Here is a 72,089-nt window from a genome sequence, read left to right on the forward strand (position 1 = left end):
CGTGTGTGTGCTGGATGTAGGGAAACAGTCAAAGCATCTTTCAGGGGGCACATTTATTCCATGGTTGAGGGTTGTAGGTTAAAAACCCACATCCCATGGATAGGCTTTCGCTAATACTTGGTTAAGAGCCCAACCCCCACTTTCCCCCACTCTCCAGCCTAGGCATGCCATCAGGGAAGACAAGCTAAGGGATTCTTTAAGAACCCAGGCGCTGCTGTCATTTGGAGGAGCCTCCCCACAATCAGGATATCTGAGCACGTCTCCGTGTGTGTGCTGGAGGTGGGGAAACAGATTCCACGCATCTTTATGGGGCACAGGTGTTCCAAGGTTGGGGAAGTAGTTTAAAACCCTCCACTACCCACAGAGATGCACTCGCTAATACTTGGCTTTAGAGCCCATCCCCCACCATCGCTTACTGCTAGGCCTAGGAAAACACTTAGGGAAGTCAAGCTAAGGGATTCTATTACAACCCAGGTGCTGCTGTCTGTTGGAGGAACCTCCCCACTCTCAGAACCCCAGAACACTTCTTCCTGTGTGTGCTGGACGTGGGGAAACATAGCACACGCATTTTTCAGGGGTCACAGTAATTCCCAAGTTGTGGGTTGTAGTTTAAACATCTCCACTACCCATGGAGAGGCACACGCTAATACTTAGTTTTAGATCCCAAATCCCACTTTCAACCACACACTGGCCTAGGCAAACCATCAGGGAAGACAAGCAAAGGGATTCTATTCAAACCAAGACGCTGATGTCAGTTGGAGGAACTACCCCACCCTCAGGATACTGGAACCCAACCTTGTGTGGTGGGGAGATTTGAAGCCCCACTCCACGCAGATGAATGGGTGCTCAGGTGTTTCCCTTTATGGAGAATTCATCTAAATACTTCCTCAGTCCATCGGGGACACTCGCTACTATTTGGCCTCAAATCCCAACCCCCAGGTTTCTCTCAGAGTCAGTCCTAGGGAAACACTCACGGATTACAAGCTAAGGGATTCTATTAGAACCCAGCCGCTTCTGTCACCTGAAATTGCCAGCCCACACTCAGGATAGCAGAAAACTTCTTCATGTGTGTTCTGGTGGTGGGGATACAGAGTCCACGCTTTTTTCAAGGAGCACAGGTATTCCCATGTTGTGGGCTTTTGGTTAATAACCTCCAAATCCCATGGAGAAGCACTCGCTAATACTTGGATTTAGAGCCCAACCCACCCTTTCCCCAGCACTCCGTATCAGGCAACCATACAGGGTAGACAAGTTAAGCGATTTTATAAGAACCAAGGCCCTGCTCTCAGTTGGAGGAGGCTGCCCACTCTCAGGATAACTGTGCAAGTGTTCGTGTGTGTGCTGGAGGTGTGGAAACAGACTCCACGGATCTTTATGGGGGCACAGGTGTTCCCAGGTTAGGGATGTAGTTTAAACACCTCCACAAACCATAGAGAGGTCATCGCAAATACTTGGTTTCGGAGCCCTAACCACACTTTCCCCCGCACTCCCGCCTAGGCTTTCCATCAGGGAAGACAAGCAAAGGGATTCAATTAGAACCCAGGCGCTGCTGTCAGTTGGAGGAACTTCCCTGCACTCAGAATTCCAGAACACATTCTTAGGTGTGGGAGAGATGTGCAGCCCCACTGCACCCAGGTGAATGCAGGAAAAGGTGTTCCCTTTAGGGAGAAGTCCTCTAAGTACTTCCTCAATGGATCAGGGGGCACTCACTGCTACGTGGCCTCCAAGCCCAACCCCCAGCTTTTCCTCATGGCCTGGGCTAAAAGAACACTCAGGGAACAGAAGCTAAGGGATACTAATAGAATCCAGGTGCTGCTGTCAGTTTGAGGACTTCCCCACACTCAGAATACCAGAACACATCTTCGTGTGTGTGCTGGATGTAGGGAAACAGTCAAAGCATCTTTCCGGAGGCACATTTATTCCATGGTTGTGGGTTGTAGGTTAAAAACCCACATCCCATGGATAGGCTCTCGCTTATACTTGGTTTAGAGCCCAACACCCACTTTCCCCCACCCTCCAGCCTAGGCATGCCATCAGGGAAGTCAAGCTAAGGGATTCTTTTAGAACCCAGGCGCTGCTGTCATTTGGAGGAGCCTCCCCACAATCAGGATACCTGAGCACGTCTGCATGTTTGTGCTAGAGGTGGGGAAACAGATTCCACGCATCTTTATGGCGCACAGGTGTTCCAAGGTTGGGGAAGTAGTTTAAAACCCTCCACTACCCACAGAGATGCACTCGCTAATACTTGGCTTTAGAGCCCATCCCACACCATCGCTTACTGCTAGGCCTAGGAAAACACTTAGGGAAGTCAAGCTAAGGGATTCTATTAGAACCCAGCCGCTTCTGTCACCTGAAATTGCCAGCCCACACTCAGGATAGCAGAAAACTTCTTCATGTGTGTTCTGGTGGTGGGGATACAGAGTCCACGCTTTTTTCAAGGAGCACAGGTATTCCCATGTTGTGGGCTTTTGGTTAAAAACCTCCAAATCCCATGGAGAAGCACTCGCTAATACTTGGATTTAGAGCCCAAACCACACTTTCCCCCGCACTCCCGCCTTGGCTTTCCATCAGGGAAGACAAGCAAAGGAATTCAATTAGATCCCAGGCGCTGCTGTCAGTTGGAGGAACTTCCCTGCACTCAGAATTCCAGAACACATTCTTAGGTGTGGGAGAGATGTGCAGCCCCACTGCACCCAGATGAATGCAGGAAAAGGTGTTCCGTTTAGGGAGAAGTCCTCTAAGTACTTCCTCAATGGATCAGGGGGCACTCACTGCTACGTGGCCTCCAAGCCCAACCCCCAGCTTTCCCTCATGGCCTGGCCTAAAAGAACACTCAGGGAACAGAAGCTAAGGGATACTAATAGAATCCAGGTGCTGCTGTCAGTTTGAGGAACTTCCCCAAACTCAGAATACCAGAACACATCTTCGTGTGTGTGCTGGATGTAGGGAAACAGTCAAAGCATCTTTCAGGGGGCACATTTATTCCATGGTTGAGGGTTGTATGTTAAAAACCCACATCCCATGGATAGGCTTTCGCTAATACTTGGTTAAGAGCCCAACTCCCACTTTCCCCCACTCTCCAGCCTAGGCATGCCATCAGGGAAGACAAGCTAAGGGATTCTTTTAGAACCCAGGCGCTGCTGTCATTTGGAGGAGCCTCCCGACAATCAGGATACGTGAGCACGTCTCCGTGTGTGTGCTGGAGGTGGGGAAACAGATTCCACGCATCTTTATGGGGCACAGGTGTTCCAAGGTTGGGGAAGTTGTTTAAAACCCTCCACTACCCACAGAGATGCACTGGCTAATACTTGGCTTTAGAGCCCATCCCCCACCATCGCTTACTGCTAGGCCTAGGAAAACACTTAGGGAAGTCAAGCTAAGGGATTCTATTACAACCCAGGTGCTGCTGTATGTTTTAGGAACCTCCGCACACTCACAACGGCAGAACACTTCTTCCTGTGTGTGCTGGACGTGGGGAAACATAGCACACGCATTTTTCAGGGGTCACAGTAATTCCCATGTTGTGGGTTGTAGTTTAAACATCTCCACTACCCATGGAGAGGCACACGCTAATACTTAGTTTTAGATCCCAAATCCCACTTTCAACCACACACTGGCCTAGGCAAACCATCAGGGAAGACAAGCAAAGGGATTCTATTAAAACCAAGACGCTGATGTCAGTTGGAGGAACTACCCCACCCTCAGGATACTGGAACCCAACCTTGTGTGGTGGGGAGATTTGAAGCCCCACTCCACGCAGATGAATGGGTGCTCAGGTGTTTCCCTTTATGGAGAATTCATCTAAATACTTCCTCAGTCCATCGGGGACACTCGCTACTATTTGGCCTCAAAGCCCAACCCCCAGGTTTCTCTCAGAGTCAGTCCTAGGGAAACACTCAGGGATTAAAAGCTAAGGGATTCTATTAGAACCCAGCCGCTTCTGTCACCTGAAATTGCCATCCCACACTCAGGATAGCAGAAAACTTCTTCATGTGTGTTCTGGTGGTGGGGATACAGAGTCCACACTTTTTTCAAGGAGCACAGGTATTCCCATGTTGTGGGCTTTTGGTTAATAACCTCCAAATCCCATGGAGAAGCACTCGCTAATACTTGGATTTAGAGCCCAACCCACCCTTTCCCCAGCACTCCGTATCAGGCAACCAAACAGGGTAGACAAGTTACGCGATTTTATAAGAACCAAGGCCCTGCTCTCAGTTGGAGGAGGCTGCCCACTCTCAGGATAACTGTGCAAGTGTTCGTGTGTGTGCTGGAGGTGTGGAAACAGACTCCACGGATCTTTATGGGGGCACAGGTGTTCCCAGGTTAGGGATGTAGTTTAAACACCTCCACAAACCATAGAGAGGTCATCGCAAATACTTGGTTTTGGAGCCCAAACCACACTTTCCCCCGCACTCCCGCCTAGGCTTTCCATCAGGGAAAACAAGCAAAGGAATTCAATTAGATCCCAGGCGCTGCTGTCAGTTGGAGGAACTTCCCTGCACTCAGAATTCCAGAACACATTCTTAGGTGTGGGAGAGATGTGCAGCCCCACTGCACCCAGATGAATGCAGGAAAAGGTGTTCCGTTTAGGGAGAAGTCCTCTAAGTACTTCCTCATTGGATCAGGGGGCACTCACTGCTACGTGGCCTCCAAGCCCAACCCCCAGCTTTCCCTCATGGCCTGGCCTAAAAAACACTAAGGGAACAGAAGCTAAGGGATACTAATAGAATCCAGGTGCTGCTGTCAGTTTGAGGAACTTCCCCACACTCAGAATACAAGAACACATCTTCGTGTGTGTGCTGGATGTAGGGAAACAGTCAAAGCATCTTTCAGGGGGCACATTTATTCCATGGTTGTGGGTTGTAGGTTAAAAACCCACATCCCATGGATAGGCTCTCGCTTATACTTGGTTTAGAGCCCAACCCCCACTTTCCCCCACTCTCCAGCCTAGGCATGCCATCAGGGAAGACAAGCTAAGGGATTCTTTTAGAACCCAGGCGCTGCTGTCATTTGGAGGAGCCTCCCCACAATCAGGATACGTGAGCAGGTCTCCGTGTGTGTGCTGCAGATGGGGAAACAGATTCCAAGCATCTTTATGGGGCACAGGTGTTCCAAGGTTGGGGAAGTAGTTTAAAACACTCCACTACCCACAGAGATGCACTCGCTAATACTTGGCTTTAGAGCCCATCCCCCACCATTGCTTACTGCTAGGCCTAGGAAAACACTTAGGGAAGTCAAGCTAAGGGATTCTATTACAACCCAGGTGCTGCTGTCTGTTGGAGGAACCTCCCCACTCTCAGAATCCCAGAACACTTCTTCCTGTGTGTGACGGACGTGGGGAAACATAGCACACGCATTTTTCAGGGGTCACAGTTATTCCCAAGTTGTGGGTTGTAGTTTAAACATCTCCACTACCCATGGAGAGGCACACGCTAATACTTAGTTTTAGATCCCAAATCCCACTTTCAACCACACACTGGCCTAGGCAAACCATCAGGGAAGACAAGCAAAGGGATTCTATTCAAACCAAGACGCTGATGTCAGTTGGAGGAACTACCCCACCCTCAGGATACTGGAACCCAACCTTGTGTGCTGGGGAGATTTGAAGCCCCACTCCACGCAGATGAATGGGTGCTCAGGTGTTTCCCTTTATGGAGAATTCATCTAAATACTTCCTCAGTCCATCGGGGACACTCGCTACTATTTGGCCTCAAAGCCCAACCCCCAGGTTTCTCTCAGAGTCAGTCCTAGGGAAACACTCAGGGATTACAAGCTAAGGGATTCTATTAGAACCCAGCCGCTTCTGTCACCTGAAATTGCCAGCCCACACTCAGGATAGCAGAAAACTTCTTCATGTGTGTTCTGGTTGTGGGGATACAGAGTCCACGCTTTTTTCAAGGAGCACAGGTATTCCCATGTTGTGGGCTTTTGGTTAATAACCTCCAAATCCCATGGAGAAGCACTCGCTAATACTTGGATTTAGAGCCCAACCCACCCTTTCCCCAGCACTCCGTATCAGGCAACCAAACAGGGTAGACAAGTTAAGCGATTTTATAAGAACCAAGGCCCTGCTCTCAGTTGGAGGAGGCTGCCCACTCTCAGGATAACTGTGCAAGTGTTCGTGTGTGTGCTGGAGGTGTGGAAACAGACTCCACGGATCTTTATGGGGGCACAGGTGTTCCCAGGTTAGGGATGTAGTTTAAACACCTCCACAAACCATAGAGAGGTCATCGCAAATACTTGGTTTTGGAGCCCAAACCACACTTTCCCCCGCACTCCCGCCTAGGCTTTCCATCAGGGAAGACAAGCAAAGGGATTCAATTAGAACCCAGGCGCTGCTGTCAGTTGGAGGAACTTCCCTGCACTCAGAATTCCAGAAAACATTCTTAGGTGTGGGAGAGATGTGCAGCCCCACTGCACCCAGATGAATGCAGGAAAAGGTGTTCCGTTTAGGGAGAAGTCCTCTAAGTACTTCCTCAATGGATCAGGGGGCACTCACTGCTACGTGGCCTCCAAGCCCAACCCCCAGCTTTCCCTCATGTCTTGGCCTAAAAGAACACTCAGGGAACAGAAGCTAAGGGATACTAATGGATTCCAGGTGCTGCTGACACTTTGAGGAACTTCCCCAAACTCAGAATACCAGAACACATCTTCGTGTGTGTGCTGCATGTAGGGAAACAGTCAAAGCATCTTTCAGGGGGCACATTTATTCCATGGTTGTGGGTTGTAGGTTAAAAACCCACATCCCATGGATAGGCTCTCGCTTATACTTGGTTTAGAGCCCAACCCCCACTTTCCCCCACACTCCAGCCTAGGCATGCCATCAGGGAAGGCAAGCTAAGGGATTCTTTTAGAACCCAGGCGCTGCTGTCATTTGGAGGAGCCTCCCCACAATCAGGATACCTGAGCACGTGTCCGTGTGTGTGCTGGAGGTGGGGAAACAGATTCCACGGATATTTATGGGGGCACAGGTGTTCCCAGGTTAGGGATGTAGTTTAAACTCCTCCACAAACCATAGAGAGGTCATCGCAAATACTTGGTTTTGGAGCCCAAACCACACTTTCCCCCGCACTCCCGCCTAGGCTTTCCATCAGGGAAGACAAGCAAAGGGATTCAATTAGAACCCAGGCGCTGCTGTCAGTTGGAGGAACTTCCCTGAACTCAGAATTCCAGAACACATTCTTAGGTGTGGGAGAGATGTGCAGCCCCACTGCACCCAGATGAATGCAGGAAAAGGTGTTCCCTTTAGGGAGAATTCCTCTAAGTATTTCCTCAAAGGATCAGGGGGCACTCACTGCTACGTGGACTCCAAGCCCAACCCCCAGCTTTCCCTCATGGCCTGGCCTAAAAGAACACTCTGGGAACAGAAGCTAAGGGATACTAATAGAATCCAGGTGCTGCTGTCAGTTTGAGGAACTTCCCCACACTCAGAATACAAGAAAACTTCTTCGCGTGTGTGCTGGATGTAGGGAAACAGTCAAAGCATCTTTCAGGGGGCACATTTATTCCATGGTTGTGGGTTGTAGGTTAAAAACCCACATCCCATGGATAGGCTCTCGCTTATACTTGGTTTAGAGCCTAACCCCCACTTTCCCCCACTCTCCAGCCTAGGCATGCCATCAGGGAAGACAAGCTAAGGGATTCTTTTAGAACCCAGGCGCTGCTGTCATTTGGAGGAGCCTCCCCACAATCAGGATACCTGAGCACGTCTCCGTGTGTGTGCTGGAGGTGGGGAAACAGATTCCACGCATCTTTATGGGGCACAGGTGTTCCAAGGTTGGGGAAGTAGTTTAAAACCCTCCACTACCCACAGAGATGCACTCGCTAATACTTGGCTTTAGAGCCCATCCCCCACCATCGCTTACTGCTAGGCCTAGGAAAACACTTAGGGAAGTCAAGCTAAGGGATTCTATTACAACCCAGGTGCTGCTGTCTGTTGGAGGAACCTCCCCACTCTCAGAACCCCAGAACACTTCTTCCTGTGTGTGCTGGACGTGGGGATACATATCACATGCATTTTTCAGGGGTCACAGTAATTCCCAAGTTGTGGGTTGTAGTTTAAACATCTCCACTACCCATGGAGAGGCACACGCTAATACTTAGTTTTAGATCCCAAATCCCACTTTCAACCACACACTGGCCTAGGCAAACCATCAGGGAAGACAAGCAAAGGGATTCTATTCAAACCAAGACGCTGATGTCAGTTGGAGGAACTACCCCACCCTCAGGATACTGGAACCCAACCTTGTGTGGTGGGGAGATTTGAAGCCCCACTCCACGCAGATGAATGGGTGCTCAGGTGTTTCCCTTTATGGAGAATTCATCTAAATACTTCCTCAGTCCATCGGGGACACTCGTTACTATTTGGCCTCAAAGCCCAACCCCCAGGTTTCTCTCAGAGTCAGTCCTAGGGAAACACTCAGGGATTACAAGCTAAGGGATTCTATTAGAACCCAGCTGCTTCTGTCACCTGAAATTGCCAGCCCACACTCAGGATAGCAGAAAACTCCTTCATGTGTGTTCTGGTGGTGGGGATACAGAGTCCACACTTTTTTCAAGGAGCACAGGTATTCCCATGTTGTGGGCATTTGGTTAATAACCTCCAAATCCCATGGAGAAGCACTCGCTAATACTTGGATTTAGAGCCCAACCCACCCTTTCCCCAGCACTCCGTATCAGGCAACCAAACAGGGTAGACAAGTTAAGCGATTTTATAAGAACCAAGGCCCTGCTCTCAGTTGGAGGAGGCTGCCCACTCTCAGGATAACTGTGTAAGTGTTCGTGTGTGTGCTGGAGGTGTGCAAACAGACTCCACGGATCTTTATGGGGGCACAGGTGTTCCCAGGTTAGGGATGTAGTTTAAACACCTCCACAAACCATAGAGAGGTCATCGCAAATACTTGGTTTTGGAGCCCAAACCACACTTTCCCCCGCACTCCCGCCTAGGCTTTCCATCAGGGAAGACAAGCAAAGGGATTCAATTAGAACCCAGGCGCTGCTGTCAGTTGGAGGAACTTCCCTGCACTCAGAATTCCAGAAAACATTCTTAGGTGTGGGAGAGATGTGCAGCCCCACTGCACCCAGATGAATGCAGGAACAGGTGTTCCGTTTAGGGAGAAATCCTCTAAGTACTTCCTCAATGGATCAGGGGGCACTCACTGCTACGTGGCCTCCAAGCCCAACCCCCAGCTTTCCCTCATGTCTTGGCCTAAAAGAACACTCAGGGAACAGAAGCTAAGGGATACTAATGGATTCCAGGTGCTGCTGACACTTTGAGGAACTTCCCCAAACTCAGAATACCAGAACACATCTTCGTGTGTGTGCTGCATGTAGGGAAACAGTCAAAGCATCTTTCAGGGGGCACATTTATTCCATGGTTGTGGGTTGTAGGTTAAAAACCCACATCCCATGGATAGGCTCTCGCTTATACTTGGTTTAGAGCCCAACCCCCACTTTCCCCCACACTCCAGCCTAGGCATGCCATCAGGGAAGGCAAGCTAAGGGATTCTTTTAGAACCCAGGCGCTGCTGTCATTTGGAGGAGCCTCCCCACAATCAGGATACCTGAGCACGTGTCCGTGTGTGTGCTGGAGGTGGGGAAACAGATTCCACGGATATTTATGGGGGCACAGGTGTTCCCAGGTTAGGGATGTAGTTTAAACTCCTCCACAAACCATAGAGAGGTCATCGCAAATACTTGGTTTTGGAGCCCAAACCACACTTTCCCCCGCACTCCCGCCTAGGCTTTCCATCAGGGAAGACAAGCAAAGGGATTCAATTAGAACCCAGGCGCTGCTGTCAGTTGGAGGAACTTCCCTGAACTCAGAATTCCAGAACACATTCTTAGGTGTGGGAGAGATGTGCAGCCCCACTGCACCCAGATGAATGCAGGAAAAGGTGTTCCCTTTAGGGAGAATTCCTCTAAGTATTTCCTCAAAGGATCAGGGGGCACTCACTGCTACGTGGACTCCAAGCCCAACCCCCAGCTTTCCCTCATGGCCTGGCCTAAAAGAACACTCTGGGAACAGAAGCTAAGGGATACTAATAGAATCCAGGTGCTGCTGTCAGTTTGAGGAACTTCCCCACACTCAGAATACAAGAAAACTTCTTCGCGTGTGTGCTGGATGTAGGGAAACAGTCAAAGCATCTTTCAGGGGGCACATTTATTCCATGGTTGTGGGTTGTAGGTTAAAAACCCACATCCCATGGATAGGCTCTCGCTTATACTTGGTTTAGAGCCTAACCCCCACTTTCCCCCACTCTCCAGCCTAGGCATGCCATCAGGGAAGACAAGCTAAGGGATTCTTTTAGAACCCAGGCGCTGCTGTCATTTGGAGGAGCCTCCCCACAATCAGGATACCTGAGCACGTCTCCGTGTGTGTGCTGGAGGTGGGGAAACAGATTCCACGCATCTTTATGGGGCACAGGTGTTCCAAGGTTGGGGAAGTAGTTTAAAACCCTCCACTACCCACAGAGATGCACTCGCTAATACTTGGCTTTAGAGCCCATCCCCCACCATCGCTTACTGCTAGGCCTAGGAAAACACTTAGGGAAGTCAAGCTAAGGGATTCTATTACAACCCAGGTGCTGCTGTCTGTTGGAGGAACCTCCCCACTCTCAGAACCCCAGAACACTTCTTCCTGTGTGTGCTGGACGTGGGGATACATATCACATGCATTTTTCAGGGGTCACAGTAATTCCCAAGTTGTGGGTTGTAGTTTAAACATCTCCACTACCCATGGAGAGGCACACGCTAATACTTAGTTTTAGATCCCAAATCCCACTTTCAACCACACACTGGCCTAGGCAAACCATCAGGGAAGACAAGCAAAGGGATTCTATTCAAACCAAGACGCTGATGTCAGTTGGAGGAACTACCCCACCCTCAGGATACTGGAACCCAACCTTGTGTGGTGGGGAGATTTGAAGCCCCACTCCACGCAGATGAATGGGTGCTCAGGTGTTTCCCTTTATGGAGAATTCATCTAAATACTTCCTCAGTCCATCGGGGACACTCGTTACTATTTGGCCTCAAAGCCCAACCCCCAGGTTTCTCTCAGAGTCAGTCCTAGGGAAACACTCAGGGATTACAAGCTAAGGGATTCTATTAGAACCCAGCCGCTTCTGTCACCTGAAATTGCCAGCCCACACTCAGGATAGCAGAAAACTCCTTCATGTGTGTTCTGGTGGTGGGGATACAGAGTCCACACTTTTTTCAAGGAGCACAGGTATTCCCATGTTGTGGGCATTTGGTTAATAACCTCCAAATCCCATGGAGAAGCACTCGCTAATACTTGGATTTAGAGCCCAACCCACCCTTTCCCCAGCACTCCGTATCAGGCAACCAAACAGGGTAGACAAGTTAAGCGATTTTATAAGAACCAAGGCCCTGCTCTCAGTTGGAGGAGGCTGCCCACTCTCAGGATAACTGTGTAAGTGTTCGTGTGTGTGCTGGAGGTGTGGAAACAGACTCCACGGATCTTTATGGGGGCACAGGTGTTCCCAGGTTAGGGATGTTGTTTAAACACCTCCACAAACCATAGCGAGGTCATCGCAAATACTTGGTTTTGGAGCCCAAACCACACTTTCCCCCGCACTCCCGCCTAGGCTTTCCATCAGGGAAGACAAGCAAAGGGATTCAATTAGAACCCAGGCGCTGCTGTCAGTTGGAGGAACTTCCCTGCACTCAGAATTCCAGAACACATTCTTAGGTGTGGGAGAGATGTGCAGCCCCAATGCACCCAGATGAATGCAGGAAAAGGTGTTCCCTTTAGGGAGAATTCCTCTAAGTACTTCCTCAATGGATCAGGGGGCACTCACTGCTACGTGGCCTCCAAGCCCAACCCCCAGCTTTCCCTAATGGCCTGGCCTAAAAGAACACTCAGGGAACAGAAGCTAAGGGATACTAATAGAATCCAGGTGCTGCTGTCAGTTTGAGGAACTTCCCCACACTCAGAATACAAGAACACTTCTTTGAGTGTGTGCTGGATGTAGGGAAACAGTCAAAGCATCTTTCAGGGGGCACATTTATTCCATGATTGTGGGTTGTAGGTTAAAAACCCACATCCCATGGATAGGCTCTCGCTTATACTTGGTTTAGAGCCCAACCCCCACTTTCCCCCACTCTCCAGCCTAGGCATGCCATCAGGGAAGACAAGCTAAGGGATTCTTTTAGAACCCAGGCGCTGCTGTCATTTGGAGGAGCCTCCCCACAATCAGGATACCGGAGCACGTCTCCGTGTGTGTGCTGGAGGTGGGGAAACAGATTCCACGCATCTTTATGGGGCACAGGTGTTCCAAGGTTGGGGAAGTAGTTTAAAACCCTTCACTACCCACAGAGATGCACTCGCTAATACTTGGCTTTAGAGCCCATCCCCCACCATCGCTTACTGCTAGGCCTAGGAAAACACTTAGGGAAGTCAAGCTAAGGGATTCTATTACAACCCAGGTGCTGCTGTCTTTTGGAGGAACCTCCCCACACTCAGAACCCCAGAACACTTCTTCCTGTGTGTGCTGGATGTGGGGAAACATAGCACACGCATTTTTCAGGGGTCACAGTAATTCCCAAGTTGTGGGTTGTAGTTTAAACATCTCCACTACCCATGGAGAGGCACACGCTAATACTTAGTTTTAGATCCCAAATCCCACTTTCAACCACACACTGGCCTAGGCAAACCATCAGGGAAGACAACAAAGGGATTCTATTCAAACCAAGACGCTGATGTCAGTTGGAGGAACTACCCCACCCTCAGGATACTGGAACCCAACCTTGTGTGGTGGGGAGATTTGAAGCCCCACTCCACGCAGATGAATGGGTGCTCAGGTGTTTCCCTTTATGGAGAATTCATCTAAATTCTTCCTCAGTCCATCGGGGACACTCGCTAATATTTGGCCTCAAAGCCCAACCCCCAGGTTTCTCTCAGAGTCAGTCCTAGGGAAACACTCAGGGATTACAAGCTAAGGGATTCTATTAGAACCCAGCCGCTTCTGTCACCTGAAATTGCCAGCCCACACTCAGGATAGCAGAAAACTCCTTCATGTGTGTTTTGGTGGTGGGGATACAGAGTCCACACTTTTTTCAAGGAGCACAGGTATTCCCATGTTGTGGGCATTTGGTTAATAACCTCCAAATCCCATGGAGAAGCACTCGCTAATACTTGGATTTAGAGCCCAACCCACCCTTTCCCCAGCACTCCGTATCAGGCAACCAAACAGGGTAGACAAGTTAAGCGATTTTATAAGAACCAAGGCCCTGCTCTCAGTTGGAGGAGGCTGCCCACTCTCAGGATAACTGTGTAAGTGTTCGTGTGTGTGCTGGAGGTGTGGAAACAGACTCCACGGATCTTTATGGGGGCACAGGTGTTCCCAGGTTAGGGATGTTGTTTAAACACCTCCACAAACCATAGCGAGGTCATCGCAAATACTTGGTTTTGGAGCCCAAACCACACTTTCCCCCGCACTCCCGCCTAGGCTTTCCATCAGGGAAGACAAGCAAAGGGATTCAATTAGAACCCAGGCGCTGCTGTCAGTTGGAGGAACTTCCCTGCACTCAGAATTCCAGAACACATTCTTAGGTGTGGGAGAGATGTGCAGCCCCAATGCACCCAGATGAATGCAGGAAAAGGTGTTCCCTTTAGGGAGAATTCCTCTAAGTACTTCCTCAATGGATCAGGGGGCACTCACTGCTACGTGGCCTCCAAGCCCAACCCCCAGCTTTCCCTAATGGCCTGGCCTAAAAGAACACTCAGGGAACAGAAGCTAAGGGATACTAATAGAATCCAGGTGCTGCTGTCAGTTTGAGGAACTTCCCCACACTCAGAATACAAGAACACTTCTTTGAGTGTGTGCTGGATGTAGGGAAACAGTCAAAGCATCTTTCAGGGGGCACATTTATTCCATGATTGTGGGTTGTAGGTTAAAAACCCACATCCCATGGATAGGCTCTCGCTTATACTTGGTTTAGAGCCCAACCCCCACTTTCCCCCACTCTCCAGCCTAGGCATGCCATCAGGGAAGACAAGCTAAGGGATTCTTTTAGAACCCAGGCGCTGCTGTCATTTGGAGGAGCCTCCCCACAATCAGGATACCGGAGCACGTCTCCGTGTGTGTGCTGGAGGTGGGGAAACAGATTCCACGCATCTTTATGGGGCACAGGTGTTCCAAGGTTGGGGAAGTAGTTTAAAACCCTTCACTACCCACAGAGATGCACTCGCTAATACTTGGCTTTAGAGCCCATCCCCCACCATCGCTTACTGCTAGGCCTAGGAAAACACTTAGGGAAGTCAAGCTAAGGGATTCTATTACAACCCAGGTGCTGCTGTCTTTTGGAGGAACCTCCCCACACTCAGAACCCCAGAACACTTCTTCCTGTGTGTGCTGGATGTGGGGAAACATAGCACACGCATTTTTCAGGGGTCACAGTAATTCCCAAGTTGTGGGTTGTAGTTTAAACATCTCCACTACCCATGGAGAGGCACACGCTAATACTTAGTTTTAGATCCCAAATCCCACTTTCAACCACACACTGGCCTAGGCAAACCATCAGGGAAGACAACAAAGGGATTCTATTCAAACCAAGACGCTGATGTCAGTTGGAGGAACTACCCCACCCTCAGGATACTGGAACCCAACCTTGTGTGGTGGGGAGATTTGAAGCCCCACTCCACGCAGATGAATGGGTGCTCAGGTGTTTCCCTTTATGGAGAATTCATCAAAATACTTCCTCAGTCCATCGGGGACACTCGCTAATATTTGGCCTCAAAGCCCAACCCCCAGGTTTCTCTCAGAGTCAGTCCTAGGGAAACACTCAGGGATTACAAGCTAAGGGATTCTATTAGAACCCAGCCGCTTCTGTCACCTGAAATTGCCAGCCCACACTCAGGATAGCAGAAAACTCCTTCATGTGTGTTTTGGTGGTGGGGATACAGAGTCCACACTTTTTTCAAGGAGCACAGGTATTCCCATGTTGTGGGCATTTGGTTAATAACCTCCAAATCCCATGGAGAAGCACTCGCTAATACTTGGATTTAGAGCCCAACCCACCCTTTCCCCAGCACTCCGTATCAGGCAACCAAACAGGGTAGACAAGTTAAGCGATTTTATAAGAACCAAGGCCCTGCTCTCAGTTGGAGGAGGCTGCCCACTCTCAGGATAACTGTGTAAGTGTTCGTGTGTGTGCTGGAGGTGTGGAAACAGACTCCACGGATCTTTATGGGGGCACAGGTGTTCCCAGGTTAGGGATGTTGTTTAAACACCTCCACAAACCATAGCGAGGTCATCGCAAATACTTGGTTTTGGAGCCCAAACCACACTTTCCCCCGCACTCCCGCCTAGGCTTTCCATCAGGGAAGACAAGCAAAGGGATTCAATTAGAACCCAGGCGCTGCTGTCAGTTGGAGGAACTTCCCTGCACTCAGAATTCCAGAACACATTCTTAGGTGTGGGAGAGATGTGCAGCCCCAATGCACCCAGATGAATGCAGGAAAAGGTGTTCCCTTTAGGGAGAATTCCTCTAAGTACTTCCTCAATGGATCAGGGGGCACTCACTGCTACGTGGCCTCCAAGCCCAACCCCCAGCTTTCCCTAATGGCCTGGCCTAAAAGAACACTCAGGGAACAGAAGCTAAGGGATACTAATAGAATCCAGGTGCTGCTGTCAGTTTGAGGAACTTCCCCACACTCAGAATACAAGAACACTTCTTTGAGTGTGTGCTGGATGTAGGGAAAAAGTCAAAGCATCTTTCAGGGGGCACATTTATTCCATGATTGTGGGTTGTAGGTTAAAAACCCACATCCCATGGATAGGCTCTCGCTTATACTTGGTTTAGAGCCCAACCCCCACTTTCCCCCACTCTCCAGCCTAGGCATGCCATCAGGGAAGACAAGCTAAGGGATTCTTTTAGAACCCAGGCGCTGCTGTCATTTGGAGGAGCCTCCCCACAATCAGGATACCGGAGCACGTCTCCGTGTGTGTGCTGGAGGTGGGGAAACAGATTCCACGCATCTTTATGGGGCACAGGTGTTCCAAGGTTGGGGAAGTAGTTTAAAACCCTTCACTACCCACAGAGATGCACTCGCTAATACTTGGCTTTAGAGCCCATCCCCCACCATCGCTTACTGCTAGGCCTAGGAAAACACTTAGGGAAGTCAAGCTAAGGGATTCTATTACAACCCAGGTGCTGCTGTCTTTTGGAGGAACCTCCCCACACTCAGAACCCCAGAACACTTCTTCCTGTGTGTGCTGGATGTGGGGAAACATAGCACACGCATTTTTCAGGGGTCACAGTAATTCCCAAGTTGTGGGTTGTAGTTTAAACATCTCCACTACCCATGGAGAGGCACACGCTAATACTTAGTTTTAGATCCCAAATCCCACTTTCAACCACACACTGGCCTAGGCAAACCATCAGGGAAGACAACAAAGGGATTCTATTCAAACCAAGACGCTGATGTCAGTTGGAGGAACTACCCCACCCTCAGGATACTGGAACCCAACCTTGTGTGGTGGGGAGATTTGAAGCCCCACTCCACGCAGATGAATGGGTGCTCAGGTGTTTCCCTTTATGGAGAATTCATCTAAATACTTCCTCAGTCCATCGGGGACACTCGCTAATATTTGGCCTCAAAGCCCAAACCCCAGGTTTCTCTCAGACTCAGTCCTAGGGAAACACTCAGGGATTACAAGCTAAGGGATTCTATTAGAACCCAGCCGCTTCTGTCACCTGAAATTGCCAGCCCACACTCAGGATAGCAGAAAACTTCTTCATGTGTGTTCTGGTGGTGGGGATACAGAGTCCACGCTTTTTTCAAGGAGCACAGGTATTCCCATGTTGTGGGCTTTTGGTTAATAACCTCCAAATCCCATGGAGAAGCACTCGCTAATACTTGGATTTAGAGCCCAACCCACCCTTTCCCCAGCACTCCGTATCAGGCAACCAAACAGGGTAGACAAGTTAAGCGAATTTATAAGAACCAAGGCCCTGCTCTCAGTTGGAGGAGGCTGCCCACTCTCAGGATAACTGTGTAAGTGTTCGTGCGTGTGCTGGAGGTGTGGAAACAGACTCCACGGATCTTTATGGGGGCACAGGTGTTCCCAGGTTAGGGATGTAGTTTAAACACCTCCACAAACCATAGCGAGGTCATCGCAAATATTTGGTTTTGGAGCCCAAACCACACTTTCCCCCGCACTCCCGCCTAGGCTTTCCATCAGGGAAGACAAGCAAAGGGATTCAATTAGAACCCAGGTGCTGCTGTCAGTTGGAGGAACTTCCCTGCACTCAGAATTCCAGAACACATTCTTAGGTGTGGGAGAGATGTGCAGCCCCACTGCACCCAGATGAATGCAGGAAAATGTGTTCCGTTTAGGGAGAAGTCCTCTAAGTACTTCCTCAATGGATCAGGGAGCACTCACTGCTACGTGGCCTCCAAGCCCAACCCCCAGCTTTCCCTAATGGCCTGGCCTAAAAGAACACTCAGGGAACAGAAGCTAAGGGATACTAATAGAATCCAGGTGCTGCTGTCAGTTTGAGGAACTTCCCCACACTCAGAATACAAGAACACTTCTTTGAGTGGGTGCTGGATGTAGGGAAACAGTCAAAGCATCTTTCAGGGGGCACATTTATTCCATGATTGTGGGTTGTAGGTTAAAAACCCACATCCCATGGATAGGCTCTCGCTTATACTTGGTTTAGAGCCCAACCCCCACTTTCCCCCACTCTCCAGCCTAGGCATGCCATCAGGGAAGACAAGCTAAGGGATTCTTTTAGAACCCAGGCGCTGCTGTCATTTGGAGGAGCCTCCCCACAATCAGGATACCTGAGCACGTCTCCGTGTGTGTGCTGGAGGTGGGGAAACAGATTCCACGCATCTTTATGGGGCACAGGTGTTCCAAGGTTGGGGAAGTAGTTTAAAACCCTCCACTACCCACAGAGATGCACTCGCTAATACTTGGCTTTAGAGCCCATCCCCCACCATCGCTTACTGCTAGGCCTAGGAAAACACTTAGGGAAGTCAAGCTAAGGGATTCTATTACAACCCAGGTGCTGCTGTCTGTTGGAGGAACCTCCCCACACTCAGAACCCCAGAACACTTCTTCCTGTGTGTGCTGGACGTGGGGAAACATAGCACACGCATTTTTCAGGGGTCACATTAATTACCAAGTTGTGGGTTGTAGTTTAAACATCTCCACTACCCATGGAGAGGCACACGCTAATACTTAGTTTTAGATCCCAAATCCCACTTTCAACCACACACTGGCCTAGGCAAACCATCAGGGAAGACAAGCAAAGGGATTCTATTAAAACCAAGACGCTGATGTCAGTTGGAGGAACTACCCCACCCTCAGGATACTGGAACCCAACCTTGTGTGGTGGGGAGATTTGAAGCCCCACTCCACGCAGATGAATGGGTGCTCAGGTGTTTCCATTTATGGAGAATTCATCTAAATACTTCCTCAGTCCATCGGGGACACTCGCTACTATTTGGCCTCAAAGCCCAACCCCCAGGTTTCTCTCAGACTCAGTCCTAGGGAAACACTCAGGGATTACAAGCTAAGGGATTCTATTAGAACCCAGCCACTTCTGTCACCGGAAATTGCCAGCCCACACTCAGGATAGCAGAAAACTTCTTCATGTGTGTTCTGGTGGTGGGGATACAGAGTCCACGCTTTTTTCAAGGAGCACAGGTATTCCCATGTTGTGGGCTTTTGGTTAATAACCTCCAAATCCCATGGAGAAGCACTCGCTAATACTTGGATTTAGAGCCCAACCCACCCTTTCCCCAGCACTCCGTATCAGGCAACCAAACAGGGTAGACAAGTTACGCGATTTTATAAGAACCAAGGCCCTGCTCTCAGTTGGAGGAGGCTGCCCACTCTCAGGATAACTGTGCAAGTGTTCGTGTGTGTGCTGGAGGTGTGGAAACAGACTCCACGGATCTTTATGGGGGCACAGGTGTTCCCAGGTTAGAGATGTAGTTTAAACACCTCCACAAACCATAGAGAGGTCATCGCAAATACTTGGTTTTGGAGCCCAAACCACACTTTCCCCCGCACTCGTGCCTAGGCTTTCCATCAGGGAAGACAAGCAAAGGGATTCAATTAGAACCCAGGCGCTGCTGTCAGTTGGAGGAACTTCCCTGCACTCAGAATTCCAGAACACATTCTTAGGTGTGGGAGAGTTGTGCAGCCCCACTGCACCCAGATGAATGGAGGAAAAGGTGTTCCGTTTAGGGAGAAGTCCTCTAAGTACTTCCTCAATGGATCAGGGGGCACTCACTGCTACGTGGCCTCCAAGCCCAACCCCCAGCTTTCCCTCATGGCCTGGCCTAAGAGAACACTCAGGGAACAGAAGCTAAGGGATACTAATAGAATCCAGGTGCTGCTGTCAGTTTGAGGAACTTCCCCAAACTCAGAATACCAGAACACATCTTCGTGTGTGTGCTGGATGTAGGGAAACAGTCAAAGCATCTTTAAGGGGGCACATTTATTCCATGGTTGTGGGTTATAGGTTAAAAACCCAGATCCCATGGATAGGCTTTCGCTAATACTTGGTTAAGAGCCCAACCCCCACTTTCCCCCACTCTCCAGCCTAGGCATGCCATCAGGGATGACAAGCTAAGGGATTCTTTTAGAACCCAGGCGCTGCTGTCATTTGGAGGAGCCTCCCCACAATCAGGATACCTGAGCACGTCTCCGTGTGTGTGCTGGAGGTGGGGAAACAGATTCCACGCATCTTTATGGGGCACAGGTGTTCCAAGGTTGGGGAAGTTGTTTAAAACCCTCCACTACCCACAGAGTTGCACTCGCTAATACTTGGCTTTAGAGCCCATCCCCCACCATCGCTTACTGCTAGGCCTAGGAAAACACTTAGGGAAGTCAAGCTAAGGGATTCTATTACAACCCAGGTGCTGCTGTCTGTTGGAGGAACCTCCCCACACTCAGAACCCCAGAACACTTCTTCCTGTGTGTGCTGGACGTGGGGAAACATAGCACACGCATTTTTCAGGGGTCACAGTAATTCCCAAGTTGTGGGTTGTAGTTTAAACATCTCCACTACCCATGGAGAGGCACACGCTAATACTTAGTTTTAGATCCCAAATCCCACTTTCAACCACACACTGGCCTAGGCAAACCATCAGGGAAGACAAGCAAAGGGATTCTATTAAAACCAAGACGCTGATATCAGTTGGAGGAACTACCCCACCCTCAGGATACTGGAACCCAACCTTGTGTGGTGGGGAGAATTGAAGCCCCACTCCACGCAGATGAATGGGTGCTCAGGTGTTTCCCTTTATGGAGAATTCATCTAAATACTTCCTCAGTCCATCGGGGACACTCGCTACTATTTGGCCTCAAAGCCCAACCCCCAGGTTTCTTTCAGACTCAGTCCTAGGGAAACACTCAGGGATTACAAGCTAAGGGATTCTATTAGAACCCAGCCGCTTCTGTCACCTGAAATTGCCAGCCCACACTCAGGATAGCAGAGAACTTCTTCATGTGTGTTCTGGTGGTGGGGATACAGAGTCCACGCTTTTTTCAAGGAGCACAGGTATTCCCATGTTGTGGGCTTTTGGATAATAACCTCCAAATCCCATGGAGAAGCACTCGCTAATACTTGGATTTAGAGCCCAAACCACACTTTCCCCCGCACTCCCGCCTAGGCTTTCCATCAGGGAAGACAAGCAAGGGAATTCAATTAGATCCCAGGCGCTGCTGTCAGTTGGAGGAACTTCCCTGCACTCAGAATTCCAGAACACATTCTTAGGTGTGGGAGAGATGTGCAGCCCCACTGCACCCAGATGAATGCAGGAAAAGGTGTTCCGTTTAGGGAGAAGTCCTCTAAGTACTTCCTCAATGGATCAGGGGGCACTCACTGCTACGTGGCCTCCAAGCCCAACCCCCAGCTTTCCCTCATGGCCTGGCCTAAAAGAACACTCAGGGAACAGAAGCTAAGGGATACTAATAGAATCCAGGTGCTGCTGTCAGTTTGAGGAACTTCCCCAAACTCAGAATACCAGAACACATCTTCGTGTGTGTGCTGGATGTAGGGAAACAGTCAAAGCATCTTTCAGGGGGCACATTTATTCCATGGTTGAGGGTTGTATGTTAAAAACCCACATCCCATGGATAGGCTTTCGCTAATACTTGGTTAAGAGCCCAACCCCCACTTTCCCCCACTCTCCAGCCTAGGCATGCAATCAGGGAAGACAAGCTAAGGGATTCTTTTAGAACCCAGGCGCTGCTGTCATTTGGAGGAGCCTCCCGACAATCAGGATACGTGAGCACGTCTCCGTGTGTGTGCTGGAGGTGGGGAAACAGATTCCACGCATCTTTATGGGGCACAGGTGTTCCAAGGTTGGGGAAGTTGTTTAAAACCCTCCACTACCCACAGAGATGCACTGGCTAATACTTGGCTTTAGAGCCCATCCCCCACCATCGCTTACTGCTAGGCCTAGGAAAACACTTAGGGAAGTCAAGCTAAGGGATTCTATTACAACCCAGGTGCTGCTGTATGTTTTAGGAACCTCCGCACACTCACAACGGCAGAACACTTCTTCCTGTGTGTGCTGGACGTGGGGAAACATAGCACACGCATTTTTCAGGGGTCACAGTAATTCCCATGTTGTGGGTTGTAGTTTAAACATCTCCACTACCCATGGAGAGGCACACGCTAATACTTAGTTTTAGATCCCAAATCCCACTTTCAACCACACACTGGCCTAGGCAAACCATCAGGGAAGACAAGCAAAGGGATTCTATTAAAACCAAGACGCTGATGTCAGTTGGAGGAACTACCCCACCCTCAGGATACTGGAACCCAACCTTGTGTGGTGGGGAGATTTGAAGCCCCACTCCACGCAGATGAATGGGTGCTCAGGTGTTTCCCTTTATGGAGAATTCATCTAAATACTTCCTCAGTCCATCGGGGACACTCGCTACTATTTGGCCTCAAAGCCCAACCCCCAGGTTTCTCTCAGAGTCAGTCCTAGGGAAACACTCAGGGATTAAAAGCTAAGGGATTCTATTAGAACCCAGCCGCTTCTGTCACCTGAAATTGCCATCCCACACTCAGGATAGCAGAAAACTTCTTCATGTGTGTTCTGGTGGTGGGGATACAGAGTCCACACTTTTTTCAAGGAGCACAGGTATTCCCATGTTGTGGGCTTTTGGTTAATAACCTCCAAATCCCATGGAGAAGCACTCGCTAATACTTGGATTTAGAGCCCAACCCACCCTTTCCCCAGCACTCCGTATCAGGCAACCAAACAGGGTAGACAAGTTACGCGATTTTATAAGAACCAAGGCCCTGCTCTCAGTTGGAGGAGGCTGCCCACTCTCAGGATAACTGTGCAAGTGTTCGTGTGTGTGCTGGAGGTGTGGAAACAGACTCCACGGATCTTTATGGGGGCACAGGTGTTCCCAGGTTAGGGATGTAGTTTAAACACCTCCACAAACCATAGAGAGTTCATCGCCAATACTTGGTTTTGGAGCCCAGACCACACTTTCCCCCGCACTCCCGCCTAGGCTTTCCATCAGGGAAAACAAGCAAAGGAATTCAATTAGATCCCAGGCACTGCTGTCAGTTGGAGGAACTTCCCTGCACTCAGAATTCCAGAACACATTCTTAGGTGTGGGAGAGATGTGCAGCCCCACTGCACCCAGATGAATGCAGGAAAAGGTGTTCCGTTTAGGGAGAAGTCCTCTAAGTACTTCCTCAATGGATCAGGGGGCACTCACTGCTACGTGGCCTCCAAGCCCAACCCCCAGCTTTCCCTCATGGCCTGGCCTAAAAAACACTAAGGGAACAGAAGCTAAGGGATACTAATAGAATCCAGGTGCTGCTGTCAGTTTGAGGAACTTCCCCACACTCAGAATACAAGAACACATCTTCGTGTGTGTGCTGGATGTAGGGAAACAGTCAAAGCATCTTTCAGGGGGCACATTTATTCCATGGTTGTGGGTTGTAGGTTAAAAACCCACATCCCATGGATAGGCTCTCGCTTATACTTGGTTTAGAGCCCAACCCCCACTTTCCCCCACTCTCCAGCCTAGGCATGCCATCAGGGAAGACAAGCTAAGGGATTCTTTTAGAACCCAGGCGCTGCTGTCATTTGGAGGAGCCTCCCCACAATCAGGATACGTGAGCAGGTCTCCGTGTGTGTGCTGCAGGTGGGGAAACAGATTCCAAGCATCTTTATGGGGCACAGGTGTTCCAAGGTTGGGGAAGTAGTTTAAAACACTCCACTACCCACAGAGATGCACTCGCTAATACTTGGCTTTAGAGCCCATCCCCCACCATCGCTTACTGCTAGGCCTAGGAAAACACTTAGGGAAGTCAAGCTAAGGGATTCTATTACAACCCAGGTGCTGCTGTCTGTTGGAGGAACCTCCCCACTCTCAGAATCCCAGAACACTTCTTCCTGTGTGTGACGGACGTGGGGAAACATAGCACACGCATTTTTCAGGGGTCACAGTTATTCCCAAGTTGTGGGTTGTAGTTTAAACATCTCCACTACCCATGGAGAGGCACACGCTAATACTTAGTTTTAGATCCCAAATCCCACTTTCAACCACACACTGGCCTAGGCAAACCATCAGGGAAGACAAGCAAAGGGATTCTATTCAAACCAAGACGCTGATGTCAGTTGGAGGAACTACCCCACCCTCAGGATACTGGAACCCAACCTTGTGTGGTGGGGAGATTTGAAGCCCCACTCCACGCAGATGAATGGGTGCTCAGGTGTTTCCCTTTATGGAGAATTCATCTAAATACTTCCTCAGTCCATCGGGGACACTCGCTACTATTTGGCCTCAAAGCCCAACCCCCAGGTTTCTCTCAGAGTCAGTCCTAGGGAAACACTCAGGGATTACAAGCTAAGGGATTCTATTAGAACCCAGCCGCTTCTGTCACCTGAAATTGCCAGCCCACACTCAGGATAGCAGAAAACTTCTTCATGTGTGTTCTGGTTGTGGGGATACAGAGTCCACGCTTTTTTCAAGGAGCACAGGTATTCCCATGTTGTGGGCTTTTGGTTAATAACCTCCAAATCCCATGGAGAAGCACTCGCTAATACTTGGATTTAGAGCCCAACCCACCCTTTCCCCAGCACTCCGTATCAGGCAACCAAACAGGGTAGACAAGTTAAGCGATTTTATAAGAACCAAGGCCCTGCTCTCAGTTGGAGGAGGCTGCCCACTCTCAGGATAACTGTGCAAGTGTTCGTGTGTGTGCTGGAGGTGTGGAAACAGACTCCACGGATCTTTATGGGGGCACAGGTGTTCCCAGGTTAGGGATGTAGTTTAAACACCTCCACAAACCATAGAGAGGTCATCGCAAATACTTGGTTTTGGAGCCCAAACCACACTTTCCCCCGCACTCCCGCCTAGGCTTTCCATCAGGGAAGACAAGCAAAGGGATTCAATTAGAACCCAGGCGCTGCTGTCAGTTGGAGGAACTTCCCTGAACTCAGAATTCCAGAACACATTCTTAGGTGTGGGAGAGATGTGCAGCCCCACTGCACCCAGATGAATGCAGGAAAAGGTGTTCCCTTTAGGGAGAATTCCTCTAAGTATTTCCTCAAAGGATCAGGGGGCACTCACTGCTACGTGGACTCCAAGCCCAACCCCCAGCTTTCCCTCATGGCCTGGCCTAAAAGAACACTCTGGGAACAGAAGCTAAGGGATACTAATAGAATCCAGGTGCTGCTGTCAGTTTGAGGAACTTCCCCACACTCAGAATACAAGAAAACTTCTTCGCGTGTGTGCTGGATGTAGGGAAACAGTCAAAGCATCTTTCAGGGGGCACATTTATTCCATGGTTGTGGGTTGTAGGTTAAAAACCCACATCCCATGGATAGGCTCTCGCTTATACTTGGTTTAGAGCCTAACCCCCACTTTCCCCCACTCTCCAGCCTAGGCATGCCATCAGGGAAGACAAGCTAAGGGATTCTTTTAGAACCCAGGCGCTGCTGTCATTTGGAGGAGCCTCCCCACAATCAGGATACCTGAGCACGTCTCCGTGTGTGTGCTGGAGGTGGGGAAACAGATTCCACGCATCTTTATGGGGCACAGGTGTTCCAAGGTTGGGGAAGTAGTTTAAAACCCTCCACTACCCACAGAGATGCACTCGCTAATACTTGGCTTTAGAGCCCATCCCCCACCATCGCTTACTGCTAGGCCTAGGAAAACACTTAGGGAAGTCAAGCTAAGGGATTCTATTACAACCCAGGTGCTGCTGTCTGTTGGAGGAACCTCCCCACTCTCAGAACCCCAGAACACTTCTTCCTGTGTGTGCTGGACGTGGGGATACATATCACATGCATTTTTCAGGGGTCACAGTAATTCCCACGTTGTGGGTTGTAGTTTAAACATCTCCACTACCCATGGAGAGGCACACGCTAATACTTAGTTTTAGATCCCAAATCCCACTTTCAACCACACACTGGCCTAGGCAAACCATCAGGGAAGACAAGCAAAGGGATTCTATTCAAACCAAGACGCTGATGTCAGTTGGAGGAACTACCCCACCCTCAGGATACTGGAACCCAACCTTGTGTGGTGGGGAGATTTGAAGCCCCACTCCACGCAGATGAATGGGTGCTCAGGTGTTTCCCTTTATGGAGAATTCATCTAAATACTTCCTCAGTCCATCGGGGACACTCGTTACTATTTGGCCTCAAAGCCCAACCCCCAGGTTTCTCTCAGAGTCAGTCCTAGGGAAACACTCAGGGATTACAAGCTAAGGGATTCTATTAGAACCCAGCCGCTTCTGTCACCTGAAATTGCCAGCCCACACTCAGGATAGCAGAAAACTCCTTCATGTGTGTTCTGGTGGTGGGGATACAGAGTCCACACTTTTTTCAAGGAGCACAGGTATTCCCATGTTGTGGGCATTTGGTTAATAACCTCCAAATCCCATGGAGAAGCACTCGCTAATACTTGGATTTAGAGCCCAACCCACCCTTTCCCCAGCACTCCGTATCAGGCAACCAAACAGGGTAGACAAGTTAAGCGATTTTATAAGAACCAAGGCCCTGCTCTCAGTTGGAGGAGGCTGCCCACTCTCAGGATAACTGTGTAAGTGTTCGTGTGTGTGCTGGAGGTGTGGAAACAGACTCCACGGATCTTTATGGGGGCACAGGTGTTCCCAGGTTAGGGATGTAGTTTAAACACCTCCACAAACCATAGAGAGGTCATCGCAAATACTTGGTTTTGGAGCCCAAACCACACTTTCCCCCGCACTCCCGCCTAGGCTTTCCATCAGGGAAGACAAGCAAAGGGATTCAATTAGAACCCAGGCGCTGCTGTCAGTTGGAGGAACTTCCCTGCACTCAGAATTCCAGAAAACATTCTTAGGTGTGGGAGAGATGTGCAGCCCCACTGCACCCAGATGAATGCAGGAAAAGGTGTTCCGTTTAGGGAGAAGTCCTCTAAGTACTTCCTCAATGGATCAGGGGGCACTCACTGCTACGTGGCCTCCAAGCCCAACCCCCAGCTTTCCCTCATGGCCTGGCCTAAAAGAACACTCAGGGAACAGAAGCTAAGGGATACTAATGGATTCCAGGTGCTGCTGACACTTTGAGGAACTTCCCCAAACTCAGAATACCAGAACACATCTTCGTGTGTGTGCTGCATCTAGGGAAACAGTCAAAGCATCATTCAGGGGGCACATTTATTCCATGGTTGTGGGTTGTAGGTTAAAAACCCACATCCCATGGATAGGCTCTCGCTTATACTTGGTTTAGAGCCCAACCCCCACTTTCCCCCACACTCCAGCCTAGGCATGCCATCAGGGAAGGGAAGCTAAGGGATTCTTTTAGAACCCAGGCGCTGCTGTCATTTGGAGGAGCCTCCCCACAATCAGGATACCTGAGCACGTGTCCGTGTGTGTGCTGGAGGTGGGGAAACAGATTCCACGGATATTTATGGGGGCACAGGTGTTCCCAGGTTAGGGATGTAGTTTAAACACCTCCACAAACCATAGAGAGGTCATCGCAAATACTTGGTTTTGGAGCCCAAACCACACTTTCCCCCGCACTCCCGCCTAGGCTTTCCATCAGGGAAGACAAGCAAAGGGATTCAATTAGAACCCAGGCGCTGCTGTCAGTTGGAGGAACTTCCCTGAACTCAGAATTCCAGAACACATTCTTAGGTGTGGGAGAGATGTGCAGCCCCACTGCACCCAGATGAATGCAGGAAAAGGTGTTCCCTTTAGGGAGAATTCCTCTAAGTATTTCCACAAAGGATCAGGGGGCACTCACTGCTACGTGGACTCCAAGCCCAACCCCCAGCTTTCCCTCATGGCCTGGCCTAAAAGAACACTCTGGGAACAGAAGCAAAGGGATACTAATAGAATCCAGGTGCTGCTGTCAGTTTGAGGAACTTCCCCACACTCAGAATACAAGAAAACTTCTTCGCGTGTGTGCTGGATGTAGGGAAACAGTCAAAGCATCTTTCAGGGGGCACATTTATTCCATGGTTGTGGGTTGTAGGTTAAAAACCCACATCCCATGGATAGGCTCTCGCTTATACTTGGTTTAGAGCCTAACCCCCACTTTCCCCCACTCTCCAGCCTAGGCATGCCATCAGGGAAGACAAGCTAAGGGATTCTTTTAGAACCCAGGCGCTGCTGTCATTTGGAGGAGCCTCCCCACAATCAGGATACCTGAGCACGTCTCCGTGTGTGTGCTGGAGGTGGGGAAACAGATTCCACGCATCTTTATGGGGCACAGGTGTTCCAAGGTTGGGGAAGTAGTTTAAAACCCTCCACTACCCACAGAGATGCACTCGCTAATACTTGGCTTTAGAGCCCATCCCCCACCATCGCTTACTGCTAGGCCTAGGAAAACACTTAGGGAAGTCAAGCTAAGGGATTCTATTACAACCCAGGTGCTGCTGTCTGTTGGAGGAACCTCCCCACTCTCAGAACCCCAGAACACTTCTTCCTGTGTGTGCTGGACGTGGGGATACATATCACATGCATTTTTCAGGGGTCACAGTAATTCCCAAGTTGTGGGTTGTAGTTTAAACATCTCCACTACCCATGGAGAGGCACACGCTAATACTTAGTTTTAGATCCCAAATCCCACTTTCAACCACACACTGGCCTAGGCAAACCATCAGGGAAGACAAGCAAAGGGATTCTATTCAAACCAAGACGCTGATGTCAGTTGGAGGAACTACCCCACCCTCAGGATACTGGAACCCAACCTTGTGTGGTGGGGAGATTTGAAGCCCCACTCCACGCAGATGAATGGGTGCTCAGGTGTTTCCCTTTATGGAGAATTCATCTAAATACTTCCTCAGTCCATCGGGGACACTCGTTACTATTTGGCCTCAAAGCCCAACCCCCAGGTTTCTCTCAGAGTCAGTCCTAGGGAAACACTCAGGGATTACAAGCTAAGGGATTCTATTAGAACCCAGCCGCTTCTGTCACCTGAAATTGCCAGCCCACACTCAGGATAGCAGAAAACTCCTTCATGTGTGTTCTGGTGGTGGGGATACAGAGTCCACACTTTTTTCAAGGAGCACAGGTATTCCCATGTTGTGGGCATTTGGTTAATAACCTCCAAATCCCATGGAGAAGCACTCGCTAATACTTGGATTTAGAGCCCAACCCACCCTTTCCCCAGCACTCCGTATCAGGCAACCAAACAGGGTAGACAAGTTACGCGATTTTATAAGAACCAAGGCCCTGCTCTCAGTTGGAGGAGGCTGCCCACTCTCAGGATAACTGTGCAAGTGTTCGTGTGTGTGCTGGAGGTGTGGAAACAGACTCCACGGATCTTTATGGGGGCACAGGTGTTCCCAGGTTAGGGATGTTGTTTAAACACCTCCACAAACCATAGCGAGGTCATCGCAAATACTTGGTTTTGGAGCCCAAACCACACTTTCCCCCGCACTCCCGCCTAGGCTTTCCATCAGGGAAGACAAGCAAAGGGATTCAATTAGAACCCAGGCGCTGCTGTCAGTTGGAGGAACTTCCCTGCACTCAGAATTCCAGAACACATTCTTAGGTGTGGGAGAGATGTGCAGCCCCAATGCACCCAGATGAATGCAGGAAAAGGTGTTCCCTTTAGGGAGAATTCCTCTAAGTACTTCCTCAATGGATCAGGGGGCACTCACTGCTACGTGGCCTCCAAGCCCAACCCCCAGCTTTCCCTAATGGCCTGGCCTAAAAGAACACTCAGGGAACAGAAGCTAAGGGATACTAATAGAATCCAGGTGCTGCTGTCAGTTTGAGGAACTTCCCCACACTCAGAATACAAGAACACTTCTTTGAGTGTGTGCTGGATCTAGGGAAACAGTCAAAGCATCTTTCAGGGGGCACATTTATTCCATGATTGTGGGTTGTAGGTTAAAAACCCACATCCCATGGATAGGCTCTCGCTTATACTTGGTTTAGAGCCCAACCCCCACTTTCCCCCACTCTCCAGCCTAGGCATGCCATCAGGGAAGACAAGCTAAGGGATTCTTTTAGAACCCAGGCGCTGCTGTCATTTGGAGGAGCCTCCCCACAATCAGGATACCTGAGCACGTCTCCGTGTGTGTGCTGGAGGTGGGGAAACAGATTCCACGCATCTTTATGGGGCACAGGTGTTCCAAGGTTGGGGAAGTAGTTTAAAACCCTTCACTACCCACAGAGATGCACTCGCTAATACTTGGCTTTAGAGCCCATCCCCCACCATCGCTTACTGCTAGGCCTAGGAAAACACTTAGGGAAGTCAAGCTAAGGGATTCTATTACAACCCAGGTGCTGCTGTCTTTTGGAGGAACCTCCCCACACTCAGAACCCCAGAACACTTCTTCCTGTGTGTGCTGGATGTGGGGAAACATAGCACACGCATTTTTCAGGGGTCACAGTAATTCCCAAGTTGTGGGTTGTAGTTTAAACATCTCCACTACCCATGGAGAGGCACACGCTAATACTTAGTTTTAGATCCCAAATCCCACTTTCAACCACACACTGGCCTAGGCAAACCATCAGGGAAGACAACAAAGGGATTCTATTCAAACCAAGACGCTGATGTCAGTTGGAGGAACTACCCCACCCTCAGGATACTGGAACCCAACCTTGTGTGGTGGGGAGATTTGAAGCCCCACTCCACGCAGATGAATGGGTGCTCAGGTGTTTCCCTTTATGGAGAATTCATCTAAATACTTCCTCAGTCCATCGGGGACACTCGCTAATATTTGGCCTCAAAGCCCAAACCCCAGGTTTCTCTCAGAGTCAGTCCTAGGGAAACACTCAGGGATTACAAGCTAAGGGATTCTATTAGAACCCAGCCGCTTCTGTCACCTGAAATTGCCAGCCCACACTCAGGATAGCAGAAAACTCCTTCATGTGTGTTTTGGTGGTGGGGATACAGAGTCCACACTTTTTTCAAGGAGCACAGGTATTCCCATATTGTGGGCATTTGGTTAATAACCTCCAAATCCCATGGAGAAGCACTCGCTAATACTTGGATTTAGAGCCCAACCCACCCTTTCCCCAGCACTCCGTATCAGGCAACCAAACAGGGTAGACAAGTTAAGCGATTTTATAAGAACCAAGGCCCTGCTCTCAGTTGGAGGAGGCTGCCCACTCTCAGGATAACTGTGTAAGTGTTCGTGTGTGTGCTGGAGGTGTGGAAACAGACTCCACGGATCTTTATGGGGGCACAGGTGTTCCCAGGTTAGGGATGTTGTTTAAACACCTCCACAAACCATAGCGAGGTCATCGCAAATACTTGGTTTTGGAGCCCAAACCACACTTTCCCCCGCACTCCCGCCTAGGCTTTCCATCAGGGAAGACAAGCAAAGGGATTCAATTAGAACCCAGGCGCTGCTGTCAGTTGGAGGAACTTCCCTGCACTCAGAATTCCAGAACACATTCTTAGGTGTGGGAGAGTTGTGCAGCCCCACTGAACCCAGATGAATGGAGGAAAAGGTGTTCCGTTTAGGGAGAAGTCCTCTAAGTACTTCCTCAATGGATCAGGGGGCACTCACTGCTACGTGGCCTCCAAGCCCAACCCCCAGCTTTCCCTCATGGCCTGGCCTAAAAGAACACTCATAGAACAGAAGCTAAGGGATACTAATAGAATCCAGGTGCTGCTGTCAGTTTGAGGAACTTCCCCACACTCAGAATACAAGAACACTTCTTCGCGTGTGTGCTGGATGTAGGGAAACAGTCAAAGCATCTTTCAGGGGGCACATTTATTCCATGGTTGTGGGTTGTAGGTTAAAAACCCACATCCCATGGATAGGCTCTCGCTTATACTTGGTTTAGAGCCCAACCCCCACTTTCCCCCACTCTCCAGCCTAGGCATGCCATCAGGGAAGACAAGCTAAGGGATTCTTTTAGAACCCAGGCGCTGCTGTCATTTGGAGGAGCCTCCCCACAATCAGGATACCTGAGCACGTCTCCGTGTGTGTGCTGGAGGTGGGGAAACAGATTCCACGCATCTTTATGGGGCACAGGTGTTCCAAGGTTGGGGAAGTAGTTTAAAACCCTCCACTACCCACAGAGATGCACTCGCTAATACTTGGCTTTAGAGCCCATCCCCCACCATCGCTTACTGCTAGGCCTAGGAAAACACTTAGGGAAGTCAAGCTAAGGGATTCTATTACAACCCAGGTGCTGCTGTCTGTTGGAGGAACTTCCCCACTCTCAGGACCCCAGAACACTTCTTCCTGTGTGTGCTGGACGTGGGGAAACATAGCACACGCATTTTTCAGGGGTCAAAGTAATTCCCAAGTTGTGGGTTGTAGTTTAAACATCTCCACTACCCATGGAGAGGCACACGCTAATACTTAGTTTTAGATCCCAAATCCCACTTTCAACCACACACTGGCCTAGGCAAACCATCAGGGAAGACAAGCAAAGGGATTCTATTCAAACCAAGACGCTGATGTCAGTTGGAGGAACTACCCCACCCTCAGGATACTGGAACCCAACCTTGTGTGGTGGGGAGATTTGAAGCCCCACTCCACGCAGATGAATGGGTGCTCAGGTGTTTCCCTTTATGGAGAATTCATCTAAATACTTCCTCAGTCCATCGGGGACACTCGCTACTATTTGGCCTCAAAGCCCAACCCCCAGGTTTCTCTCAGAGTCAGTCCTAGGGAAACACTCAGGGATTACAAGCTAAGGGATTCTATTAGAACCCAGCCGCTTCTGTCACCTGAAATTGCCAGCCCACACTCAGGATAGCAGAAAACTTCTTCATGTATGTTCTGGTGTTGGGAATACAGAGTCCACGCTTTTTTCAAGGAGCACAGGTATTCCCATGTTGTGGGCTTTTGGTTAATAACCTCCAAATCCCATGGAGAAGCACTCGCTAATACTTGGATTTAGAGCCCAACCCACCCTTTCCCCAGCACTCCGTATCAGGCAACCAAACAGGGTAGACAAGTTAAGCGAATTTATAAGAACCAAGGCCCTGCTCTCAGTTGGAGGAGGCTGCCCACTCTCAGGATAACTGTGTAAGTGTTCGTGCGTGTGCTGGAGGTGTGGAAACAGACTCCACGGATCTTTATGGGGGCACAGGTGTTCCCAGGTTAGGGATGTAGTTTAAACACCTCCACAAACCATAGCGAGGTCATCGCAAATACTTGGTTTTGGAGCCCAAACCACACTTTCCCCCGCACTCCCGCCTAGGCTTTCCATCAGGGAAGACAAGCAAAGGGATTCAATTAGAACCCAGGTGCTGCTGTCAGTTGGAGGAACTTCCCTGCACTCAGAATTCCAGAAAACATTCTTAGGTGTGGGAGAGATGTGCAGCCCCACTGCACCCAGATGAATGCAGGAAAATGTGTTCCGTTTAGGGAGAAGTCCTCTAAGTACTTCCTCAATGGATCAGGGAGCACTCACTGCTACGTGGCCTCCAAGCCCAACCCCCAGCTTTCCCTAATGGCCTGGCCTAAAAGAACACTCAGGGAACAGAAGCTAAGGGATACTAATAGAATCCAGGTGCTGCTGTCAGTTTGAGGAACTTCCCCACACTCAGAATACAAGAACACTTCTTTGAGTGGGTGCTGGATGTAGGGAAACAGTCAAAGCATCTTTCAGGGGGCACATTTATTCCATGATTGTGGGTTGTAGGTTAAAAACCCACATCCCATGAATAGGCTCTCGCTTATACTTGGTTTAGAGCCCAACCCCCACTTTCCCCCACTCTCCAGCCTAGGCATGCCATCAGGGAAGACAAGCTAAGGGATTCTTTTAGAACCCAGGCGCTGCTGTCATTTGGAGGAGCCTCCCCACAATCAGGATACCTGAGCACGTCTCCGTGTGTGTGCTGGAGGTGGGGAAACAGATTCCACGCATCTTTATGGGGCACAGGTGTTCCAAGGTTGGGGAAGTAGTTTAAAACCCTCCACTACCCACAGAGATGCACTCGCTAATACTTGGCTTTAGAGCCCATCCCCCACCATCGCTTACTGCTAGGCCTAGGAAAACACTTAGGGAAGTCAAGCTAAGGGATTCTATTACAACCCAGGTGCTGCTGTCTGTTGGAGGAACCTCCCCACACTCAGAACCCCAGAACACTTCTTCCTGTGTGTGCTGGACGTGGGGAAACATAGCACACGCATTTTTCAGGGGTCACATTAATTACCAAGTTGTGGGTTGTAGTTTAAACATCTCCACTACCCATGGAGAGGCACACGCTAATACTTAGTTTTAGATCCCAAATCCCACTTTCAACCACACACTGGCCTAGGCAAACCATCAGGGAAGACACGCAAAGGGATTCTATTAAAACCAAGACGCTGATGTCAGTTGGAGGAACTACCCCACCCTCAGGATACTGGAACCCAACCTTGTGTGGTGGGGAGATTTGAAGCCCCACTCCACGCAGATGAATGGGTGCTCAGGTGTTTCCATTTATGGAGAATTCATCTAAATACTTCCTCAGTCCATCGGGGACACTCGCTACTATTTGGCCTCAAAGCCCAACCCCCAGGTTTCTCTCAGACTCAGTCCTAGGGAAACACTCAGGGATTACAAGCTAAGGGATTCTATTAGAACCCAGCCACTTCTGTCACCGGAAATTGCCAGCCCACACTCAGGATAGCAGAAAATTTCTTCATGTGTGTTCTGGTGGTGGGGATACAGAGTCCACGCTTTTTTCAAGGAGCACAGGTATTCCCATGTTGTGGGCTTTTGGTTAATAACCTCCAAATCCCATGGAGAAGCACTCGCTAATACTTGGATTTAGAGCCCAACCCACCCTTTCCCCAGCACTCCGTATCAGGCAACCAAACAGGGTAGTCAAGTTACGCGATTTTATAAGAACCAAGGCCCTGCTCTCAGTTGGAGGAGGCTGCCCACTCTCATGATAACTGTGCAAGTGTTCGTGTGTGTGCTGGAGGTGTGGAAACAGACTCCACGGATCTTTATGGGGGCACAGGTGTTCCCAGGTTAGAGATGTAGTTTAAACACCTCCACAAACCATAGAGAGGTCATCGCAAATACTTGGTTTTGGAGCCCAAACCACACTTTCCCCCGCACTCGTGCCTAGGCTTTCCATCAGGGAAGACAAGCAAAGGGATTCAATTAGAACCCAGGCGCTGCTGTCAGTTGGAGGAACTTCCCTGCACTCAGAATTCCAGAACACATTCTTAGGTGTGGGAGAGTTGTGCAGCCCCACTGCACCCAGATGAATGGAGGAAAAGGTGTTCCGTTTAGGGAGAAGTCCTCTAAGTACTTCCTCAATGGATCAGGGGGCACTCACTGCTACGTGGCCTCCAAGCCCAACCCCCAGCTTTCCCTCATGGCCTGGCCTAAGAGAACACTCAGGGAACAGAAGCTAAGGGATACTAATAGAATCCAGGTGCTGCTGTCAGTTTGAGGAACTTCCCCACACTCAGAATACAAGAACACATCTTCGTGTGTGTGCTGGATGTAGGGAAACAGTCAAAGCATCTTTCAGGGGGCACATTTATTCCATGGTTGTGGGTTGTAGGTTAAAAACCCACATCCCATGGATAGGCTCTCGCTTATACTTGGTTTAGAGCCCAACCCCCACTTTCCCCCACTCTCCAGCCTAGGCATGCCATCAGGGAAGACAAGCTAAGGGATTCTTTTAGAACCCAGGCGCTGCTGTCATTTGGAGGAGCCTCCCCACAATCAGGATACCTGAGCACGTCTCCGTGTGAGTGCTGGAGGTGGGGAAACAGATTCCACGCATCTTTATGGGGCACAGGTGTTCCAAGGTTGGGGAAGTAGTTTAAAACCCTCCACTACCCACAGAGATGCACTCGCTAATACTTGGCTTTAGAGCCCATCCCCCACCATCGCTTACTGCTAGGCCTAGGAAAACACTTAGGGAAGTCAAGCTAAGGGATTCTATTACAACCCAGGTGCTGCTGTCTGTTGGAGGAACCTCCCCACACTCAGAACCCCAGAACACTTCTTCCTGTGTGTGCTGGACGTGGGGAAACATAGCACACGCATTTTTCAGGGGTCACAGTAATTCCCAAGTTGTGGGTTGTAGTTTAAACATCTCCACTACCCATGGAGAGGCACACGCTAATACTTAGTTTTAGATCCCAAATCCCACTTTCAACCACACACTGGCCTACGCAAACCATCAGGGAAGACAAGCAAAGGGATTCTATTCAAACCAAGACGCTGATGTCAGTTGGAGGAACTACCCCACCCTCAGGATACTGGAACCCAACCTTGTGTGGTGGGGAGATTTGAAGCCCCACTCCACGCAGATGAATGGGTGCTCAGGTGTTTCCCTTTATGGAGAATTCATCTAAATACTTCCTCAGTCCATCGGGGACACTCGCTACTATTTGGCCTCAAAGCCCAACCCCCAGGTTTCTCTCAGAGTCAGTCCTAGGGAAACACTCAGGGATTACAATCTAAGGGATTCTATTAGAACCCAGCCGCTTCTGTCACCTGAAATTGCCAGCCCACACTCAGGATAGCAGAAAATTTCTTCATGTGTGTTCTGTTGGTGGGGATACAGAGTCCACGCTTTTTTCAAGGAGCACAGGTATTCCCATGTTGTGGGCTTTTGGTTAATAACCTCCAAATCCCATGGAGAAGCACTCGCTAATACTTGGATTTAGAGCCCAACCCACCCTTTCCCCAGCACTCCGTATCAGGCAACCAAACAGGGTAGACAAGTTAAGCGATTTTATAAGAACCAAGGCCCTGCTCTCAGTTGGAGGAGGCTGCCCACTCTCAGGATAACTGTGCAAGTGTTCGTGTGTGTGCTGGAGGTGTGGAAACAGACTCCACGGATCTTTATGGGGGCACAGGTGTTCCCAGGTTAGAGATGTAGTTTAAACACCTCCACAAACCATAGAGAGGTCATCGCAAATACTTGGTTTTGGAGCCCAAACCACACTTTCCCCCACACTCGTGCCTAGGCTTTCCATCAGGGAAGACAAGCAAAGGGATTCAATTAGAACCCAGGCGCTGCTGTCAGTTGGAGGAACTTCCCTGCACTCAGAATTCCAGAACACATTCTTAGGTGTGGGAGAGATGTGCAGCCCCACTGCACCCAGATGAATGCAGGAAAAGGTGTTCCCTTTAGGGAGAAGTCCTCTAAGTACTTCCTCAATGGATCAGGGGGCACTCACTGCTACGTGGCCTCCAAGCCCAACCCCCAGCTTTCCCTCATGACCTGGTCTAAGAAAACACTCAGGGAACAGAAGCTAAGGGATACTAATAGAATCCAGGTGCTGATGTCAGTTTGAGAAACTTCCCCACACTCAGAATACAAGAACACATCTTCGTGTGTGTGCTGGATGTAGGGAAACAGTCAAAGCATCTTTCAGGGGGCACATTTATTCCATGGTTGTGGGTTGTAGGTTAAAAACCCACGTCCCATGGATAGGCTTTCGCTAATACTTCGTTAAGAGCCCAACCCCCACTTTCCCCCAATCTCCAGCCTAGGCATGCCATCAGGGAAGACAAGCTAAGGGATTCTTTTAGAACCCAGGCGCTGCTGTCATTTGGAGGAGCCTCCCCACAATCAGGATACCTGAGCACGTCTCCGTGTGAGTGCTGGAGGTGGGGAAACAGATTCCACGCATCTTTATGGGGCACAGGTGTTCCAAGGTTGGGGAAGTAGTTTAAAACCCTCCACTACCCACAGAGATGCACTCGCTAATACTTGGCTTTAGAGCCCATCCCCCACCATCGCTTACTGCTAGGCCTAGGAAAACACTTAGGGAAGTCAAGCTAAGGGATTCTATTACAACCCAGGTGCTGCTGTCTGTTGGAGGAACCTCCCCACACTCAGAACCCCAGAACACTTCTTCCTGTGTGTGCTGGACGTGGGGAAACATAGCACACGCATTTTTCAGGGGTCACAGTAATTCCCAAGTTGTGGGTTGTAGTTTAAACATCTCCACTACCCATGGAGAGGCACACGCTAATACTTAGTTTTAGATCCCAAATCCCACTTTCAACCACACACTGGCCTACGCAAACCATCAGGGAAGACAAGCAAAGGGATTCTATTCAAACCAAGACGCTGATGTCAGTTGGAGGAACTACCCCACCCTCAGGATACTGGAACCCAACCTTGTGTGGTGGGGAGATTTGAAGCCCCACTCCACGCAGATGAATGGGTGCTCAGGTGTTTCCCTTTATGGAGAATTCATCTAAATACTTCCTCAGTCCATCGGGGACACTCGCTACTATTTGGCCTCAAAGCCCAACCCCCAGGTTTCTCTCAGAGTCAGTCCTAGGGAAACACTCAGGGATTACAATCTAAGGGATTCTATTAGAACCCAGCCGCTTCTGTCACCTGAAATTGCCAGCCCACACTCAGGATAGCAGAAAATTTCTTCATGTGTGTTCTGTTGGTGGGGATACAGAGTCCACGCTTTTTTCAAGGAGCACAGGTATTCCCATGTTGTGGGCTTTTGGTTAATAACCTCCAAATCCCATGGAGAAGCACTCGCTAATACTTGGATTTAGAGCCCAACCCACCCTTTCCCCAGCACTCCGTATCAGGCAACCAAACAGGGTAGACAAGTTAAGCGATTTTATAAGAACCAAGGCCCTGCTCTCAGTTGGAGGAGGCTGCCCACTCTCAGGATAACTGTGCAAGTGTTCGTGTGTGTGCTGGAGGTGTGGAAACAGACTCCACGGATCTTTATGGGGGCACAGGTGTTCCCAGGTTAGAGATGTAGTTTAAACACCTCCACAAACCATAGAGAGGTCATCGCAAATACTTGGTTTTGGAGCCCAAACCACACTTTCCCCCACACTCGTGCCTAGGCTTTCCATCAGGGAAGACAAGCAAAGGGATTCAATTAGAACCCAGGCGCTGCTGTCAGTTGGAGGAACTTCCCTGCACTCAGAATTCCAGAACACATTCTTAGGTGTGGGAGAGATGTGCAGCCCCACTGCACCCAGATGAATGCAGGAAAAGGTGTTCCCTTTAGGGAGAAGTCCTCTAAGTACTTCCTCAATGGATCAGGGGGCACTCACTGCTACGTGGCCTCCAAGCCCAACCCCCAGCTTTCCCTCATGACCTGGTCTAAGAAAACACTCAGGGAACAGAAGCTAAGGGATACTAATAGAATCCAGGTGCTGATGTCAGTTTGAGAAACTTCCCCACACTCAGAATACAAGAACACATCTTCGTGTGTGTGCTGGATGTAGGGAAACAGTCAAAGCATCTTTCAGGGGGCACATTTATTCCATGGTTGTGGGTTGTAGGTTAAAAACCCACGTCCCATGGATAGGCTTTCGCTAATACTTCGTTAAGAGCCCAACCCCCACTTTCCCCCAATCTCCAGCCTAGGCATGCCATCAGGGAAGACAAGCTAAGGGATTCTTTTAGAACCCAGGCGCTGCTGTCATTTGGAGGAGCCTCCCCACAATCAGGATACCTGAGCACGTCTCCGTGTGTGTGCTGGAGGTGGGGAAACAGATTCCACGCATCTTTATGGGGCACAGGTGTTCCAAAGTTGGGGAAGTAGTTTAAAACCCTCCACTACCCACAGAGATGCACTCGCTAATACTTGGCTTTAGAGCCCATCCCCCACCATCGCTTACTGCTAGGCCTAGGAAAACACTTAGGGAAGTCAAGCTAAGGGATTCTATTACAACCCAGGTGCTGCTGTCTGTTGGAGGAACCTCCCCACACTCAGAACCCCAGAACACTTCTTCCTGTGTGTGCTGGACGTGGGGAAACATAGCACACGCATTTTTCAGGGGTCACAGTTATTCCCAAGTTGTGGGTTGTACTTTAAACATCTCCACTACCCATGGAGAGGCACACGCTAATACTTAGTTTTAGATCCCAATTCCCACTTTCAACCACACACTGGCCTTGGCAAACCATCAGGGAAGACAAGCAAAGGGATTCTATTAAAACCAAGACGCTGATGTCAGTTGGAGGAACTACCCCACCCTCAGGATACTGGAACCCAACCTTGTGTGGTGGGGAGATTTGAACCCCCAATCCACGCAGATGAATGGGTGCTCAGGTGTTTCCCTTTATGGAGAATTCATCTAAATACTTCCTCAGTCCGTCGGGGACACTCGCTACTATTTGGCCTCAAAGCCCAACCCCCAGGTTTCTCTCAGAGTCAGTCCTAGGGAAACACTCAGGGATTACAAGCTAAGGGATTCTATTAGAACCCAGCCGCTTCTGTCACCTGAAATTGCCAGCCCACACTCAGGATAGCAGAAAACTTCTTCATGTGTGTTCTGGTGGTGGGGATACAGAGTCCACGCTTTTTTCAAGGAGCACAGGTATTCCCATGTTGTGGGCTTTTGGTTAATAACCTCCAAATCCCATGGAGAAGCACTCACTAATACTTGGATTTAGAGCCCAACCCACCCTTTCCCCAGCACTCCGTATCAGGCAACCAAACAGGGTAGACAAATTAAGCGATTTTATAAGAACCAAGGCCCTGCTCTCAGTTGGAGGAGGCTGCCCACTCTCAGGATAACTGTGCAAGTGTTCGTGTGTGTGCTGGAGGTGTGGAAACAGACTCCACGAATCTTTATGGGGGCACAGGTGTTCCCAGGTTAGGGATGTAGTATAAACACCTCCACAAACCATAGAGAGTTCATCGCAAATACTTGGTTTTGGAGCACAAACCACACTTTCCCCCGCACTCCCGTCTAGGCTTTCCATCAGGGAAGACAAGCAAAGGGATTCAATTAGAACCCAGGCGCTGCTGGCAGTTGGAGGAACTTCCCTGCACTCAGAATTCCAGAACACATTCTTAGGTGTGGGAGAGATGTGCAGCCCCACTGCACCCAGATGAATGCAGGAAAAGGTGTTCCCTTTAGGGAGAAGTCCTCTAAGTACTTCCTCAATGGATCAGGGGCCACTCACTGCTACGTGGCCTCCAAGCCCAACTCCCAGCTTTCAATCATGGCCTGGCCTAAAAGAACACTCAGGGAACAGAAGCTAAGGGATACTAATAGAATCCAGGTGCTGCTGTCAGTTTGAGGAACTTCCCCACACTCAGAATACAAGAACACATCTTCGTGTGTGTGCTGCATGTAGGGAAAAAGTCAAAGCATCTTTCAGGGGGCACATTTATTCCATGGTTGTGGGTTGTAGGTTAAAAACCCACATCCCATGGATAGGCTCTCGCTTATACTTGGTTTAGAGCCCAACCCCCACTTTCCCCCACTCTCCAGCCTAGGCATGCCATCAGGGAAGACAAGCTAAGGGATTCTTTTAGAACCCAGGCGCTGCTGTCATTTGGAGGAGCCTCCCCACAATCAGGATACCTGAGCACGTCTCCGTGTGTGTGCTGGAGGTGGGGAAACAGATTCCACGCATCTTTATGGGGCACAGGTGTTCCAAGGTTGGGGAAGTAGTTTAAAACCCTCCACTACCCACAGAGATGCACTCGCTAATACTTTTCTTTAGAGCCCATCCCCCACCATCGCTTACTGCTAGGCCTAGGAAAACACTTAGGGAAGTCAAGCTAAGGGATTCTATTACAACCCAGGTGCTGCTGTCTGTTGGAGGAACCTCCCCACACTCAGAACCCCAGAACACTTCTTCCTGTGATTGCTGGACGTGGGGAAACATAGCACACGCATTTTTCAGGGGTCACAGTAATTCCGAAGTTGTGGGTTGTAGTTTAAACATCTCCACTACCCATGGAGAGGCACACGCTAATACTTAGTTTTAGATCCCAAATCCCACTTTCAACCACACACTGGCCTAGGCAAACCATCAGGGAAGACAAGCAAAGGGATTCTATTCAAACCAAGATGCTGATGTCAGTTGGAGGAACTACCCCACCCTCAGGATACTGGAACCCAACCTTGTGTGGTGGGGAGATTTGAAGCCCCACTCCACGCAGATGAATGGGTGCTCAGGTGTTTCCGATTAAGGAGAATTCATCTAAATACTTCCTCAGTCCATCTGAGACACTCGCTACTATTTGGCCTCAAAGCCCAACCCCCAGGTTTCTCTCAGAGTCAGTCCTAGGGAAACACTCTGGGATTACAAGCTAAGGGATTCTATTAGAACCCAGCCGCTTCTGTCACCTGAAATTGCCAGCCCACACTCAGGATAGCAGAAAACTTCTTCATGTGTGTTCTGGTGGTGGGGATACAGAGTCCACGCTTTTTTCAAGGAGCACAGGTATTCCCATGTTGTGGGCTTTTGGTTAATAACCTCCAAATCCCATGGAGAAGCACTCGCTAATACTTGGATTTAGAGCCCAACCCACCCTTTCCCCAGCACTCCGTATCAGGCAACCAAACAGGGTAGACAAGTTAAGCGATTTTATAAGAACCAAGGCCCTGCTCTCAGTTGGAGGAGGCTGCCCACTCTCAGGATAATTGTGCAAGTGTTCGTGTGTGTGCTGGAGGTGTGGAAACAGACTCCACGGATCTTTATGGGGGCACAGGTGTTCCCAGGTTAGGGATGTAGTTTAAACACCTCCACAAACCATAGAGAGGTCTTCGGAAATACTTGGTTTTGGAGCACAAACCACACTTTCCCCCGCACTCCCGCCTAGGCTTTCCATCAGGGAAGACAAGCAAAGGGATTTAATTAGAACCCAGGCGCTGCTGTCAGTTGGAGGAACTTCCCTGCACTCAGAATTCCAGAACACATTCTTAGGTGTGGGAGAGATGTGCAGCCCCACTGCACCCAGATGAATGGAGGAAAAGGTGTTCCCTTTAGGGAGAAGTCCTCTAAGTACTTCCTCAATGGATCAGGGGGCACTCACTGCTACGTGGCCTCCAAGCCCAACCCCCAGCTTTCCCTCATGACCTGGTCTAAGAAAACACTCAGGGAACAGAAGCTAAGGGATACTAATAGAATCCAGGTGCTGCTGTCAGTTTGAGGAACTTCCCCACACTCAGAATACAAGAACACATCTTCGTGTGTGTGCTGGATGTAGGGAAACAGTCAAAGCATCTTTCAGGGGGCACATTTATTCCATGGTTGTGGGTTGTAAGTTAAATACCCACGTCCCATGGATAGGCTTTCGCTAATACTTCGTTAAGAGCCCAACCCCCAATTTCCCCCACTCTCCAGCCTAGGCATGCCATCAGGGAAGACAAGCTAAGGGATTCTTTTAGAACCCAGGCGCTGCTGTCATTTGGAGGAGCCTCCCCACAATCAGGATACCTGAGCACGTCTCCGTGTGTGTGCTGGAGGTGGGGAAACAGATTCCACGCATCTTTATGGGGCACAGGTGTTCCAAGGTTGGGGAAGTAGTTTAAAACCCTCCACTACCCACAGAGATGCACTCGCTAATACTTGGCTTTAGAGCCCATCCCCCACCATCGCTTACTGCTAGGCCTAGGAAAACACTTAGGGAAGTCAAGCTAAGGGATTCTATTAAAACCCAGGTGCTGCTGTCTGTTGGAGGAACCTCCCCACACTCAGAACCCCAGAACACTTCTTCCTGTGTGTGCTGGACGTGGTGAAACATAGCACACGCAGTTTTCAGGGGTCACAGTTATTCCCAAGTTGTGGGTTGTAGTTTAAACATCTCCACTACCCATGGAGAGGCACACGCTAATACTTAGTTTTAGATCCCAAATCCCACTTTCAACCACACACTGGCCTAGGCAAACCATCAGGGAAGACAAGCAAAGGGATTCTATTCAAACCAAGACGCTGATGTCAGTTGGAGGAACTACCCCACCCTCAGGATACTGGAACCCAACCTTGTGTGGTGGGGAGATTTGAAGCCCCACTCCACGCAGATGAATGGGTGCTCAGGTGTTTCCCTTTAAGGAGAATTCATCTAAATACTTCCTCAGTCCATCTGAGACACTCGCTACTATTTGGCCTCAAAGCCCAACCCCCAGGTTTCTCTCAGAGTCAGTCCTAGGGAAACACTCAGGGATTACAAGCTAAGGGATTCTATTAGAACCCAGCCGCTTCTGTCACCTGAAATTGCCAGCCCACACTCAGGATAGCAGAAAACTTCTTCATGTGTGTTCTGGTGGTGGGGATACAGAGTCCACGCTTTTTTCAAGGAGCACAGGTATTCCCATGTTGTGGGCTTTTGGTTAATAACCTCCAAATCCCATGGAGAAGCACTCGCTAATACTTGGATTTAGAGCCCAACCCACCCTTTCCCCAGCACTCCGTATCAGGCAACCAAACAGGGTAGACAAGTTAAGCGATTTTATAAGAACCAAGGCCCTGCTCTCAGTTGGAGGAGGCTGCCCACTCTCAGGATAATTGTGCAAGTGTTCGTGTGTGTGCTGGAGGTGTGGAAACAGACTCCACGGATCTTTATGGGGGCACAGGTGTTCCCAGGTTAGGGATGTAGTTAAAAACACCTCCACAAACCATAGAGAGGTCATCGGAAATACTTGGTTTTGGAGCCCAAACCACACTTTCCCCCTCACTCCCGCCTAGGCTTTCCATCAGGGAAGACAAGCAAAGGGATTTAATTAGAACCCAGGCGCTGCTGTCAGTTGGAGGAACTTCCCTGCACTCAGAATTCCAGAACACATTCTTAGGTGTGGGAGAGATGTGCAGCCACACTGCACCCAGATGAATGGAGGAAAAGGTGTTCCCTTTAGGGAGAAGTCCTCTAAGTACTTCCTCAATGGATCAGGGGCCACTCACTGCTACGTGGCCTCCAAGCCCAACCCCCAGCTTTCCCTCATGACCTGGTCTAAGAATACACTCAGGGAACAGAAGCTAAGGGATAGTAATAGAATCCAGGTGCTGATGTCAGTTTGAGGAACTTCCCCAAACTCAGAATACCAGAACACATCTTCGTGTGTGTGCTGGATGTAGGGAAACAGTCAAAGCATCTTTCAGGGGGCACATTTATTCCATGGTTCTGGGTTGTAGGTTAAAAACCCACGTCCCATGGATAGGCTTTCGCTAATACTTCGTTAAGAGCCCAACCCCCAATTTCCCCCACTCTCCAGCCTAGGCATGCCATCAGGGAAGACAAGCTAAGGGATTCTTTTAGAACCCAGGCGCTGCTGTCATTTGGAGGAGCCTCCCCACAATCAGGATACCTGAGCACGTCTCCGTGTGTGTGCTGGAGGTGGGGAAACAGATTCCACGCATCTTTATGGGGCACAGGTGTTCCAAGGTTGGGGAAGTAGTTTAAAACCCTCCACTACCCACAGAGATGCACTCGCTAATACTTGGATTTAGAGCCCATCCCCCACCATCGCTTACTGCTAGGCCTAGGAAAACACTTAGGGAAGTCAAGCTAAGGGATTCTATTACAACCCAGGTGCTGCTGTCTGTTGGAGGAACCTCCCCACACTCAGAACCCCAGAACACTTCTTCCTGTGTGTGCTGGACGTGGGGAAACATAGCACACGCATTTTTCAGGGGTCACAGTTATTCCCAAGTTGTGGGTTGTAGTTTAAACATCTCCACTACCCATGGAGAGGCACACGCTAATACTTAGTTTTAGATCCCAAATCCCACTTTCAACGACACACTGGCCTTGGCAAACCATCAGGGAAGACAAGCAAATGGATTCTATTCAAACCAAGACGCTGATGTCAGTTGGAGGAACTACCCCACCCTCAGGATACTGGAACCCAACCTTGTGTGGTGGGGAGATTTGAACCCCCAATCCACGCAGATGAATGGGTGCTCAGGTGTTTCCCTTTATGGAGAATTCATCTAAATACTTCCTCAGTCCATCGGGGACACTCGCTACTATTTGGCCTCAAAGCCCAACCCCCAGGTTTCTCTCAGACTCAGTCCTAGGGAAACACTCAGGGATTACAAGCTAAGGGATTCTATTAGAACCCAGCCACTTCTGTCACCTGAAATTGCCAGCCCACACTCAGGATAGCAGAAAATTTCTTCATGTGTCTTCTGGTGGTGGGGATACAGAGTCCACGCTTTTTTCAAGGAGCACAGGTATTCCCATGTTGTGGGCTTTTGGTTAATAACCTCCAAATCCCATGGAGATGCACTCGCTAATACTTGGATTTAGAGCCCAACCCACCCTTTCCCCAGCACTCCGTATCAGGCAACCAAACAGGGTAGACAAATTAAGCGATTTTATAAGAACCAAGGCCCTGCTCTCAGTTGGAGGAGGCTGCCCACTCTCAGGATAACTGTGCAAGTGTTCGTGTGTGTGCTGGAGGTGTGGAAACAGACTCCACGGATCTTTATGGGGGCACAGGTGTTCCCAGGTTAGGGATGTAGTATAAACACCTCCACAAACCATAGAGAGTTCATCGCAAATACTTGGTTTTGGAGCACAAACCACACTTTCCCCCGCACTCCCGACTAGGATTTCCATCAGGGAAGACAAGCAAAGGGATTCAATTAGAACCCAGGCGCTGCTGTCAGTTGGAGGAACTTCCCTGCACTCAGAATTCCAGAACACATTCTTAGGTGTGGGAGAGATGTGCAGCCCCACTGCACCCAGATGAATGCAGGAAAAGGTGTTCCCTTTAGGGAGAAGTCCTCTAAGTACTTCCTCAATGGATCAGGGGCCACTCACTGCTACGTGGCCTCCAAGCCCAACTCCCAGCTTTCCCTCATGGCCTGGCCTAAAAGAACACTCAGGGAACAGAAGCTAAGGGATACTAATAGAATCCAGGTGCTGCTGTCAGTTTGAGGAACTTCCCCACACTCAGAATACAAGAACACATCTTCGTGTGTGTGCTGCATGTAGGGAAAAAGTCAAAGCATCTTTCAGGGGGCACATTTATTCCATGGTTGTGGGTTGTAGGTTAAAAACCCACATCCCATGGATAGGCTCTCGCTTATACTTGGTTTAGAGCCCAACCCCCACTTTCCCCCACTCTCCAGCCTAGGCATGCCATCAGGGAAGACAAGCTAAGGGATTCTTTTAGAACCCAGGCGCTGCTGTCATTTGGAGGAGCCTCCCCACAATCAGGATACCTGAGCATGGTCTCCGTGTGTGTGCTGGAGGTGGGGAAACAGATTCCACGCATCTTTATGGGGCACAGGTGTTCCAAGGTTGGGGAAGTAGTTTAAAACCCTCCACTACCCACAGAGATGCACTCGCTAATACTTGGCTTTAGAGCCCATCCCCCACCATCGCTTACTGCTAGGCCTAGGAAAACACTTAGGGAAGTCAAGCTAAGGGATTCTATTACAATCCAGGTGCTGCTGTCTGTTGGAGGAACCTCCCCACACTCAGAACCCCAGAACACTTCTTCCTGTGTGTGCTGGACGTGGGGAAACATAGCACACGCATTTTTCAGGGGTCACAGTAATTCCCAAGTTGTGGGTTGTAGTTTAAACATCTCCACTACCCATGGAGAGGCACACGCTAATACTTAGTTTTAGATCCCAAATCCCACTTTCAACCACACACTGGCCTAGGCAAACCATCAGGGAAGACAAGCAAAGGGATTCTATTCAAACCAAGACGCTGATGTCAGTTGGAGGAACTACCCCACCCTCAGGATACTGGAACCCAACCTTGTGTGGTGGGGAGATTTGAAGCCCCACTCCACGCAGATGAATGGGTGCTCAGGTGTTTCCCTTTATGGAGAATTCATCTAAATACTTCCTCAGTCCATCGGGGACACTCGCTACTATTTGGCCTCAAAGCCCAACCCCCAGGTTTCTCTCAGAGTCAGTCCTAGGGAAACACTCAGGGATTACAAGCTAAGGGATTCTATTAGAACCCAGCCGCTTCTGTCACCTGAAATTGCCAGCCCACACTCAGGATAGCAGAAAACTTCTTCATGTGTGTTCTGGTGGTGGGGATACAGAGTCCACGCTTTTTTCAAGGAGCACAGGTATTCCCATGTTGTGGGCTTTTGGTTAATAACCTCCAAATCCCATGGAGAAGCACTCGCTAATACTTGGATTTAGAGCCCAACCCACCCTTTCCCCAGCACTCCGTATCAGGCAACCAAACAGGGTAGACAAGTTAAGCGATTTTATAAGAACCAAGGCCCTGCTCTCAGTAGGAGGAGGCTGCCCACTCTCAGGATAACTGTGCAAGTGTTCGTGTGTGTGCTGGAGGTGTGGAAACAGACTCCACGGATCTTTATGGGGGCACAGGTGTTCCCAGGTTAGGGATGTAGTTTAAACACCTCCACAAACCATAGAGAGGTCTTCGGAAATACTTGGTTTTGGAGCCCAAACCACACTTTCCCCCGCACTCCCGCCGAGGCTTTCCATCAGGGAAGACAAGCAAAGGGATTTAATTAGAACCCAGGCGCTGCTGTCAGTTGGAGGAACTTCCCTGCACTCAGAATTCCAGAACACATTCTTAGGTGTGGGAGAGATGTGCAGCCCCACTGCACCCAGATGAATGCAGGAAAAGGTGTTCCCTTTAGGGAGAAGTCCTCTAAGTATTTCCTCGATGGATCAGGGGGCACTCACTGCTACGTGGCCTCCAAGCCCAACCCCCAGCTTTCCCTCATGGCCTGGTCTAAGAAAACACTCAGGGAACAGAAGCTAAGGGATAGTAATAGAATCCAGGTGCTGATGTCAGTTTGAGGAACTTCCCCACACTCAGAATACAAGAACACATCTTCGTGTGTGTGCTGGATGTAGGGAAACAGTCAAAGCATCTTTCAGGGGGCACATTTATTCCATGGTTGTGGGTTGTAGTTTAAATACCCACGTCCCATGGATAGGCTTTCGCTAATACTTCGTTAAGAGCCCAACCCCCAATTTCCCCCACTCTCCAGCCTAGGCATGCCATCAGGGAAGACAAGCTAAGGGATTCTTTTAGAACCCAGGCGCTGCTGTCATTTGGAGGAGCCTCTCCACAATCAGGATACCTGAGCACGTCTCCGTGTGTGTGCTGGAGGTGGGGAAACAGATTCCACGCATCTTTATGGGGCACAGGTGTTCCAAGGTTGGGGAAGTAGTTTAAAACCCTCCACTACCCACAGAGATGCACTCGCTAATACTTGGCTTTAGAGCCCATCCCCCACCATCGCTTACTGCTAGGCCTAGGAAAACACTTAGGGAAGTCAAGCTAAGGGATTCTATTACAACCCAGGTGCTGCTGTCTGTTGGAGGAACCTCCCCACACTCAGAACCCCAGAACACTTCTTCCTGTGTGTGCTGGACGTGGGGAAACATAGCACACGCATTTTTCAGGGGTCACAGTTATTCCCAAGTTGTGGTTTGTAGTTTAAACATCTCCACTACCCATGGAGAGGCACACGCTAATACTTAGTTTTAGATCCCAAATCCCACTTTCAACCACACACTGGCCTTGGCAAACCAACAGGGAATACAAGCAAAGGGATTCTATTAAAACCAAGACGCTGATGTCAGTTGGAGGAACTACCCCACCCTCAGGATACTGGAACCCAACCTTGTGTGGTGGGGAGATTTGAACCCCCAATCCACGCAGATGAATGGGTGCTCAGATGTTTCCCTTTATGGAGAATTCATCTAAATACTTCCTCAGTCCATCGGGGACACTCGCTACTATTTGGCCTCAAAGCCCAACCCCCAGGTTTCTCTCAGAGTCAGTCCTAGGGAAACACTCAGGGATTACAAGCTAAGGGATTCTATTAGAACCCAGCCACTTCTGTCACCTGAAATTGCCAGCCCACACTCAGGATAGCAGAAAACTTCTTCATGTGTGTTCTGGTGGTGGGGATACAGAGTCCACGCTTTTCTCAAGGAGCACAGGTATTCCCATGTTGTGGGCTTTTGGTTAATAACCTCCAAATCCCATGGAGAAGCACTCGCTAATACTTGGATTTAGAGCCCAACCCACCCTTTCCCCAGCACTCCGTATCAGGCAACCAAACAGGGTAGACAAATTAAGCGATTTTATAAGAACCAAGGCCCTGCTCTCAGTTGGAGGAGGCTGCCCACTCTCAGGATAACTGTGCAAGTGTTCGTGTGTGTGCTGGAGGTGTGGAAACAGACTCCACGGATCTTTATGGGGGCACAGGTGTTCCCAGGTTAGGGATGTAGTATAAACACCTCCACAAACCATAGAGAGTTCATCGCAAATACTTGGTTTTGGAGCCCAAACCACACTTTCCCCCGCACTCCCGCCTAGGCTTTCCATCAGGGAAGACAAGCAAAGGGATTCAATTAGAACCCAGGCGCTGCTGTCAGTTGGAGGAACTTCCCTGCACTCAGAATTCCAGAACACATTCTTAGGTGTGGGAGAGATGTGCAGCCCCACTGCACCCAGATGAATGCAGGAAAAGGTGTTCCCTTTAGGGAGAAGTCCTCTAAGTACTTCCTCAATGGATCAGGGGCCACTCACTGCTACGTGGCCTCCAAGCCCAACTCCCAGCTTTCCCTCATGGCCTGGCCTAAAAGAACACTCAGGGAACAGAAGCTAAGGGATACTAATAGAATCCAGGTGCTGATGTCAGTTTGAGGAACTTCCCCACACTCAGAATACAAGAACACATCTTCGTGTGTGTGCTGGATGTAGGGAAACAGTCAAAGCATCATTCAGGGGGCACATTTATTCCATGGTTGTGGGTTGTAGGTTAAAAACCCACGTCCCATGGATAGGCTTTCGCTAATACTTCGTTAAGAGCCCAACCCCCAATTTCCCCCACTCTCCAGCCTAGGCATGCCATCAGGGAAGACAAGCTAAGGGATTCTTTTAGAACCCAGGCGCTGCTGTCATTTGGAGGAGCCTCCCCACAATCAGGATACCTGAGCACGTCTCCGTGTGTGTGCTGGAGGTGGGGAAACAGATTCCACGCATCTTTATGGGGCACAGGTGTTCCAAGGTTGGGGAAGTAGTTTAAAACCCTCCACTACCCACAGAGATGCACTCGCTAATACTTGGCTTTAGAGCCCATCCCCCACCATCGCTTACTGCTAGGCCTAGGAAAACACTTAGGGAAGTCAAGCTAAGGGATTCTATTACAACCCAGGTGCTGCTGTCTGTTGGAGGAACCTCCCCACACTCAGAACCCCAGAACACTTCTTCCTGTGTGTGCTGGACGTGGGGAAACATAGCACACGCATTTTTCAGGGGTCACAGTTATTCCCAAGTTGTGGGTTGTAGTTTAAACATCTCCAATACCCATGGAGAGGCACACGCTAATACTTAGTTTTAGATCCCAAATCCCACTTTCAACCACACACTGGCCTTGGCAAACCATCAGGGAAGACAAGCAAAGGGATTCTATTAAAACCAAGACGCTGATGTCAGTTGGAGGAACTACCACACCCTCAGGATACTGGAACCCAACCTTGTGTGGTGGGGAGATTTGAAGCCCCAATCCACGCAGATGAATGGGTGCTCAGGTGTTTCCCTTTATGGAGAATTCATCTAAATACTTCCTCAGTCCATCGGGGACACTCTCTACTATTTGGCCTCAAAGCCCAACCCCCAGGTTTCTCTCAGAGTCAGTCCTAGGGAAACACTCAGTGATTACAAGCTAAGGGATTCTATTAGAACCCAGCCACTTTTGTCACCTGAAATTGCCAGCCCACACTCAGGATAGCAGAAAACTTCTTCATGTGTGTTCTGGTTGTGGGGATACAGAGTCCACGCTTTTTTCAAGGAGCACAGGTATTCCCATGTTGTGGGCTTTTGGTTAATAACCTCCAAATCCCATGGAGAAGCACTCGCTAATACTTGGATTTAGAGCCCAACCCACCCTTTCCCCAGCAGTCCGTATCAGGCAACCAAACAGGGTAGACAAATTAAGCGATTTTATAAGAACCAAGGCCCTGCTCTCAGTTGGAGGAGGCTGCCCACTCTCAGGATAACTGTGCAAGTGTTCGTGTGTGTGCTGGAGGTGTGGAAACAGACTCCACGGATCTTTATGGGGGCACAGGTGTTCCCAGGTTAGGGATGTAGTACAAACACCTCCACAAACCATAGAGAATTCATCGCAAATACTTGGTTTTGGAGCCCAAACCACACTTTCCCCCGCACTCCCGCCTAGGCTTTCCATCAGGGAAGACAAGCAAAGGGATTCAATTAGAACCCAGGCGCTGCTGTCAGTTGGAGGAACTTCCTTGCACTCAGAATTCCAGAACACATTCTTAGGGGTGGGAGAGATGTGCAGCCCCACTGCACCCAGATGAATGCAGGAAAAGGTGTTCCCTTTAGGGAGAAGTCCTCTAAGTACTTCCTCAATGGATCAGGGGCCACTCACTGCTACGTGGCCTCCAAGCCCAACCCCCAGCTTTCCCTCATGGCCTGGCCTAAAAGAACACTCAGGGAACAGAAGCTAAGGGATACTAATAGAATCCAGGTGCTGCTGTCAGTTTGAGGAACTTCCCCACACTCAGAATACAAGAACACTTCTTTGAGTGGGTGCTGGATGTAGGGAAACAGTCAAAGCATCTTTCAGGGGGCACATTTATTCCATGATTGTGGGTTGTAGGTTAAAAACCCACATCCCATGGATAGGCTCTCGCTTATACTTGGTTTAGAGCCCAACCCCCACTTTCCCCCACTCTCCAGCCTAGGCATGCCATCAGGGAAGACAAGCTAAGGGATTCTTTTAGAACCCAGGCGCTGCTGTCATTTGGAGGAGCCTCCCCACAATCAGGATACCTGAGCACGTCTCCGTGTGTGTGCTGGAGGTGGGGAAACAGATTCCACGCATCTTTATGGGGCACAGGTGTTCCAAGGTTGGGGAAGTAGTTTAAAACCCTCCACTACCCACAGAGATGCACTCGCTAATACTTGGCTTTAGAGCCCATCCCCCACCATCGCTTACTGCTAGGCCTAGGAAAACACTTAGGGAAGTCAAGCTAAGGGATTCTATTACAACCCAGGTGCTGCTGTCTGTTGGAGGAACCTCCCCACACTCAGAACCCCAGAACACTTCTTCCTGTGTGTGCTGGACGTGGGGAAACATAGCACACGCATTTTTCAGGGGTCACATTAATTACCAAGTTGTGGGTTGTAGTTTAAACATCTCCACTACCCATGGAGAGGCACACGCTAATACTTAGTTTTAGATCCCAAATCCCACTTTCAACCACACACTGGCCTAGGCAAACCATCAGGGAAGACACGCAAAGGGATTCTATTAAAACCAAGACGCTGATGTCAGTTGGACGAACTACCCCACCCTCAGGATACTGGAACCCAACCTTGTGTGGTGGGGAGATTTGAAGCCCCACTCCACGCAGATGAATGGGTGCTCAGGTGTTTCCATTTATGGAGAATTCATCTAAATACTTCCTCAGTCCATCGGGGACACTCGCTACTATTTGGCCTCAAAGCCCAACCCCCAGGTTTCTCTCAGACTCAGTCCTAGGGAAACACTCAGGGATTACAAGCTAAGGGATTCTATTAGAACCCAGCCACTTCTGTCACCGGAAATTGCCAGCCCACACTCAGGATAGCAGAAAATTTCTTCATGTGTGTTCTGGTGGTGGGGATACAGAGTCCACGCTTTTTTCAAGGAGCACAGGTATTCCCATGTTGTGGGCTTTTGGTTAATAACCTCCAAATCCCATGGAGAAGCACTCGCTAATACTTGGATTTAGAGCCCAACCCACCCTTTCCCCAGCACTCCGTATCAGGCAACCAAACAGGGTAGACAAGTTACGCGATTTTATAAGAACCAAGGCCCTGCTCTCAGTTGGAGGAGGCTGCCCACTCTCATGATAACTGTGCAAGTGTTCGTGTGTGTGCTGGAGGTGTGGAAACAGACTCCACGGATCTTTATGGGGGCACAGGTGTTCCCAGGTTAGAGATGTAGTTTAAACACCTCCACAAACCATAGAGAGGTCATCGCAAATACTTGGTTTTGGAGCCCAAACCACACTTTCCCCCGCACTCGTGCCTAGGCTTTCCATCAGGGAAGACAAGCAAAGGGATTCAATTAGAACCCAGGCGCTGCTGTCAGTTGGAGGAACTTCCCTGCACTCAGAATTCCAGAACACATTCTTAGGTGTGGGAGAGTTGTGCAGCCCCACTGCACCCAGATGAATGGAGGAAAAGGTGTTCCGTTTAGGGAGAAGTCCTCTAAGTACTTCCTCAATGGATCAGGGGGCACTCACTGCTACGTGGCCTCCAAGCCCAACCCCCAGCTTTCCCTCATGGCCTGGCCTAAGAGAACACTCAGGGAACAGAAGCTAAGGGATACTAATAGAATCCAGGTGCTGCTGTCAGTTTGAGGAACTTCCCCACACTCAGAATACAAGAACACATCTTCGTGTGTGTGCTGGATGTAGGGAAACAGTCAAAGCATCTTTCAGGGGGCACATTTATTCCATGGTTGTGGGTTGTAGGTTAAAAACCCACATCCCATGGATAGGCTCTCGCTTATACTTGGTTTAGAGCCCAACCCCCACTTTCCCCCACTCTCCAGCCTAGGCATGCCATCAGGGAAGACAAGCTAAGGGATTCTTTTAGAACCCAGGCGCTGCTGTCATTTGGAGGAGCCTCCCCACAATCAGGATACCTGAGCACGTCTCCGTGTGAGTGCTGGAGGTGGGGAAACAGATTCCACGCATCTTTATGGGGCACAGGGGTTCCAAGGTTGGGGAAGTAGTTTAAAACCCTCCACTACCCACAGAGATGCACTCGCTAATACTTGGCTTTAGAGCCCATCCCCCACCATCGCTTACTGCTAGGCCTAGGAAAACACTTAGGGAAGTCAAGCTAAGGGATTCTATTACAACCCAGGTGCTGCTGTCTGTTGGAGGAACCTCCCCACACTCAGAACCCCAGAACACTTCTTCCTGTGTGTGCTGGACGTGGGGAAACATAGCACACGCATTTTTCAGGGTTCACAGTAATTCCCAAGTTGTGGGTTGTAGTTTAAACATCTCCACTACCCATGGAGAGGCACACGCTAATACTTAGTTTTAGATCCCAAATCCCACTTTCAACCACACACTGGCCTACGCAAACCATCAGGGAAGACAAGCAAAGGGATTCTATTCAAACCAAGACGCTGATGTCAGTTGGAGGAACTACCCCACCCTCAGGATACTGGAACCCAACCTTGTGTGGTGGGGAGATTTGAAGCCCCACTCCACGCAGATGAATGGGTGCTCAGGTGTTTCCCTTTATGGAGAATTCATCTAAATACTTCCTCAGTCCATCGGGGACACTCGCTACTATTTGGCCTCAAAGCCCAACCCCCAGGTTTCTCTCAGAGTCAGTCCTAGGGAAACACTCAGGGATTACAATCTAAGGGATTCTATTAGAACCCAGCCGCTTCTGTCACCTGAAATTGCCAGCCCACACTCAGGATAGCAGAAAATTTCTTCATGTGTGTTCTGTTGGTGGGGATACAGAGTCCACGCTTTTTTCAAGGAGCACAGGTATTCCCATGTTGTGGGCTTTTGGTTAATAACCTCCAAATCCCATGGAGAAGCACTCGCTAATACTTGGATTTAGAGCCCAACCCACCCTTTCCCCAGCACTCCGTATCAGGCAACCAAACAGGGTAGACAAGTTAAGCGATTTTATAAGAACCAAGGCCCTGCTCTCAGTTGGAGGAGGCTGCCCACTCTCAGGATAACTGTGCAAGTGTTCGTGTGTGTGCTGGAGGTGTGGAAACAGACTCCACGGATCTTTATGGGGGCACAGGTGTTCCCAGGTTAGAGATGTAGTTTAAACACCTCCACAAACCATAGAGAGGTCATCGCAAATACTTGGTTTTGGAGCCCAAACCACACTTTCCCCCACACTCGTGCCTAGGCTTTCCATCAGGGAAGACAAGCAAAGGGATTCAATTAGAACCCAGGCGCTGCTGTCAGTTGGAGGAACTTCCCTGCACTCAGAATTCCAGAACACATTCTTAGGTGTGGGAGAGATGTGCAGCCCCACTGCACCCAGATGAATGCAGGAAAAGGTGTTCCCTTTAGGGAGAAGTCCTCTAAGTACTTCCTCAATGGATCAGGGGGCACTCACTGCTACGTGGCCTCCAAGCCCAACCCCCAGCTTTCCCTCATGACCTGGTCTAAGAAAACACTCAGGGAACAGAAGCTAAGGGATACTAATAGAATCCAGGTGCTGATGTCAGTTTGAGAAACTTCCCCACACTCAGAATACAAGAACACATCTTCGTGTGTGTGCTGGATGTAGGGAAACAGTCAAAGCATCTTTCAGGGGGCACATTTATTCCATGGTTGTGGGTTGTAGGTTAAAAACCCACGTCCCATGGATAGGCTTTCGCTAATACTTCGTTAAGAGCCCAACCCCCAATTTCCCCCACTCTCCAGCCTAGGCATGCCATCAGGGAAGACAAGCTAAGGGATTCTTTTAGAACCCAGGCGCTGCTGTCATTTGGAGGAGCCTCCCCACAATCAGGATACCTGAGCACGTCTCCGTGTGTGTGCTGGAGGTGGGGAAACAGATTCCACGCATCTTTATGGGGCACAGGTGTTCCAAGGTTGGGGAAGTAGTTTAAAACCCTCCACTACCCACAGAGATGCACTCGCTAATACTTGGCTTTAGAGCCCATCCCCCACCATCGCTTACTGCTAGGCCTAGGAAAACACTTAGGGAAGTCAAGCTAAGGGATTCTATTACAACCCAGGTGCTGCTGTCTGTTGGAGGAACCTCCCCACACTCAGAACCCCAGAACACTTCTTCCTGTGTGTGCTGGACGTCGGGAAACATAGCACACGCATTTTTCAGGGGTCACAGTTATTCCCAAGTTGTGGGTTGTAGTTTAAACATCTCCACTACCCATGGAGAGGCACACGCTAATACTTAGTTTTAGATCCCAATTCCCACTTTCAACCACACACTGGCCTTGGCAAACCATCAGGGAAGACAAGCAAAGGGATTCTATTAAAACCAAGACGCTGATGTCAGTTGGAGGAACTACCCCACCCTCAGGATACTGGAACCCAACCTTGTGTGGTGGGGAGATTTGAACCCCCAATCCACGCAGATGAATGGGTGCTCAGGTGTTTCCCTTTATGGAGAATTCATCTAAATACTTCCTCAGTCCGTCGGGGACACTCGCTACTATTTGGCCTCAAAGCCCAACCCCCAGGTTTCTCTCAGAGTCAGTCCTAGGGAAACACTCAGGGATTACAAGCTAAGGGATTCTATTAGAACCCAGCCGCTTCTGTCACCTGAAATTGCCAGCCCACACTCAGGATAGCAGAAAACTTCTTCATGTGTGTTCTGGTGGTGGGGATACAGAGTCCACGCTTTTTTCAAGGAGCACAGGTATTCCCATGTTGTGGGCTTTTGGTTAATAACCTCCAAATCCCATGGAGAAGCACTCACTAATACTTGGATTTAGAGCCCAACCCACCCTTTCCCCAGCACTCCGTATCAGGCAACCAAACAGGGTAGACAAATTAAGCGATTTTATAAGAACCAAGGCCCTGCTCTCAATTGGAGGAGGCTGCCCACTCTCAGGGTAACTGTGCAAGTGTTCGTGTGTGTGCTGGAGGTGTGGAAACAGACTCCACGGATCTTTATGGGGGCACAGGTGTTCCCAGGTTAGGGATGTAGTATAAACACCTCCACAAACCATAGAGAGTTCATCGCAAATACTTGGTTTTGGAGCACAAACCACACTTTCCCCCGCACTCCCGTCTAGGCTTTCCATCAGGGAAGACAAGCAAAGGGATTCAATTAGAACCCAGGCGCTGCTGGCAGTTGGAGGAACTTCCCTGCACTCAGAATTCCAGAACACATTCTTAGGTGTGGGAGAGATGTGCAGCCCCACTGCACCCAGATGAATGCAGGAAAAGGTGTTCCCTTTAGGGAGAAGTCCTCTAAGTACTTCCTCAATGGATCAGGGGCCACTCACTGCTACGTGGCCTCCAAGCCCAACTCCCAGCTTTCAATCATGGCCTGGCCTAAAAGAACACTCAGGGAACAGAAGCTAAGGGATACTAATAGAATCCAGGTGCTGCTGTCAGTTTGAGGAACTTCCCCACACTCAGAATACAAGAACACATCTTCGTGTGTGTGCTGCATGTAGGGAAAAAGTCAAAGCATCTTTCAGGGGGCACATTTATTCCATGGTTGTGGGTTGTAGGTTAAAAACCCACATCCCATGGATAGGCTCTCGCTTATACTTGGTTTAGAGCCCAACCCCCACTTTCCCCCACTCTCCAGCCTAGGCATGCCATCAGGGAAGACAAGCTAAGGGATTCTTTTAGAACCCAGGCGCTGCTGTCATTTGGAGGAGCCTCCCCACAATCAGGATACCTGAGCACGTCTCCGTGTGTGTGCTGGAGGTGGGGAAACAGATTCCACGCATCTTTATGGGGCACAGGTGTTCCAAGGTTGGGGAAGTAGTTTAAAACCCTCCACTACCCACAGAGATGCACTCGCTAATACTTTTCTTTAGAGCCCATCCCCCACCATCGCTTACTGCTAGGCCTAGGAAAACACTTAGGGAAGTCAAGCTAAGGGATTCTATTACAACCCAGGTGCTGCTGTCTGTTGGAGGAACCTCCCCACACTCAGAACCCCAGAACACTTCTTCCTGTGATTGCTGGACGTGGGGAAACATAGCACACGCATTTTTCAGGGGTCACAGTAATTCCGAAGTTGTGGGTTGTAGTTTAAACATCTCCACTACCCATGGAGAGGCACACGCTAATACTTAGTTTTAGATCCCAAATCCCACTTTCAACCACACACTGGCCTAGGCAAACCATCAGGGAAGACAAGCAAAGGGATTCTATTAAAACCAAGATGCTGATGTCAGTTGGAGGAACTACCCCACCCTCAGGATACTGGAACCCAACCTTGTGTGGTGGGGAGATTTGAAGCCCCACTCCACGCAGATGAATGGGTGCTCAGGTGTTTCCGATTAAGGAGAATTCATCTAAATACTTCCTCAGTCCATCTGAGACACTCGCTACTATTTGGCCTCAAAGCCCAACCCCCAGGTTTCTCTCAGAGTCAGTCCTAGGGAAACACTCAGGGATTACAAGCTAAGGGATTCTATTAGAACCCAGCCGCTTCTGTCACCTGAAATTGCCAGCCCACACTCAGGATAGCAGAAAACTTCTTCATGTGTGTTCTGGTGGTGGGGATACAGAGTCCACGCTTTTTTCAAGGAGCACAGGTATTCCCATGTTGTGGGCTTTTGGTTAATAACCTCCAAATCCCATGGAGAAGCACTCGCTAATACTTGGATTTAGAGCCCAACCCACCCTTTCCCCAGCACTCCGTATCAGGCAACCAAACAGGGTAGACAAGTTAAGCGATTTTATAAGAACCAAGGCCCTGCTCTCAGTTGGAGGAGGCTGCCCACTCTCAGGATAATTGTGCAAGTGTTCGTGTGTGTGCTGGAGGTGTGGAAACAGACTCCACGGATCTTTATGGGGGCACAGGTGTTCCCAGGTTAGGGATGTAGTTTAAACACCTCCACAAACCATAGAGAGGTCTTCGGAAATACTTGGTTTTGGAGCACAAACCACACTTTCCCCCGCACTCCCGCCTAGGCTTTCCATCAGGGAAGACAAGCAAAGGGATTTAATTAGAACCCAGGCGCTGCTGTCAGTTGGAGGAACTTCCCTGCACTCAGAATTCCAGAACACTTTCTTAGGTGTGGGAGAGATGTGCAGCCCCACTGCACCCAGATGAATGGAGGAAAAGGTGTTCCCTTTAGGGAGAAGTCCTCTAAGTACTTCCTCAATGGATCAGGGGGCACTCACTGCTACGTGGCCTCCAAGCCCAACCCCCAGCTTTCCCTCATGACCTGGTCTAAGAAAACACTCAGGGAACAGAAGCTAAGGGATACTAATAGAATCCAGGTGCTGCTGTCAGTTTGAGGAACTTCCCCACACTCAGAATACAAGAACACATCTTCGTGTGTGTGCTGGATGTAGGGAAACAGTCAAAGCATCTTTCAGGGGGCACATTTATTCCATGGTTGTGGGTTGTAAGTTAAATACCCACGTCCCATGGAGAGGCTTTCGCTAATACTTCGTTAAGAGCCCAACCCCCAATTTCCCCCACTCTCCAGCCTAGGCATGCCATCAGGGAAGACAAGCTAAGGGATTCTTTTAGAACCCAGGCGCTGCTGTCATTTGGAGGAGCCTCCCCACAATCAGGATACCTGAGCACGTCTCCGTGTGTGTGCTGGAGGTGGGGAAACAGATTCCACGCATCTTTATGGGGCACAGGTGTTCCAAGGTTGGGGAAGTAGTTTAAAACCCTCCACTACCCACAGAGATGCACTCGCTAATACTTGGCTTTAGAGCCCATCCCCCACCATCGCTTACTGCTAGGCCTAGGAAAACACTTAGGGAAGTCAAGCTAAGGGATTCTATTACAACCCAGGTGCTGCTGTCTGTTGGAGGAACCTCCCCACACTCAGAACCCCAGAACACTTCTTCCTGTGTGTGCTGGACGTGGGGAAACATAGCACACGCAGTTTTCAGGGGTCACAGTTATTCCCAAGTTGTGGGTTGTAGTTTAAACATCTCCACTACCCATGGAGAGGCACACGCTAATACTTAGTTTTAGATCCCAAATCCCACTTTCAACCACACACTGGCCTAGGCAAACCATCAGGGAAGACAAGCAAAGGGATTCTATTCAAACCAAGACGCTGATGTCAGTTGGAGGAACTACCCCACCCTCAGGATACTGGAACCCAACCTTGTGTGGTGGGGAGATTTGAAGCCCCACTCCACGCAGATGAATGGGTGCTCAGGTGTTTCCCTTTAAGGAGAATTCATCTAAATACTTCCTCAGTCCATCTGAGACACTCGCTACTATTTGGCCTCAAAGCCCAACCCCCAGGTTTCTCTCAGAGTCAGTCCTAGGGAAACACTCAGGGATTACAAGCTAAGGGATTCTATTAGAACCCAGCCGCTTCTGTCACCTGAAATTGCCAGCCCACACTCAGGATAGCAGAAAACTTCTTCATGTGTGTTCTGGTGGTGGGGATACAGAGTCCACGCTTTTTTCAAGGAGCACAGGTATTCCCATGTTGTGGGCTTTTGGTTAATAACCTCCAAATCCCATGGAGAAGCACTCGCTAATACTTGGATTTAGAGCCCAACCCACCCTTTCCCCAGCACTCCGTATCAGGCAACCAAACAGGGTAGACAAGTTAAGCGATTTTATAAGAACCAAGGCCCTGCTCTCAGTTGGAGGAGGCTGCCCACTCTCAGGATAATTGTGCAAGTGTTCGTGTGTGTGCTGGAGGTGTGGAAACAGACTCCACGGATCTTTATGGGGGCACAGGTGTTCCCAGGTTAGTGATGTAGTTAAAAACACCTCCACAAACCATAGAGAGGTCATTGGAAATACTTGGTTTTGGAGCCCAAACCACACTTTCCCCCTCACTCCCGCCTAGGCTTTCCATCAGGGAAGACAAGCAAAGGGATTTAATTAGAACCCAGGCGCTGCTGTCAGTTGGAGGAACTTCCCTGCACTCAGAATTCCAGAACACATTCTTAGGTGTGGGAGAGATGTGCAGCCACACTGCACCCAGATGAATGGAGGAAAAGGTGTTCCCTTTAGGGAGAAGTCCTCTAAGTACTTCCTCAATGGATCAGGGGCCACTCACTGCTACGTGGCCTCCAAGCCCAACCCCCAGCTTTCCCTCATGACCTGGTCTAAGAATACACTCAGGGAACAGAAGCTAAGGGATAGTAATAGAATCCAGGTGCTGATGTCAGTTTGAGGAACTTCCCCAAACTCAGAATACCAGAACACATCTTCGTGTGTGTGCTGGATGTAGGGAAACAGTCAAAGCATCTTTCAGGGGGCACATTTATTCCATGGTTCTGGGTTGTAGGTTAAAAACCCACGTCCCATGGATAGGCTTTCGCTAATACTTCGTTAAGAGCCCAACCCCCAATTTCCCCCACTCTCCAGCCTAGGCATGCCATCAGGGAAGACAAGCTAAGGGATTCTTTTAGAACCCAGGCGCTGCTGTCATTTGGAGGAGCCTCCCCACAATCAGGATACCTGAGCACGTCTCCGTGTGTGTGCTGGAGGTGGGGAAACAGATTCCACGCATCTTTATGGGGCACAGGTGTTCCAAGGTTGGGGAAGTAGTTTAAAACCCTCCACTACCCACAGAGATGCACTCGCTAATACTTGGATTTAGAGCCCATCCCCCACCATCGCTTACTGCTAGGCCTAGGAAAACACTTAGGGAAGTCAAGCTAAGGGATTCTATTACAACCCAGGTGCTGCTGTCTGTTGGAGGAACCTCCCCACACTCAGAACCCCAGAACACTTCTTCCTGTGTGTGCTGGACGTGGGGAAACATAGCACACGCATTTTTCAGGGGTCACAGTTATTCCCAAGTTGTGGGTTGTAGTTTAAACATCTCCACTACCCATGGAGAGGCACACGCTAATACTTAGTTTTAGATCCCAAATCCCACTTTCAACGACACACTGGCCTTGCAAACCATCAGGGAAGACAAGCAAATGGATTCTATTCAAACCAAGACGCTGATGTCAGTTGGAGGAACTACCCCACCCTCAGGATACTGGAACCCAACCTTGTGTGGTGGGGAGATTTGAACCCCCAATCCACGCAGATGAATGGGTGCTCAGGTGTTTCCCTTTATGGAGAATTCATCTAAATACTTCCTCAGTCCATCGGGGACACTCGCTACTATTTGGCCTCAAAGCCCAACCCCCAGGTTTCTCTCAGACTCAGTCCTAGGGAAACACTCAGGGATTACAAGCTAAGGGATTCTATTAGAACCCAGCCACTTCTGTCACCTGAAATTGCCAGCCCACACTCAGGATAGCAGAAAATTTCTTCATGTGTCTTCTGGTGGTGGGGATACAGAGTCCACGCTTTTTTCAAGGAGCACAGGTATTCCCATGTTGTGGGCTTTTGGTTAATAACCTCCAAATCCCATGGAGAAGCACTCGCTAATACTTGGATTTAGAGCCCAACCCACCCTTTCCCCAGCACTCCGTATCAGGCAACCAAACAGGGTAGACAAATTAAGCGATTTTATAAGAACCAAGGCCCTGCTCTCAGTTGGAGGAGGCTGCCCACTCTCAGGATAACTGTGCAAGTGTTCGTGTGTGTGCTGGAGGTGTGGAAACAGATTCCACGGATCTTTATGGGGGCACAGGTGTTCCCAGGTTAGGGATGTAGTATAAACACCTCCACAAACCATAGAGAGTTCATCGCAAATACTTGGTTTTGGAGCACAAACCACACTTTCCCCCGCACTCCCGACTAGGATTTCCATCAGGGAAGACAAGCAAAGGGATTCAATTAGAACCCAGGCGCTGCTGTCAGTTGGAGGAACTTCCCTGCACTCAGAATTCCAGAACACATTCTTAGGTGTGGGAGAGATGTGCAGCCCCACTGCACCCAGATGAATGCAGGAAAAGGTGTTCCCTTTAGGGAGAAGTCCTCTAAGTACTTCCTCAATGGATCAGGGGCCACTCACTGCTACGTGGCCTCCAAGCCCAACCCCCAGCTTTCCCTCATGGTCTGGCCTAAAAGAACACTCAGGGAACAGAAGCTAAGGGATACTAATAGAATCCAGGTGCTGCTGTCAGTTTGAGGAACTTCCCCACACTCAGAATACAAGAACACATCTTCGTGTGTGTGCTGCATGTAGGGAAAAAGTCAAAGCATCTTTCAGGGGGCACATTTATTCCATGGTTGTGGGTTGTAGGTTAAAAACCCACATCCCATGGATAGGCTCTCGCTTATACTTGGTTTAGAGCCCAACCCCCACTTTCCCCCACTCTCCAGCCTAGGCATGCCATCAGGGAAGACAAGCTAAGGGATTCTTTTAGAACCCAGGCGCTGCTGTCATTTGGAGGAGCCTCCCCACAATCAGGATACCTGAGCACGTCTCCGTGTGTGTGCTGGAGGTGGGGAAACAGATTCCACGCATCTTTATGGGGCACAGGTGTTCCAAGGTTGGGGAAGTAGTTTAAAACCCTCCACTACCCACAGAGATGCACTCGCTAATACTTGGCTTTAGAGCCCATCCCCCACCATCGCTTACTGCTAGGCCTAGGAAAACACTTAGGGAAGTCAAGCTAAGGGATTCTATTACAACCCAGGTGCTGCTGTCTGTTGGAGGAACCTCCCCACACTCAGAACCCCAGAACACTTCTTCCTGTGTGTGCTGGACGTGGGGAAACATAGCACACGCATTTTTCAGGGGTCACAGTAATTCCCAAGTTGTGGGTTGTAGTTTAAACATCTCCACTACCCATGGAGAGGCACACGCTAATACTTAGTTTTAGATCCCAAATCCCACTTTCAACCACACACTGGCCTAGGCAAACCATCAGGGAAGACAAGCAAAGGGATTCTATTCAAACCAAGACGCTGATGTCAGTTGGAGGAACTACCCCACCCTCAGGATACTGGAACCCAACCTTGTGTGGTGGGGAGATTTGAAGCCCCACTCCACGCAGATGAATGGGTGCTCAGGTGTTTCCCTTTATGGAGAATTCATCTAAATACTTCCTCAGTCCATCGGGGACACTCGCTACTATTTGGCCTCAAAGCCCAACCCCCAGGTTTCTCTCAGAGTCAGTCCTAGGGAAACACTCAGGGATTACAAGCTAAGGGATTCTATTAGAACCCAGCCGCTTCTGTCACCTGAAATTGCCAGCCCACACTCAGGATAGCAGAAAACTTCTTCATGTGTGTTCTGGTGGTGGGGATACAGAGTCCACGCTTTTTTCAAGGAGCACAGGTATTCCCATGTTGTGGGCTTTTGGTTAATAACCTCCAAATCCCATGGAGAAGCACTCGCTAATACTTGGATTTAGAGCCCAACCCACCCTTTCCCCAGCACTCCGTATCAGGCAACCAAACAGGGTAGACAAGTTAAGCGATTTTATAAGAACCAAGGCCCTGCTCTCAGTAGGAGGAGGCTGCCCACTCTCAGGATAACTGTGCAAGTGTTCGTGTGTGTGCTGGAGGTGTGGAAACAGACTCCACGGATCTTTATGGGGGCACAGGTGTTCCCACGTTAGGGATGTAGTTTAAACACCTCCACAAACCATAGAGAGGTCTTCGGAAATACTTGGTTTTGGAGCCCAAACCACACTTTCCCCCGCACTCCCGCCGAGGCTTTCCATCAGGGAAGGCAAGCAAAGGGATTTAATTAGAACCCAGGCGCTGCTGTCAGTTGGAGGAACTTCCCTGCACTCAGAATTCCAGAACACATTCTTAGGTGTGGGAGAGATGTGCAGCCCCACTGCACCCAGATGAATGGAGGAAAAGGTGTTCCCTTTAGGGAGAAGTCCTCTAAGTATTTCCTCGATGGATCAGGGGGCACTCACTGCTACGTGGCCTCCAAGCCCAACCCCCAGCTTTCCCTCATGGCCTGGTCTAAGAAAACACTCAGGGAACAGAAGCTAAGGGATAGTAATAGAATCCAGGTGCTGATGTCAGTTTGAGGAACTTCCCCACACTCAGAATACAAGAACACATCTTCGTGTGTGTGCTGGATGTAGGGAAACAGTCAAAGCATCTTTCAGGGGGCACATTTATTCCATGGTTGTGGGTTGTAGGTTAAATACCCACGTCCCATGGATAGGCTTTCGCTAATACTTCGTTAAGAGCCCAACCCCCAATTTCCCCCACTCTCCAGCCTAGGCATGCCATCAGGGAAGACAAGCTAAGGGATTCTTTTAGAACCCAGGCGCTGCTGTCATTTGGAGGAGCCTCTCCACAATCAGGATACCTGAGCACGTCTCCGTGTGTGTGCTGGAGGTGGGGAAACAGATTCCACGCATCTTTATGGGGCACAGGTGTTCCAAGGTTGGGGAAGTAGTTTAAAACCCTCCACTACCCACAGAGATGCACTCGCTAATACTTGGCTTTAGAGCCCATCCCCCACCATCGCTTACTGCTAGGCCTAGGAAAACACTTAGGGAAGTCAAGCTAAGGGATTCTATTACAACCCAGGTGCTGCTGTCTGTTGGAGGAACCTCCCCACACTCAGAACCCCAGAACACTTCTTCCTGTGTGTGCTGGACGTGGGGAAACATAGCACACGCATTTTTCAGGGGTCACAGTTATTCCCAAGTTGTGGTTTGTAGTTTAAACATCTCCACTACCCATGGAGAGGCACACGCTAATACTTAGTTTTAGATCCCAAATCCCACTTTCAACCACACACTGGCCTTGGCAAACCAACAGGGAATACAAGCAAAGGGATTCTATTAAAACCAAGACGCTGATGTCAGTTGGAGGAACTACCCCACCCTCAGGATACTGGAACCCAACCTTGTGTGGTGGGGAGATTTGAACCCCCAATCCACGCAGATGAATGGGTGCTCAGGTGTTTCCCTTTATGGAGAATTCATCTAAATACTTCCTCAGTCCATCGGGGACACTCGCTACTATTTGGCCTCAAAGCCCAACCCCCAGGTTTCTCTCAGAGTCAGTCCTAGGGAAACACTCAGGGATTACAAGCTAAGGGATTCTATTAGAACCCAGCCACTTCTGTCACCTGAAATTGCCAGCCCACACTCAGGATAGCAGAAAACTTCTTCATGTGTGTTCTGGTGGTGGGGATACAGAGTCCACGCTTTTCTCAAGGAGCACAGGTATTCCCATGTTGTGGGCTTTTGGTTAATAACCTCCAAATCCCATGGAGAAGCACTCGCTAATACTTGGATTTAGAGCCCAACCCACCCTTTCCCCAGCACTCCGTATCAGGCAACCAAACAGGGTAGACAAATTAAGCGATTTTATAAGAACCAAGGCCCTGCTCTCAGTTGGAGGAGGCTGCCCACTCTCAGGATAACTGTGCAAGTGTTCGTGTGTGTGCTGGAGGTGTGGAAACAGATTCCACGGATCTTTATGGGGGCACAGGTGTTCCCAGGTTAGGGATGTAGTATAAACACCTCCACAAACCATAGAGAGTTCATCGCAAATACTTGGTTTTGGAGCACAAACCACACTTTCCCCCGCACTCCCGACTAGGATTTCCATCAGGGAAGACAAGCAAAGGGATTCAATTAGAACCCAGGCGCTGCTGTCAGTTGGAGGAACTTCCCTGCACTCAGAATTCCAGAACACATTCTTAGGTGTGGGAGAGATGTGCAGCCCCACTGCACCCAGATGAATGCAGGAAAAGGTGTTCCCTTTAGGGAGAAGTCCTCTAAGTACTTCCTCAATGGATCAGGGGCCACTCACTGCTACGTGGCCTCCAAGCCCAACTCCCAGCTTTCCCTCATGGCCTGGCCTAAAAGAACACTCAGGGAACAGAAGCTAAGGGATACTAATAGAATCCAGGTGCTGCTGTCAGTTTGAGGAACTTCCCCACACTCAGAATACAAGAACACATCTTCGTGTGTGTGCTGCATGTAGGGAAAAAGTCAAAGCATCTTTCAGGGGGCACATTTATTCCATGGTTGTGGGTTGTAGGTTAAAAACCCACATCCCATGGATAGGCTCTCGCTTATACTTGGTTTAGAGCCCAACCCCCACTTTCCCCCACTCTCCAGCCTAGGCATGCCATCAGGGAAGACAAGCTAAGGGATTCTTTTAGAACCCAGGCGCTGCTGTCATTTGGAGGAGCCTCCCCACAATCAGGATACCTGAGCACGTCTCCGTGTGTGTGCTGGAGGTGGGGAAACAGATTCCACGCATCTTTATGGGGCACAGGTGTTCCAAGGTTGGGGAAGTAGTTTAAAACCCTCCACTACCCACAGAGATGCACTCGCTAATACTTGGCTTTAGAGCCCATCCCCCACCATCGCTTACTGCTAGGCCTAGGAAAACACTTAGGGAAGTCAAGCTAAGGGATTCTATTACAACCCAGGTGCTGCTGTCTGTTGGAGGAACCTCCCCACACTCAGAACCCCAGAACACTTCTTCCTGTGTGTGCTGGACGTGGGGAAACATAGCACACGCATTTTTCAGGGGTCACAGTAATTCCCAAGTTGTGGGTTGTAGTTTAAACATCTCCACTACCCATGGAGAGGCACACGCTAATACTTAGTTTTAGATCCCAAATCCCACTTTCAACCACACACTGGCCTAGGCAAACCATCAGGGAAGACAAGCAAAGGGATTCTATTCAAACCAAGACGCTGATGTCAGTTGGAGGAACTACCCCACCCTCAGGATACTGGAACCCAACCTTGTGTGGTGGGGAGATTTGAAGCCCCACTCCACGCAGATGAATGGGTGCTCAGGTGTTTCCCTTTATGGAGAATTCATCTAAATACTTCCTCAGTCCATCGGGGACACTCGCTACTATTTGGCCTCAAAGCCCAACCCCCAGGTTTCTCTCAGAGTCAGTCCTAGGGAAACACTCAGGGATTACAAGCTAAGGGATTCTATTAGAACCCAGCCGCTTCTGTCACCTGAAATTGCCAGCCCACACTCAGGATAGCAGAAAACTTCTTCATGTGTGTTCTGGTGGTGGGGATACAGAGTCCACGCTTTTTTCAAGGAGCACAGGTATTCCCATGTTGTGGGCTTTTGGTTAATAACCTCCAAATCCCATGGAGAAGCACTCGCTAATACTTGGATTTAGAGCCCAACCCACCCTTTCCCCAGCACTCCGTATCAGGCAACCAAACAGGGTAGACAAGTTAAGCGATTTTATAAGAACCAAGGCCCTGCTCTCAGTAGGAGGAGGCTGCCCACTCTCAGGATAACTGTGCAAGTGTTCGTGTGTGTGCTGGAGGTGTGGAAACAGACTCCACGGATCTTTATGGGGGCACAGGTGTTCCCACGTTAGGGATGTAGTTTAAACACCTCCACAAACCATAGAGAGGTCTTCGGAAATACTTGGTTTTGGAGCCCAAACCACACTTTCCCCCGCACTCCCGCCGAGGCTTTCCATCAGGGAAGGCAAGCAAAGGGATTTAATTAGAACCCAGGCGCTGCTGTCAGTTGGAGGAACTTCCCTGCACTCAGAATTCCAGAACACATTCTTAGGTGTGGGAGAGATGTGCAGCCCCACTGCACCCAGATGAATGGAGGAAAAGGTGTTCCCTTTAGGGAGAAGTCCTCTAAGTATTTCCTCGATGGATCAGGGGGCACTCACTGCTACGTGGCCTCCAAGCCCAACCCCCAGCTTTCCCTCATGGCCTGGTCTAAGAAAACACTCAGGGAACAGAAGCTAAGGGATAGTAATAGAATCCAGGTGCTGATGTCAGTTTGAGGAACTTCCCCACACTCAGAATACAAGAACACATCTTCGTGTGTGTGCTGGATGTAGGGAAACAGTCAAAGCATCTTTCAGGGGGCACATTTATTCCATGGTTGTGGGTTGTAGGTTAAATACCCACGTCCCATGGATAGGCTTTCGCTAATACTTCGTTAAGAGCCCAACCCCCAATTTCCCCCACTCTCCAGCCTAGGCATGCCATCAGGGAAGACAAGCTAAGGGATTCTTTTAGAACCCAGGCGCTGCTGTCATTTGGAGGAGCCTCTCCACAATCAGGATACCTGAGCACGTCTCCGTGTGTGTGCTGGAGGTGGGGAAACAGATTCCACGCATCTTTATGGGGCACAGGTGTTCCAAGGTTGGGGAAGTAGTTTAAAACCCTCCACTACCCACAGAGATGCACTCGCTAATACTTGGCTTTAGAGCCCATCCCCCACCATCGCTTACTGCTAGGCCTAGGAAAACACTTAGGGAAGTCAAGCTAAGGGATTCTATTACAACCCAGGTGCTGCTGTCTGTTGGAGGAACCTCCCCACACTCAGAACCCCAGAACACTTCTTCCTGTGTGTGCTGGACGTGGGGAAACATAGCACACGCATTTTTCAGGGGTCACAGTTATTCCCAAGTTGTGGTTTGTAGTTTAAACATCTCCACTACCCATGGAGAGGCACACGCTAATACTTAGTTTTAGATCCCAAATCCCACTTTCAACCACACACTGGCCTTGGCAAACCAACAGGGAATACAAGCAAAGGGATTCTATTAAAACCAAGACGCTGATGTCAGTTGGAGGAACTACCCCACCCTCAGGATACTGGAACCCAACCTTGTGTGGTGGGGAGATTTGAACCCCCAATCCACGCAGATGAATGGGTGCTCAGGTGTTTCCCTTTATGGAGAATTCATCTAAATACTTCCTCAGTCCATCGGGGACACTCGCTACTATTTGGCCTCAAAGCCCAACCCCCAGGTTTCTCTCAGAGTCAGTCCTAGGGAAACACTCAGGGATTACAAGCTAAGGGATTCTATTAGAACCCAGCCACTTCTGTCACCTGAAATTGCCAGCCCACACTCAGGATAGCAGAAAACTTCTTCATGTGTGTTCTGGTGGTGGGGATACAGAGTCCACGCTTTTCTCAAGGAGCACAGGTATTCCCATGTTGTGGGCTTTTGGTTAATAACCTCCAAATCCCATGGAGAAGCACTCGCTAATACTTGGATTTAGAGCCCAACCCACCCTTTCCCCAGCACTCCGTATCAGGCAACCAAACAGGGTAGACAAATTAAGCGATTTTATAAGAACCAAGGCCCTGCTCTCAGTTGGAGGAGGCTGCCCACTCTCAGGATAACTGTGCAAGTGTTCGTGTGTGTGCTGGAGGTGTGGAAACAGACTCCACGGATCTTTATGGGGGCACAGGTGTTCCCAGGTTAGGGATGTAGTATAAACACCTCCACAAACCATAGAGAGTTCATCGCAAATACTTGGTTTTGGAGCCCAAACCACACTTTCCCCCGCACTCCCGCCTAGGCTTTCCATCAGGGAAGACAAGCAAAGGGATTCAATTAGAACCCAGGCGCTGCTGTCAGTTGGAGGAACTTCCCTGCACTCAGAATTCCAGAACACATTCTTAGGTGTGGGAGAGTTGTGCAGCCCCACTGCACCCAGATGAATGCAGGAAAAGGTGTTCCCTTTAGGGAGAAGTCCTCTAAGTACTTCCTCATTGGATCAGGGGCCACTCACTGCTACGTGGCCTCCAAGCCCAACTCCCAGCTTTCCCTCATGGCCTGGCCTAAAAGAACACTCAGGGAACAGAAGCTAAGGGATACTAATAGAATCCAGGTGCTGATGTCAGTTTGAGGAACTTCCCCACACTCAGAATACAAGAACACATCTTCGTGTGTGTGCTGGATGTAGGGAAACAGTCAAAGCATCATTCAGGGGGCACATTTATTCCATGGTTGTGGGTTGTAGGTTAAAAACCCACGTCCCATGGATAGGCTTTCGCTAATACTTCGTTAAGAGCCCAACCCCCAATTTCCCCCACTCTCCAGCCTAGGCATGCCATCAGGGAAGACAAGCTAAGGGATTCTTTTAGAACCCAGGCGCTGCTGTCATTTGGAGGAGCCTCCCCACAATCAGGATACCTGAGCACGTCTCCGTGTGTGTGCTGGAGGTGGGGAAACAGATTCCACGCATCTTTATGGGGCACAGGTGTTCCAAGGTTGGGGAAGTAGTTTAAAACCCTCCACTACCCACAGAGATGCACTCGCTAATACTTGGCTTTAGAGCCCATCCCCCACCATCGCTTACTGCTAGGCCTAGGAAAACACTTAGGGAAGTCAAGCTAAGGGATTCTATTACAACCCAGGTGCTGCTGTCTGTTGGAGGAACCTCCCCACACTCAGAACCCCAGAACACTTCTTCCTGTGTGTGCTGGACGTGGGGAAACATAGCACACGCATTTTTCAGGGGTCACAGTTATTCCCAAGTTGTGGGTTGTAGTTTAAACATCTCCAATACCCATGGAGAGGCACACGCTAATACTTAGTTTTAGATCCCAAATCCCACTTTCAACCACACACTGGCCTTGGCAAACCATCAGGGAAGACAAGCAAAGGGATTCTATTAAAACCAAGACGCTGATGTCAGTTGGAGGAACTACCACACCCTCAGGATACTGGAACCCAACCTTGTGTGGTGGGGAGATTTGAAGCCCCAATCCACGCAGATGAATGGGTGCTCAGGTGTTTCCCTTTATGGAGAATTCATCTAAATACTTCCTCAGTCCATCGGGGACACTCTCTACTATTTGGCCTCAAAGCCCAACCCCCAGGTTTCTCTCAGAGTCAGTCCTAGGGAAACACTCAGTGATTACAAGCTAAGGGATTCTATTAGAACCCAGCCACTTTTGTCACCTGAAATTGCCAGCCCACACTCAGGATAGCAGAAAACTTCTTCATGTGTGTTCTGGTTGTGGGGATACAGAGTCCACGCTTTTTTCAAGGAGCACAGGTATTCCCATGTTGTGGGCTTTTGGTTAATAACCTCCAAATCCCATGGAGAAGCACTCGCTAATACTTGGATTTAGAGCCCAACCCACCCTTTCCCCAGCAGTCCGTATCAGGCAACCAAACAGGGTAGACAAATTAAGCGATTTTATAAGAACCAAGGCCCTGCTCTCAGTTGGAGGAGGCTGCCCACTCTCAGGATAACTGTGCAAGTGTTCGTGTGTGTGCTGGAGGTGTGGAAACAGACTCCACGGATCTTTATGGGGGCACAGGTGTTCCCAGGTTAGGGATGTAGTATAAACACCTCCACAAACCATAGAGAATTCATCGCAAATACTTGGTTTTGGAGCCCAAACCACACTTTCCCCCGCACTCCCGCCTAGGCTTTCCATCAGGGAAGACAAGCAAAGGGATTCAATTAGAACCCAGGCGCTGCTGTCAGTTGGAGGAACTTCCTTGCACTCAGAATTCCAGAACACATTCTTAGGGGTGGGAGAGATGTGCAGCCCCACTGCACCCAGATGAATGCAGGAAAAGGTGTTCCCTTTAGGGAGAAGTCCTCTAAGTACTTCCTCAATGGATCAGGGGCCACTCACTGCTACGTGGCCTCCAAGCCCAACCCCCAGCTTTCCCTCATGGCCTGGCCTAAAAGAACACTCAGGGAACAGAAGCTAAGGGATACTAATAGAATC

This window comes from Vicugna pacos, unplaced genomic scaffold, assembly GCF_048564905.1.
Source record: "Vicugna pacos unplaced genomic scaffold, VicPac4 scaffold_19, whole genome shotgun sequence".
Taxonomy (NCBI): domain Eukaryota; kingdom Metazoa; phylum Chordata; class Mammalia; order Artiodactyla; family Camelidae; genus Vicugna; species Vicugna pacos.